The 71,864-nt window shown below is 44.4% G+C and overlaps 1 protein-coding gene and 1 pseudogene across 2 annotated transcripts; one reads left to right on the top strand and one right to left on the bottom strand.

The window, feature by feature from the left end:
* Positions 1-1,019: 1,019 nt before the first annotated feature.
* LOC127686637 (uncharacterized) lies at positions 1,020-1,128 on the top strand (annotated as a pseudogene).
* An 11,175-nt stretch (positions 1,129-12,303) lies between these two features.
* Positions 12,304-43,830, bottom strand: Sord (sorbitol dehydrogenase). Of its 2 annotated transcripts, XM_052183423.1 has the most exons (10): positions 43,615-43,830; positions 36,789-36,850; positions 31,111-31,144; positions 28,493-28,657; positions 24,133-24,292; positions 20,666-20,784; positions 18,663-18,728; positions 17,294-17,469; positions 14,359-14,480; positions 12,304-13,597 (listed from the first exon to the last, which is right to left on the bottom strand). In XM_052183423.1, exons 1-10 carry the CDS (start codon positions 43,718-43,720, stop codon positions 13,432-13,434), a joined length of 1,176 nt encoding a protein of 391 aa, XP_052039383.1. In that variant the 5' UTR covers positions 43,721-43,830; the 3' UTR covers positions 12,304-13,431. The 2 variants fall into 2 exon arrangements, with proteins under 2 accessions (XP_052039383.1, XP_052039384.1); XM_052183424.1 differs by lacking the exon at positions 36,789-36,850 and having other exon boundaries at positions 43,655-43,828.
* Positions 43,831-71,864: the final 28,034 nt, after the last annotated feature.

The raw sequence follows: 71,864 nt of genomic DNA, 5'->3' as shown, positions 1-71,864 counted from the left end.
TATATACACACACATACACTCACATGCACACACAAACTCACATATACACATACACAGACATACACATACATGCACACAGACATATACACATATACAGAGTGTGCCTGTATAGCTGTATGTACACATATAAATACACTATTCTATACATAAATGTAATTTTAATATGGTTATATCTTGGCTCTATATATTTCTATTTAAGTGCATATAGGTAATAGTTATTCTCTTTAATGATCATGCATTCTTAGCATACCCAATGAATGGGTGCAAGTAAGAACACCCACCTCATGTCCTGTCCAGTGTGTGGACATACTGTGCACTATTATGTCTCTATGTGAGTCTTCTGGTACTAGGTGTTTGGATTTCCTCCACATTTTGATAATGTAGAATCAGTGAATTTCCTTGCATGTGGATCTTTCTATTTATGTTCAAATCTTTCTTTAGGATTCTTAAAAATCGACTCCTATGCTTGAGAATATTAAGTGTTATCTGCATCCCACATGTTCTCTCAGGGGTGCATAGGGAAAATGTTTTCTTCTGCCCTCAGGATACTGCTGGCAAATCAACTGACCTGCAGTTCCTCAGGGGTCATCTGGCTGTTCCTTCTCAATTCATTTTAATTTTTCCTCTTAAAAACTATCATCATCATCGTGTATGCATGTGTGTGTGTGTGTGTGTGTGTGTGTATGTATGTGTGCATATGTGTGCAAGAGTGTAGTATAGTGTTTGTGTAATGTTTGGGGTACAGCCATAGAGATATACTTCAGACTGTTAATAAAACAAAGGAAGCATCTGTGACTCAGGAGCTGAAGAGATGGCTGAGAGTTTAGGACACTGGCTGCTCCTCTTCTGGAGGACCCAGCCTTGATTCCCAACACCCATACTGTGACTCACAACTGTCTGTAACTCCAGTTTCAAAGTATCTGATATACTTTTCTGGGTTCCGCTGGCACCAAGCACATAAGTAGTGCATGGATACACAAGCAGGCAAAACATCTATACACATAAGAATCTTAAAAAGCGTATATGGCCATACCACCCTGAACGTGTCTGATCTTGGAAGCTAAGCAGGGTCGGGCCTGGTTAGTACTTGGATGGGAGTCTGCCTGGGAATACTGGGTGCTGTAGGCTTAAAAAAAAAAAATCTTGAAAAATGAGAATGGAAACATTCTCTTGGGAAATGGGGATCGAGGTGAAGTACGGACATTTTATTTTCCAGCTTAATTAAAATTTCACAACTAAGGGAAGTAAATAATTAGCAATGCCAAGAAAATTTTCACAGAAAGTCTAAACAGACCCAGAGGGGGGTTGGGGGGGGTACACAACAACATAAAAACAAACCTGGTCTCCCTAGCAGTTAACGGAAGAGAACAACAGGAGACAGGACTGGAACTGCGGGACTGTCATGGAGAACCATTAAGTCCACTATGGTTTAGAAAATGGCCCCTGGGAACACCGGCCTGCAGCTCACCTTCTGCTTGCTAATGTACCTGGGCTCCATTGCTGCTTGGAGCCTCCATCCCCAGATGAGAGATGATGTTCCATCTGCAAGGTTCAGCGAACATCCTCCATGGCCTTTCCCTACCTATCTACTTTCCAATTCTGAACTCGGTGACATGATAAAAAAGTGTCCTGTTGCTGCTTGGCTACTAGAACTGCACCTAGACCTTCTAGGAACCTACAATAAAGTGTCTTTGGACATTATGTCTCAAGCCCTGGAAAAACAGAATAATTTGAAGAAAACGTCCCATAACTTAGGAAAGGGAATTAGCAGCTGAAAGTCCTTGTGTATCCCCCTTTGGATGAATAGTTCAAAAGTTAGACACCTTGAATGACTTCTTTGACAGAGGTCCGTAGTTGTGGGAGTTACTGGGGACAGTGGGACAGAAGTGGTCTGACTCGGGTTCACTTAAGATGCGACCTTGCATCAGCAGGACACTGAGAGCAACCCTGGGGAGGAAGCAGAAAGGCTCAACAGCATTTCAGACAGGAGTGAGGCTGGTGGATGGAGGTTAAATCCATGTGTCTATAACAAGTCTAGAAGAAAGCCTAATTGCTAATAGGCATTAAGAGTGGTTGGTTAAGTTTTACCTCATCTGTAGAATGCTTGCCTAGCACACAAGGGGCCCTGGGTTTAGTGTACCCCAAGACAAAAAGGGAAATTGGTAATTGTGGATTTTTCTTTTACTTCTGTCAAGTCTTTAAAAATATTGTTACATACATACAAACATCATACATACATACATATATACATACATACATAAAAATATGTATATGTGCATTTTGCCTGTGTGTACTGTGTACTATGTGTGTGTGCCTGGTACCCACACAGGCTGTAGATTCCCTGGGCCTGGAGTTGTGGGTGATTGTAAAGCATAACATGATTGCTGGGTTCAGGACCCAGGTCCTCTGCAAGAGCAGCCAATGTTTTAAGCCACTAAACCACCTCTCCAGCCCCCTGTAAGCCTTTTTGTAGCTAAAAAACAGAAGTAGAGATACATTCCAGCCCTCAGGAAACTGAGGCAGGAGGATTGAGAGTTTTAGGCCAGTCTGTGCTTTACAGCAAGTCCCAATCTGGAAAAAAACAAACATAAAACAGCTCTAACTGCAAACTAAGGTGATGCTTTCCTCTAAGCAAATTTTTCCTTTTTTTAAATTCTATATATTCTTTATTTACATTTCAAATGATTTCCCCTTTTCTGGCTCCCTACTCCCCGAAAGTCCCATAAGCCCTCTTCCTTCCCCCCTCTCCCTCCCTTTCCCCATCTACCCCTTCCCACTTCCCTATTCTGGTATTCCCCTATAGTGCTGCACTGAGGTTTTCCAGAACCAGGGGCCACTCCTCCGTTCTTCTTCGACATCATTTAATATGTGGATTATGTCTTGGGTATTCAAAGTTTCTAGGTTAATATCCACTTATCAGTGAGTGCATACCATGATTGATCTTTTGAGACTGTGTAACCTCACTTAGTATGATGTTCTCCAGCTCCATCCATTTGTCTAAGAATTTCATGAATTTGTTGTTTCTAATGGCTGAATAGTACTCCATTGTGTAAATACACAATTTTTGTATATTTTTGTATCCATTCCTCTGTTGAGGGACACCTGAGTTCTTTCCAGCTTCTGGCTACTACAAATAGGGCTGCTATGAACATAGTGGAGCATGTGTCCTTATTGCATGCCAGGGAATCCTCTGAATATATGCCCAGGAGTGGTATAGCAGGGTCCTCAGGGTTCCTCCAGATTTCTGAGGAACCACCAGACTGATTTCCAAAGTGGTTGCACCATCTTGCAATCCCACCAGCAGTGGAGGAGTGTTCCTCTTTCTCCACATCCACGCCAACACCTGCTGTCTCCTGATTTTTTGACCTTAGCCATTCTGACTGGTGTGAGGTGAAATCTTAGGGTTGTTTTGATTTGCATTTCCCTAATGATTAATGATGTTGAACATTTCTTAAGGTGCTTCTCAGCCATCCGAAGTTCTTCATGTGAAAATTCTTTGTACCCCACTTTTTAATAGGGTTATTTGGTTCTCTGGGTTCTACCTTCTTGAGTTCTTTGTATATATTAGATATTAGCCCTCTGTTGGATTTAGGGTTGGTGAAGATCCTTTCCCAATCTGTTGGTTGACGTTTTGTCCTTTTGACAGTGTCCTTTGCCTTACAGAAACTTTGTAGTTTTATGAGGTCCCATTTGTCAATTCTTGATCTTAGAGCATAAGCTATTGGTGTTCTATTCAGGAACTTTTCCCCTGTGCCCATGTCCTCAAGGATCTTCCCCAGTTTCTTTTCTATTAGTTTCAGTGTGTCAGGTTTTATGTGGAGGTCCTTGATCCACTTGGACTTGAGCTTAGTACAAGGAGATAAGAATGGATCTATTCGCATTCTTCTGCATGCTGACCTCCAGTTGAACCAGCACCATTTGTTGAAAAGGCTATCTTTTTTTCCACTGGATGCTTTCAGCTCCTTTGTTGAAGATCAAGTGACCATAGGTGTGTGGGTTCATTTCTGGGTCTTCAATCCTATTCCATTGATCTGCTTTCCTGACATTGTACCAATATCATGCAGTTTTTATCACTATTGCTCTGTAGTAATGTTTGAGGTCTGGGATACTGATTACCCCAGAAGTTCTTTTACTGTTGAGAATAGTTTTAGCTATCCTGGGTTTTTTGTTATTCCAGATGAATTTGAGAATTGCTCTTTCTAGCTCTATGAAGAACTGAGTTGGGATTTTGATGGGGATTGCACTGAATCTGTAGATTGCTTTTGGCAAGATGGACATTTTAACTATATTAATCCTGCCAATCCACGAGCATGGAAGATTTTTCCATTTTCTGAGGTCTTCTTCTATTTCCTTCTTCAGAGATCTGAAATTCTTGTCATATAGGTCTTTCACTTGTTTGGTTAGAGTCACCCCAAGATACTTTATGCTGTTTGTGGATATTGTGAAGGGTGTCATTTCCCTAATTTCTCAGTCTGCTTATCCTTTTGAGTATAGAAAGGCTACTGATTTGCTTGCGTTGATTTTGTAACCAGCCACTTTGCTGAAGTTGTTTATCAGCTGTAGGAGTTCTCTGGTAGAGTTTTTTTTTTTTTGGATCACTTAAGTATACTATCATATCATCTGCAAATAGTGATAGTTTGACTTCTTCCTTTCCAATTTGTATCCCTTTGACCTCCTTATGTTGTCTAATTGCTCTAGCTAGGACTTCAAGAACTATATTGAAAAGATATGGAGAGAGGGGGCAGCCTTGTCTAGTCCCTGATTTTAGTGGGATTGCTTCAAGTCTCTCCATTTAGTTTGATGTTGGCTACCGGTTTGCTGTATATTGCTTTTACTATGTTTAGATATGGGCCTTGAATTCCTGTCCTTTCCAAGACTTTTAGCATGAAAGGATGCTGAATTTTGTCAAATGCTTTTTCAGCATCTAATGAAATGACCATGTGGTTTTTTTCTTTGAGTTTGTTTATGTAGTGGATAGCATTTATGGATTTCCGTATATTGACCCATCCCTGCATCCCTGGGATGAAGTCTACTTGATTATGGTGGATGATCTTTTTGATGTGTTCTTGAATTCGGTGGGCAAGAATTTTATTGAGTATTTTTGCATTGATATTCATAAGGGAAATTGGCCTGAACTTCTCTTAGTTGGATCTTTGTGTGGTTTTGGTATCAGCGTAATTGTGGCTTTGTAGAAGGAGTTGGGTAGTGTTTCTTCTGTTTCTATTTGGTGGAATAGTTTGAAGAGTATTGGTGTTAAGTCTTCTTTGAAGGTCTGATAGAATTCTGCACTAAAACCATCTGGTCCTGTGCTTTTTTTTTTTTTGGTTGGAAGGCTTTATATGACCCCTTCTATTTCTTTAGGGGTTATGGGTCTGTTTAGATAATCTATTTGATCTTGATTTAATTTTGGTATTTGGGATCTGTCTAGGAAATTGTCCATTTCCTCCAGATTCTCCAGTTGTGTTGAGTACAGGCTTTTGTAGTAGGATCTGATGATTTTTTGAATTTCCTCAATTTCTGTTGTTATATCTCCCTTTTTATTTCTAATTTTTATTAATTTGGATACTGTCTCTGTGCCCTTTGGTCAGTCTGGCTAAGGGTTTATCTATCTTGTTGATTTTTTTTTCAAAGAACCAGCTCCTGGTTTTGTTGATTCTTTGTATGGTTTTCTTAGTTTCTACTTGATTGATTTCAGCCCTGAGTTTGATGATTTCCTGTCTTCTCCTCCTGGGTGAATTAGCTTCTTTTTGTTCCAGGGCTTACAGTTGTTCCATTAAGCATCTAGTGTATGCTCTCTCCAATTTCTTTTTGGAGGCACTCAAAGCAAATTTAAAAGGACAAAGAAAACAAAAGTCCTCTAGAGAACTCAGAGACAGCCTGTGGCATCCTCCCAGTGGAAACAGGTTTAAAGACAAAAGATCAATCAAAAGTCCTGTGTTCTAGGGTAGAGTGTTTGCCTAGCATTCAAGAAAGCTGGGTTCCATCCTTACACTGAAGAAATCAGGTTCAAATTCCTGATTCTCCTGCTGTTACCTGCCACATGCTGGAATTTACAGGCATGAACCACTGTACTCCCTAATTACTTAATCTCTCTGTGTGTCTATTTTCTCAGCTATAAAATGGGGTAACTTACTAACCTGATTAGATGACAGTGACAGTTAAGTGAATTAACACATCTATCATCCTCAAAGTGTCTGGCCCATGGGAGGCTCCTGCAGGTATCTCTTAGCTCAGTGGTTCTCAAATTTCCTATGTCATGACCCTTTAATATAGTTGCTTGTGTTTTGGCGACCCCCGACTATAAAATTATTTTTGTTGCCACTTCATAACTGCAATTTTGCTACTATTATGAATCATAATATAAATATCTGATATGCAGGATAGCTGATATGAAAGGGTCATTAGATCCCCTAAGGGGTCATGATGCATAGCTTGAGAAATGCTTGTTATCTTAAAAGGACTCCCTTTTTTCCCACACAGCAGGGAAGAGAGAGCATGCTCTGCCTCTGGTCTGGTATTGTTTGGGGTGCCCACAATTCCCTGTAAAACAAAAGAGGCTAGAGGAATCAGCTGGTCCCCACCACTGTCCTCTCAGTAAATCCCCAATCTTTCTTAAACTGGAAGTCTTTGTGGTGGAATTCTGGAGTTGGTAGCTCTAGCCCAGGTGGGGTCTCCTCTTGCCATGTAGCAGTGGTCTCTGCACCTGACCCTCCTGGGTTTTAGAGCTTCAGTTCTCATCACTGTGAATCACTAGACACTTAGCTTATCTCCCTAAGGAAGTCCAGCCATTCTGGAGTCAGCTCAGGCTGACAGACAAGGGCAGGACGGCTCAGAGGTGAGAGCACTCTCTTATCAGCTACAGATGTCTGCTGAATGTGTTCTATGTGTGCCAGGTACTATGATAGTCTGTAGGGATGCCTTCACAGTGTAGAATGAGAATTGGCCATGGCCTTTAGACGTGCCTGTCCAGAGAGGACCAGCCCCTTAGTCCATCTGGGTCTATCTAGGGGCTTCTTTGAGTGGTAGACAGATAGAATAGGGAAGGAAGGTAAGGAAAAAAATCCCTGAGATTCTCTCCTCCATACTTGCTGGTCTCCATTTCCAGTGAGGCTGCTTTTGCCTGAGCATGGTTTTCATAAAAGAGTAGAGAACACTGGGCCGTTTTAGCCAGGCCTTTCCCACCACCTTTGGGTAAGTCTCGTACATCTTTAAGCACCTTGGCAGAGTCAGGCATGGAGCTGGAAAAAACAAATCTTGAGGGCTTGTTCACCCTGCTTCTTTAACAGGCAAGGAGATCAATCTTGGTGAGACAAGGAGAAAACAGGGACAGACACTCAGTAAACACCATAGTGACAGGCTAAGAATTTCAAAATGACTTCATCTGACCCCATGACCCCAAAGTAGGTATTACTTTCCTATTTAAAGGGACCTGAGGCTGGGAAAATTCAACCAAGTATAGTCGCCCAGCATGCCCCCTCCCTAGCTATTACTCTGTGGACTCCGGGTCGTTCAGGTGTCTGCCAGTCTCCTCCTTTGCCACTTCTTTCACCTATATGGTCACTTTTCTTGGACTCTGACTCAGCCCACAATAATGCAAAAGTAGGGTGACAGACTTTCCCAGTTAATGCCCCCAGCAATGCCTGTCTCCCCCTTGGGAGAGTCACTCCCTCTGTAGACACATTCTAGAAAGAAGGCAGCAGCAACTGCGGGAGCAACAGCTTCCTCAGCTTCCTCGGGTACTGGTTTAGGACGTGGGACTTTAGCACAGGGAAGCCAATGTGGTGTCAGTCCAGGGAGGCTCTGGCTGGAACCCACTGGTCTCTGCATTGTGAGTTATGCAGAGAGTCCAATTGACTCCCTGACCTACACCTGCTGAGTCACTGTCTTCACTCTGCCTGGGATTAACAGCTTCTTATCTGAGTTTTCCTCCCTCCCTCTCAGATCATATGTTGACCTCTTGATTTGCTGATAATAGTTTTCTGATTAAGTTCCTGAGAATCAATAAATCTTTTTTTATTACATTTTGCAGTGTGTGTGTGCGTGTGCTGTGGATGTGCTGTGGATGTGCTGTGGATGTGCTGTGCGTGTGCATGTGCATGTGCCTGTGTGTGTGTGTGTGTGTCCCTACACATGGAGAGCAGAGGACAGCCCAAAGGAGTATGTTCTCTTCCTCCACCAAGTGGCTCCTAGGGATTGAACTCAGGTCGTAAGGCTTGTTGGCAGGCATCTCTACCCACTGAGCTGTTTTGCCAGGCCTAGAAGGATTAATAACTCTTTTTTTTTTTTTTGATTAATAACTCTTGATGACTTTGAGGTCAGTAGCCTTGTCCCAAAACACATGGTACATGACAAGGAACATGTTTCCCTTTGGTGTTCATAGAAACAGAAATGTATACAGTCAAGCCAGACAGGCACAGCATTCGGGACACTCACAAAGCAAGAGAATAGAGAACGGCATGGCTATTCTATTTGAATTAATCAGAAATTTCCTTAAAAGTCTTAGGTTGTCAAGTGTCTTGGGATTCCAATAATCCAAGACCAGCATCTTAACGCCCAATCCAGTTAAATCCACATCCACAGCAAACAGAGTTATGACTACTACAGAAAGACCAGCATGGTAAAAGGACATTTTACATGTATGACCCTTCTTCCCAGTGACTTAGTAAGGTTTGGTAAAGTACTCTGTCTTGCCATTGAGGGCATGGGGCATAGGGAAGTTTCTGGTACAGACTCACTGATGGTGGTCCACGGCCCCATAGTAACTGAGGTGCTTTCCCTATAATCCCACACCAGTCCCTTAAGGAGCTGTTGTCACATCCCTAGCAGAGCTGGGAAAGATGACTGCCACTAAAAATATGGAAACTCAGAGACATGATGACATATTCAAGTTTTGAATGGTGGGGAGTCAAGCTTCCATTTTCCCAAAGATGATCTGAAGCTAGTTAGTCAGTGGTCTGACAACCCCACCCTCAGTAGTGACCCCATGGCCCCACCCTCAACAGGACTCCACCCTCAGCAGTGACCCCATGACCCCACTCTAAGCACTGACCCCACCCTCAGCCATTCCCAAAGGTTTCCTAATGTAAGTCCTCTTACATTGTTCACAACCTGGAGCCCCAAAGATTTTCTTAGTTTCCCCAGGCTGCAAAGATTGCTCAACTGAAAAAATACTTGTCACATAAACATAAAGACATGAATTCAATATCTAGCATACATGTAAATAGCCAAATAGAGCAGTGAGGCTCTGAAATCCCAAAGCCAGAGGAGGCCAAGATAGGCAGATCTCTGGCATTTGCTGGCTAGCAGCCTAGTGAAATCAGTGAGCTTCAAATGGTGTCTCAAGTAGGCAGAGAGTGACCTTCCCAGAATCATAAAGAAGCCCACAGCTGAGGCCCTGGGTACCAAGAGGCCAGTGGATTGGTAGCTTGTGGTCCAGGAAGCATAAGCCTCTAAGATTAGGCAGGACCCATGAGATTTCAGTAACACCCACCGAGGCCTAGGCTGTCCGTGGAAGGTTTACTTCCACCATGCCTCAGTGGTACTAGACCCACTATCCCCTAAGGCCCACTTCTTCCCATAGTTCCCTCCTCACAATGAGTGGATTAACCCTTACCCTTTCTAGATTGTGCCTCTGCCTTCAGCCTTCTGTGGACACTGGAAGACCACAGCAGGGCAGTGAGGAACCCAACTGTCTGCACTCATTTCTGGACTTTTTCAGGCCCCTTAGGATCACACTGCAAGCCTGAGGCTAAGACACAAAGCAGGCTGATAATCTACAAGGCAGGTATTTCCATGTGGTACCCCTTCCCCACAAACCTGGGCCTCTTCTCTCCCTCCCTCAAGACACCCCTTCAGTTCGGTCACAGAACTTGAACTGAGCAGGCCCCTTATAGTTAATCCTGACAGGTAGTTACCATGAGGTCTTTCTCCCCAGGTACAATGCATCAGTATATGAGGAGACCTCAAGATTGTTCAGAATGATCCTTTAGATCGAAGATTAGGAAATGGAGGCTGACTGGAAATGGAGGTGACTTGGTGTCATAGTGAGCTGGTGGCTGGCCCAGGATGTAGACATTCCAATCATCCCTATAATGAAACACTGCTTCTCAGAGGCCACATAGGCCCAAGAAACAAACAGCTCCTAAGGTTGGAGGATGCAACAAGAAATCCCATGGTGGTCATGCCAACTTACCCCCCCTGCCCACTATCAGATACCAAGGAAAGAACACCCAGTGTCTGACCCTGCTAGGGCTTTTAAAGCTGACGGTGAGGTGCAGAGGCTTTGGACGGGGATGGTGTGGAGGCTGGGCAGTACCAATATGGTGTTCACTAGTGTCTGGAAAGCACATCTCATCAGCCATGTTCTTAACAAGCTGCTGCACTTGCAGACCCTTCCCCAGCATTCTTCTCTTAGCCCTTGAATTTGGCATGTGGAGGGGAACTGTCTGCCACCAGGGTGAAGCCCTTGACTGGGCCTCGTCATCTGACTGGTGGAGGGGACACTGTCTGTCACCAGCAGAGTAGACCTGAGCTGACATCTAGCCTCTGTCCTAGCTGGCTGCACGAGCTTTGCTTCCCGGTCTTGGTTTCTGAACTTTGAGCTTTAGGCTGACGTCATGAGCAGGGACAGTTCTGAGGAAAAGGCAAATAGTCAAACACATCCTGCATGTTTCCCCTTCTCTTGACCTCTGGCTTCACTACCAGCCTCCTTTATGCAAAACAGCAGGAAAGTCTGTGCTACCCGGGAGAGATTAGGAAGAAAGTCCAGAAGCAGCATTACATTGGCTGTGGCCTCCTTGGGGGTCCTAAGGGCTACCTTCCCTCTCCTCCCTTGTCACTTTCAGGTGCTCTTCTCGGCTCTCCACCCTTAACCCTACCTACCTCACCCTGGTGCTGGGAGTGCCAACTGGGCGGGGTCCTCCATGTTGACTGAAAGCATGCCCTACCTGGTGAGAGCATACAGAGGCTGCCAGGCCTCCCAACGCTGGGGAGCTCCAGGGGAATTCATATTCTTGGTTCCGGGACTGATTCACCAAGTCAGTCAACATTGAGTACTGTATGGAGGTGGAGGGAAGGATCCCATCTTCCTGGAGTCCCTTCTGTATGGGGGTGAAGGATCCCATCTTCCTGCAGTCCCTTCTGTATGGGGGTGGACGGAAGGATCCCATCTTCCTGCAGTCCCTTCTAAGGGCATCCAGATAAAGTTAGGCAACTTGGGGATAACTCGCCATGCTAGGCACACTGAACAGCCCATGCCAGCCATTTTGGTCCTGCGATGTGTAAGAAGCCAGTGTGGAAGCTAACAGGGACATGAACATAGAAGAATCTGCCGAGTTATTTGGGGCTTTGTTGCTAAAACACACTCCTATGATGTACACTAGGCTGGCCTCAAATATGACCTCCCTGCCTCAGCTCTTAAGTGCTGGAACTACAGGCAAATATCACCATGTCATCTCTTAACTATATCTGGCCAGTCCACCCACTCTTCGTAGCTTCATAGGCCTCAAAAAGCTCAACTGGAGCCAGAAAATGGAGATGCCAAGACCAGCTTAGAAGGGGCACCACAGCATTATCGTAGGCAAAGTGACATGTCTTGTCCATGGCTCTTTTTCCTGTGGCTCCTTTCTTGGGGACACAACCAGAAAGCAAATGTTTCTTTGGAAGTTTAACAGAGAAGTCTTCTCCTGCCTGAGGCATCTCTGAGAAGTCTTCCAAGGTGAGGGGTTTTTCTCATTCCTACTAGGGGAGTGCTTCTCAATGTTCCTTATGCTGCGACCCTTTAATACAGCTCCTCCTCGTGATGTGGTGACCCTCCAATCATAAATTCTGTTGCTACATCAAAACTGTAATTTTCTGTTGTAATAACGTAAATATTTGATATGCAGGGTATACAATGGGGTTAATCCTCAAAGGGATTTTGACCCAAAGGTTGAGAATCACTGTACTAGAGGAACTCTGAGCATCTCCATGCTGGAAGCAGTCCTTAGAGAGAAAGCAAGTGATAAGTCTGGTGTAACTAAATCAGAACTGAGAAGGAAGAGCAGGTGGGCAGGGGTGTGTGCCAAAATCTCATGGGCCTGCCTCCTGCAGGGAACGAGGGAAGAGAAGCACTGCGCTTTGCTTGAATTACTTTCTCCACCTGTAAGATTCTCACATGTTTGCCACGTTTGTTTCTTGCAGTTTATAAGATTATGTTTAGTATGAAAAATATATCCCCTGCTAAAGGCTTTGTTATTCTTCCTTGTGTGAAACAGGCAATTAATTTAAGTCTACTCCTTAAACAGGCACAAACCACATATGGAGTCCGACACCAGCAACAGAATTTATTATGCGAAGCAGTTTGAGAAAGCTTAGGTTTTGGCCATGATCTTCTCCAGCAGTCTTTTTTTTTTTTTTTTTTTAACATGTCCCCTACTGAAGGTGGGTTACAGACTGCAGCCCAAGTTACACCACAGTTACTATGCACTTCCTGATTATCTTAAAATCACAAAGGGTATGATTTGGACCCAAATCTTATAAAGAAAAGTCCTCTGATGAAATTGTGCTGCGATACCCACCAACAGGTGTCACCAGCCTTGCCCCGCTGAGAAGGGGAGCATCTTCTGAGAGCCAGAACTGCGTGGAATGGGATGATTGCCTGTGAGTGAGCCTGGGAGGAGTCTAACCCTGTGAGTGGGAAACTCAAGCCCTCCTGTGGCCCTCTTGTATGAGTTAGGCAGGATTTAAGATCTTTGGGTAGAAAGCTCCTGGTTGCCAAGCAATCAGTACTGCTCCCTGCTCATGAATGAGCAGTGTTGGGAAGGTGGGCCTCCACTTTGCAAATGTAAGGACATAATTCTTAGGAACTGAGGCAGAGGTGGTCTTTGGGCAGAGCCAAGTGCCCTTATACTTTCCACATTTGGGGAATGTGAGCTAGTATACCTCATTTGGGATTTGTCTATTCTTCCAATCAGTTCCTTGCCTGGATCCAGAAGGCAAGTTCTTTTTCTTATTCCCCTCAAATAAATGACACTTAGTTTGAGAAATACTGTGCTCTGAACAGCTGACCAAAAGTTCAGCCCTGGGGCCACTTCCATGTTAATGAAGCTGTTTCTTCCTCTCCCAGGCAGCCACAGTGGAACATCAACAAAGACAAGTTTCATCTCCTCACCCAAAGAAGGTACCAGAGAAAGGGCTTCCCAGGACCTGTCTGCCAGACTCTGTTCTTTGTGTTAGACTTTCCTTAGTATAAGCATCTCATTCTGGCTACAAGGTCCCCCAAGGTGTCTCTACTTCTGTCTGTAAGGCACGGCAACTCCTCTAAGGCTCTCAGCTTATGATTTTATTATTTTTATCATTCAAAAGAAAGTTCTGCATTAATGGCCTCCCCTTCTAGCCATTTAGCCCTTAGATGCTGAGAGGGGTGGGTTGAGGGCATAGATCAATTCACATTTAGGGGTTCTGGTCATTAGGGTCACACTTGATCATAACTTTCAGCCCCACTCCCTTTTTGGCTGTTTCAAAGGCTTCTCCAGCCTTCTCCAGGGGAAACCTGTGGGTAACTAAGGGCTTTACATTCAAAGTCTTCGATGCAAGCATGGAAATTGCCATCGGCCACCTGTAAGAGATCACAAACATTCCACTGACCTTCAGGGAAGTCAGGTCCAGTTCAACCATAGTCATTTCTAGTTTAGTGCTTCTGCAAGGTCACCTTTAGAGTGACAGGAGCCTTGTGGGCTATAATTTGCAGGTACAGAGACTATTTTCCGTCACCTCATCCATGTTTCTAGCCCCTCCTCTCATGACAGACGTGTACCATAAAGCCTAGAGGTTCTTTGGCATGAAGACCTAAGTACACTATGGGTGCCAATACAAAAATGTCCTTAAGCATCAGGGAGACAGCCCGAGACAGGCCCGAGATGACCCATTTGCACCAGTTAGCAGCCCGGCGTGGCAAACTAAAATGTCAAGTGGGTACTCTGCTGAGGGCAGGGCGCTATAAGCTGGGCGTAAGAGGCGTCACTGGGGAAGTGTGCTCCAGAGAGAGCATCCTTACTGCACATGCCGGGGAGCAGTAGAGCATGTGTGAGGTGGAAGAGAAGCGACTCCCCAAGACAGATCCCTTATTTGCTATAACGGGGAGAAAATAAGTCTTAAGGAGATAAAGAGGAGGGAGGCCTCAGGTGACAAGTGGAGCATCCAAGTCCCCTCCCTGTCTGTTCCTCCCTCTGAGGAAGAAGTACATGCTCTCTCTTAACAGCCCTACGTGGTCTGGGAATGGCCCTCATGAATAAACATGCGCAGACTCCTGGTCTCAGAGACCACATGGGATCTGTCTTGGGCATGCTGGTCACCTTCAATCACCCTAAACATACTCACGTGTTGCAGTATCGAAACACGCCTTTGATATCCACCTCCCGCACGGCTGCATGCATTAGGGGTACATTGACCACCTCAGAGCCCATTCCCACAATCACCAAGGTCCCACCAGAGCGAGTGGCCTAAGGAAGGAATGAGGACAGAAAAACTCAGACTATACAGGAGGTCCAGAGAGACCAGTGTAACACGTGGTTCCTGTCACACTGCAAACTCCTCTTCAGCACACTGCTGATAAGAGAAAAGACACCAGGAACAGTCAGTTATTGAGTGGGCAGTGCCACACTCAGCACCAAGGAGGCCGATGCACGGGGCTGCCGAGAGTTCACGACAAGCGTGGGCTACAGAGTGAGGGCTATGTCAACCAGGGCTACAGAGTTGAGACCCCCATATCTCAAGAAAATAAAAATGAAAATGGAGAACCACACTCTGAGCTCATCAGTAAGGAGAAAACTGCAGCTGTCACACAGAGCAGGCGACTGACCTCTGTGGCTCAGCAGCTTTATCCACACCACCACACAAACAGGCCATTGGAATCCATGGTTTAAAAACAGCTTCATCCATGAAGCCTGACAGGAACTATTTTGTCTTTCACCTCAAAGGCATTGGGCATAATGGATTTTTGTCTTCCCTAAATATTTATCTGGAAATCCAGTGTCTGCTAACATCATGAAATTAGACTCCAGTGACTCCCCCTCTCCTTGAAGCATGGAGAGCGGGGCCTGTAAGAATAGTGCTGGCCCCATGCCATGCTGGGGTCCCAGCCACAGGAAAATGGACAAGTCACTCAGACATGGCAGAAGCACTAATACCAGACCATTTTGAGGGCTACAGAGAAAGAGCTACAGGAATGTACACATCCAGCCCTTCTGAGGAGGCTGAAGAAATGCCATGGGGCAAGGCCTGAGTGCCCAGATGAGAGAGGGGTGGTGCTCCAGGCTGCTGGCATCGAGACTCCGAGCAGCAGGACCGTGAACGTGGTTACTCAGCTAGCGCTTCGTGACTAACAACCACAGTGCTTGGCACTTGTGCACTAAACATTTGGCTGTCTTCTGTTTCCATTAAGTGCAGAAATTCTCACAAACCACTCAGAAATAGATATGCAAAGGAAAAAAAACACTGTTCCTATTGGAGATCAGTGACAGGTCAAAGCTGCGGGTTGAGTCACAGAAAACTCTTAATTGACTTTTCCAGGAAAACTGTTTCTCCACTTGGGAATTGCCCTCCTTGACAATGAGGAAGAACCTGCAGGCTACTCCACGTAGCAAGGGCAGCAGTGTGCTAGCCACAGGCCAATGAATACTCAGATTACCAGCCCAATGTGGGTGTGGTTGATAAACTAAGAGATACCATCAGTTCTCTCCAAGGGCATCTACTCTCACAACAAGCAGCACTCAGTCGCCTCCCAGGCAGGAAGGCGGTAGGTCCTGCCTGCTACCTCATTGGAGGGGCTGCCATCCCTTCTGTGTGACGGCTCTGTAGCCATGTCAGGAGGACATGAGTCATGCCTGGGGAGTACCTCAGATCACATCCACCTCTGTAGCAGCCTCAGGTTGCCTGGCAACTGGCCTGCAGTATCAACTCTGGAAGGTGACATCTGTGCTCAGATGTCAGGGCAGAAGAGGAAGGACAGGCAAACGCATTGAGGCTCACTGCCCCTCTGTGGTGCGGCAGCACTGCCTACTAGCCACCCGCAGATGGCACACAGAACTTGCTTGCTGCCATTCCCTACAGTGTGTCTGACACAAAGCCTGGTACCCAGGAGGTACCCGAGAGAGGGCACCATGAGGGTAGCTCTGCCATCGACAGACTCATCATCCTGAGGTCCCACATGGAGACCATCGGCTATGAAGGTGGAGCAGAGGTTTGTTGACTCTAGCAGAAACTCAGGACAGGGCACTTACTCATGGCATCCCTCCTGTTACTTCTGAGACACCACAGTAATACTATTGGAGTTATAGGCCTGAGGGCATGCCACAGCTAGAGGTGTCAGCCTCCCTGAATTTCTCAGGTGCTGTACAAAGGCCCCATGCATCAACTAGCAATGACTCAGAAACCAAGTGGAAGCCCACGGCCCAGTGGGGAAGCGGGTCTTCAAGGTAGCGGCAGGGGCTCCACCCAGCTCAGGCCTCCCACAGCAGCTTCTCTGCTCCCCCCTTCCTTCCACCAGCAAGCAGAGCTTAGGCGGTGGGCCCACCAGGGTGGGGCTCACTTGGTCCTGACTCAAGGCACTTAGAACCTGAGGACCTGGAAGCAGGACTCTCCCACAGAAAACTGATTTCAGGACTTACAAAGGCACAGAGGCATCACCCTCAGTGCCGTAGAGGGCTGGCATCAGGAGGGCTCGTTTTCCCTCCGTTCCTTGTACTTTGCTCTGTTACTGCCACACCTTCCCCACCCCTGCTAGTGGGGTGGGACCTTGAGGGGTGAATCAGGCACGAAAGTGGCTTATCTGTTCCTGTTTCTGGAAGACAGCACCTCAGTTACCAATTTTGGCCTTGAAAAATTCATCTCATCTTTGTGACTAACTGAATTATTAACTGTGGCTTTGTATCGGTGACTCAAAGACTAGTTTTCCTCAATAAAACAATACAGGAATTTCCTACCCTACTAAGGCACAGGTCCATTTATCCTGGCAATGGCTTTGCCAAGAGCGACATTTCCAGGGTACTTGTGTGACACTGACAGCAATCCCATCCTGAAGAGGCATGTGTGTCCGCTTTTCACATTTGAACCTCATTAGTACTCAGTGAACACTCAACGTAAGTCCATACAAAAGGTAGGGAAATGGAGTCAGAGGGATTGGCTGATTTAGCTGGGGGATCGGACAGCAGCCTGGCCGAGCGTGACGGCAGAATGCCCTCCCTGCTGCCCCTTCCTATCACACCACCTCCACCCTCTAAGCTGCACACTGGCAAGCTGCCCTCAGCTCACTCACATAGATGCCCGTCTGGATGGAGGACTCTGCTCCCGTGCATTCAATGGTGACCTCTGGCTTGCTACCCAGCAGACTTTCTACCTTACTGGCAATTTCCTGAGGGGTCTCTTTGGCAACCTGGATGGTAAAGTCTGCTCCAATTTCCTTGGCTTTGGTCAACCGAGAAGCAGATAGGTCTAAAAGGAAGCACAAGTTATTTCAAATGGAGAAGTCAGGTCTCAGACTAGGAAGAAAGAAAATAAAATGGATGTATGAGATGCAGCAGTCTCCAGTGCATGGGGTAAACCTGCTGAGCTTCCCACAACCCACCCTACACACTACCTACTCTGTGCTACATGTGCACACATTCACAGACACCCTTTACATACACAAAACACCAGCCTCTCATATACTACAGTTTTACACACACACACACACACACACACACACACACACACACACCATTTTTACCTTCTAAGTGTGGTCAGACAGACCAAGCATGACCCTCTTCTTAGCATTAAGAGGGTAGTGTGAGGGACCACATTTCCCTCTCTACAATAGCTGCCTTCTCCTTTCACAAAAGCGACTACTTCTGAGCCCTGAGTTTGTCACTCCTGGGCAGGCTTTTCAGCTCTAGAACCCAGGAGACAGCAGGCAGAAGCTCTTTTAGACACCTGTACTTCAGAACATGCTATGGTTTAATCCCTTAAAGGTCCACACAAGGTTTGCTCTGCAGTGTAGAGATCTGAGGCAGTACAACCTTTAAGAGCAGGGACCTGTGCACTGGGCTACTAGCCAGGAAAGGGACCAGTGTTCTGAGAGTGCCAGGGTCTAGATATGCTGTCCTGTTTTCACCACACACTCCTGTCATTGTGATGCCATCCACCATGGGGTCTTCATGAGAGATCAGACTAATCAAATGGCGTACTCTTAGACTCTTGTCTTCTGAAACAGTGAGGTAAGGCATTGCCCTTCTAAGCAACAGCAGAGAACAAGGCCCAGCTGTTTGCTGGCTTCAAGTCCAGCTGTTTCTCTCTCAAGGAGATCTGAACAAAAGAAAACCTTCTTACTACCATATGTGGTAGCCATGCCTTTAATCCCAGTGCTCAGACGACAGATCTCTAAACTCAAGGCCAGCCTGGTCTATGAATCAAGTTCAAGGGACAGCTAGAGCTATACAAAGAAACCCTGTTTCAAAGAAACCAAAAAAGGAGAGGAGGAACAAGAGGAAGAAGAAAGAAAGAAAGAAAGAAAGAAAGAAAGAAAGAAAGAAAGAAAGAAAGAAAGAAAGAAAGAAAGAAAGAAAGAAAGAAAGAAAGAAAGAAAGAAAGAAACAAAGAAAGAAACAAAGAAACAAAGAAACAAAGAAAAAGAGAAGAAACCATCTTACCAGTCACCACCACTCGAGCGGCTCCCATTGCCTTGGCCACAAGCAGAGTGACCATCCCAACTGGCCCTGGGCAAGGCAGAGAACAGAGAAATTGGTGTGTTAGCAAAAGCATCTTTTTTCCTGCCTGAGCCCCAGAGAAAAACTGTATTTTATGCATGTGTACGTGGGTCCATGCATGTGTTGCTAGTGTCTATACAAGTTTCCTGGCACACAATAAGATTTTTAAAGCTGTTCATGAACACAGATGCACACAAATAAAGGAGTGATCCCTTGCTAAAACACTTTCCTAGCCCTAAGTTCTGGTTGGCCCCTCACCCTTCAGAACTAGAAACAGTTTCCTTTCTCTTAGGCACTCCTGGAGAGAACTGAGAAGCACCAGAAACTAGGCACCAGAAGGTTTGGATGTGTTTCCCTGACCTGACTTCAGGCGGACATGACACCCTCCCCAGGCTGAGCCACACTCTTCCTCGATGCTCCAAAAGTCCCTCTTCCACAAGGTGGGTCCCTGGGTTGACCCACCCTCCGCCTTGGTATTTGCTTGCTAGATGGCACTGTGGTTTTAACATAAAACAAAGCCCCACACCGACAATAAGAAATACTTCTGGAGTTTGGTTTTTGTATATCACCCCTGAAAACAACTTTGTGCATTTCCCCCAGAAAGCAAAACACTTGGAATGCCTAAAATGTCGGAGAGACTAGTTGCAGGTCCTATGGGCAGGGTTACTGCACAGCTTCAAAGATTAGAACTTTACAGCTATTGACTTAAAAATATCTACAGAATCATGACTTTCTCATTGCATTTATTTATGGTGTCTATGCATTGTACATGTGTGCAGGCATGGTCATGTATCAGAAGACAATTTGCAGAATTTGGTTCTTTCTTTGTGTGGGTCCCCAGAACTGAGCTCAGCATCAGGTTTAGTGCAGTCACCTTTACCAGCTGAGCCCAGCCCAGGGATTTTCCTTTATCATTTAAGGGAGCATAGGCCCCTGTGGCCTAAAGCCTATAATCCCAGCTGTGAGAAGCTGAGGCAAGACTGTAAGTTCAAGGCTAGCCTGAGCTTCATTAGCAAGACTCTATTGTTCAAAGTCTTAAGCCACAGGCAAAGCCTAGTCAGGGATGGTAACACACACATCCATTTCCGGCATTTAGACAGCTGAAACAGGAGCAGCAAGAACTGACACAAATCAACTCCCCAGCTAGATCACTGAAAACAAAGCAAAACACTTAAAAACAAAAACCACAGAACTAAAGCTAACTGATTCTGCACCAACATATTAACAGTGGTTCTCTCTCAGGCTCATGACTAATGGGCTATGAATGAATTTCTCTCTCTCTCTCTCTCTCTGTGTGTGTGTGTGAGTGTGTGTGAGTGTGTGTGTAAACTCACATGCATTCACGTGCACATGTGTTATGTGCTATCTGGGCTACCAGCAATTACAAACTCAGAATTATTTGGCCTGAGGCCTTTGGGTTTGTTCCAAGTAGCCAGAAGCAAGAGATGGGAGAAGACAGTAGGAGCAGGGCCTGGTCAGGGCCTGACTCCCTCCTGTGACCAGGGCCTACCTACTCCCTTTGCAGAGGGGCAAGCCTGCCATTTCTCTTGGGTGACTTGCAAGTTCTTCCCTTTACTACCCCAAATATTTCTCTAGTTTATATCAAGGGTTCAAAATATATTGCAAGATTTATTTATTGCTAAAATGATAAAGGTTTATATTCCCTGTTAAATCTAATGCTAGTCTCACTGAGTAGCTCAGACTGGCCTGGGATATGCAGAAATTCTCTTGCCTCTCCAGGTGCCAAGATGCAGTGTGTGCTGCTACATCCCCTTGGCATTTCCTTTATTTAGCCCAGCGCTGATCACTGGGCTAGACTATCTAACCCTCTCCTTCCCAGAAAGCATCTAGTGTCAAACCCAGATCTTGGAGAAGGAATGAAAGAAGGGAGGGATCTCCACATTCCTGTCCAGTGAATTCCCAGTCACAAGCCCTCTGTTTCTTACCAGCTCCACACACAAGGACATTGTTCCCCAGGGAAACTGAACCTCGACGGCAGGCATAGATCCCCACAGACAGAGGCTCAATCAGGGCCCCCTCTTCAAAGGTGACACTATCAGGAAGCCTGAGAAGTAAACAACACGTACAGTTAGGGTCTCTGGCTCTATCAGGGTTCTGACAATGCTATCAATTCTACACTGCCATACCATAGTAACACTACTGACTGTCATTGATATTACACTGCATTTGCCTAAGGTCACTATACCCCCAGTTAACATTTAAACCCTGACTTATTATGTGTACAGCAATGTGCTAAGTGAGCATATTATATATGTTTGCTCATTCTGCCCTTAGGAAAGTAAATTTCTTTGGCAAAAATCACTTCAGCTTAGTGAACACATGGTCTCTGGTGATTTTTTTTCAAGTACTATGGACTGAACCCAGTCACCCAGCACCCACAGAAGCACGGGTCTGCACTGTGGCTTTCTAGTATGCACTTTGCCCAGCAGTGAGTTAATGCTGGGCATGCTCTGTTAGCCATCCTCATCATGTATCCAAGCTGCCCATGACTGGTTGAGATGGGAGCAGGAACTATCCCACAGAGCTGACAGGACACTGCGTCACCTTTGCCTCTAGGCCCCTGGTTTCTTTTCTGAGCCCACTGGCATCTCAACTGCATCCACAATTCCATGATGGTGACAGTGAGTGTTTGTGGGAGGCTTGGCAAAGAAGGATGCTTTCTCATCTGATCCTCAGGACAACTCTGCCAGCCAGGCAGGGAAGACTTTATTTTCACTTTATTTAGGAGACAAAAACTAAAGCTGTGACAGATTTTGAGACTGAAGCCGAGGAGTCCTGATTGCCCCCATCTGGCCTTGTGGCACTCTGGGCTCTGGGGCTCATATTTCACTCCTGCTGGTCCTCCACTATCCAGTGCTTACTTAGTTCCTGCTTCCACCACATACACACATTTGCAGACACAACATCCTGCCCTTTCACATTCTCCCACAAAGCGAGGATTGGCTCCAAGCTGAGTTTCTCCTCTCTCCAACCTCTCTGTAGCATAAGAACACCAAAAAGGAATGAGGTCAGAGTGAGGGGGAGGGAAGGGACCACAGTCTGAGTTCTCTGTCAGATGCTGCCTCCTCACACCTGTGCCCAACTGAGAACAAGGCTCTGAGCTCACAGGCGCAAGACCAGGAGTTGAAGAGCAGAGCAGCCCTTCCAACCACTGGCCAGGGCCCAGAATGAGGACCATGGGTTTCCTTATGAACACCAGAGGATGGACAAACCAGTGGATTTTACATTAGGGTTCAGGGGTCAGATGAAAGGGTAGAGAAGGGAGCTGAACACCAGAAGATCTGGGATAGGAAATGCAGAGGTAGTGGCTGTGTGGTCCTTAGAAACAGGGTCAGAGAGGAAGGCTGGGATAGAGCTCCACGGAGCAGAGGCAGAGAAGCCTTGGAGGAAAGGCAGAGGTCCCTAGAGGTTCTCCTCAGATCTGCCATGACCACCATCAACAGACTATCAATCGCCACCACACCCCACACACCATCCTAGAACTCAGCTCCATGCCAACTGCAGCTGTGCGCCATTCTCTCTCAGGTCTCATCCTGGGCCTCCACCCTCAACCTCAAGACCAAGGAGGCTAAGGCCTATCTTAGTGTCATCTGCCACTTGGCAGGAGGAACACCTGATCCCCTTCTCATTGAGTTCTCCCAGCTGTTCTGTGAGGGAGATACCATCAATGCCGTTTTACAGTCAAGGAAGGATATTGAGGATTTGAAAGCTTAACATCCTTGCTCAAGGTAGAGTGAGCAAGCGGCAGGGACCACTGCTCAGTCGTGGGCTTTTCCACTGTATCCCTCTGACTTCCAGGAAAGGCTGTTTGAGGCTTGACTTGGCAAAGGACCCAGAAAAAAAAATGAGCTGATTCAGGAATCCCTTGCTGAAAGGCATCCCCAACCCGTAGAGCCTGCTTTCTTCTAGAGCAGTCTTGGTGTGACCTCAGTCATCACAAGCCTGTGTCTCGTCTCTGAATTTTCAAGGAGTACTAGAAAATCTCAGATCTAGCCAGCTGTGGTGTGCATATGTCTGTAACCTCAGCGATTTGAATAGTCAAAGCAGAAGGATTGCCATGAGTTTGATGTTGGCCTGGACCACATAGTCAGTTACAGGGCAGCCTGGACTATATGGTAAGACCTTGTTGAAGAAAAGAAGGAAGAAAAGGGGGCTGGAGAAATGGTTCAGCGGTTAAGAGCACCAACTGCTCTTCTAAAGGTCCTGAGTTCGAGTCCCAGCAACCACATGGTGGCTCACAACTATCCATAACAAGATCTGACCCCCCTCTTCTGGAGTGTCTGAGGACAGCTACGGTATACGTAAATATAATTATGTGGCACCTTGCTTTTTCTCTCAGAGTATCTTTTTGACCAAGACTCTTCCAGGCAAGGGAAAGACAGTTTGCACCCTGGCTGTGGTGTGTGCCTTGGTTCATTAGCTTTTATTCTGCTTCAGGTAAGCCTAGCATACAACTACAACAATGGTTTTCATCCCATTGTTGTTCATCATTCACTAGGCGTGCAAAGCCTGACTATACGCACGCACGCACGCACATACATGCTTCCCGTGCATTGGGAATTCAGCTTCTGCTGGTTATCGTCGCCCCAAAGACACGAGGGAAATGGACTTAGCATCCAGGACTCATGCCCTGCACCGGCAGCTCCTCCATATGTGACTCTGGCTGAACTACCTACAAATAGACCAAACCTTCCTCTGCCTCCAGTGTGCTGGCATTCAAGGGGTGTGATATCACTCCTAGCTGTAGTTTTCCTTTCTGTGGTTGCAGTAGACTTCGTTATAATAAGTTCTGTCTGGAATGGTTAGAAGAGGTAAGTAATTTTGGTGATTATTTTTTATTATGGTTCCAGGTAATGGGAAGTTAAACTGAAAGATAGCTGTGAGTCAGACTGAACCCCAGGCACACTATCTTTCCCCAATGCCACCAAAAAGAGAAAGGCCTGCCCTTAATGTCTTGTAATTAAAAGTATTCCTGAGCTACATGTGGTGGTACATAAAACAGGCACATCTCTGAGTTTGAGGTTAGTTATCCTCAACTATACACAGCTATGAGTTTGGGGCTACACAGTGAGTCTCTCCCCACTTCTCATATGTATGTATGTATGTATGTATGTATGTATGTATGTATGTACGTACGTATATGCTAAAGAAGTTGCTTGCTGGGTAGTGGTAGTGCATTCCTTTAATCCCAGCACTTGGGAGGCAGAAGCAGGCAGATTTCTGAGTTCAAGGCCAGCCTGGTCTACAGAGTGAATTCCAGGCCAGCCAGAGCTACACAGAGAAACCCTGTCTCAAAAAACCAAAAGAATTTGCTTACAGTAATGAGAGAAAAATAGGAGAAAAATCACCAGCCAACAAAAAAGAAAGGACTCCCAGGGGCTTAGGGACTAACTTGTAACAGAAGTCAGCATTGTGCTTGTAGAAGCGGCAGAGGTTCCCATCGTCCGGGGGTGTGGCGCAGAAGAAGATTGATGGCGTCAGGTTGTATCGTCCTATCTTGCAGTACTCATCTATTTCCCGGGGAACACCAGGCTCGATGGCAACCCGATCTCCTGGAGAGGAGAAGAACACAGATGGTGTCACATTTAAGATCAGAAGCTGAGCCTCAAGCCTGCTGGGTCTGGTTCTGCTTTCCAACCTTTGAAAACTAAGGCCAGATGGTGGTGGCGCACACCTTTAAGCCCAGCACTTGGGAGGCAGAGGCAGGCAGATTTCTGAGTTCAAGGCTAGCCTGGTCTACAAAGTGAGTTCCAGGACTGCCAGGGCTATACAGAGAAACCTTATCTCGAAAAAAACAAATCAAAAAAACCAACCAAACAAACAAAACAAAAAACAAAAAAAACCAAAAAAAAAAGAAAGAAAGAAAGAAAAAAAGAAACAAAGAAAACTAGGAGCAGGGGCAGAAAAGCTACGAAGGCTCGCTCACTGGCCGCGGCCAGATATGGGAATCCAGCATCAAGAGCCTCGCCGCTGGGAACCCTGATGTCCTACACAAGGCTGACCTGTGGGTGCCTTCTCTTCTCTCCTCCCTCTCCTCGTCCTCTGAGCTCCCCACGACATCTCTCTGAGATCTCTCAATCTATAAGCCACGCTGGCCTTCAGCGCTCAGCAGCCCTGTGCTTCAACTTTCTGAATGCTGGGATTAGCGGTGTGGCCACACACAGTCCTCTCAGTGTCTCAGAACCTTCATCCTCTCAGCTCCAGCCCCTAAAATGCCTGGGGCTCTGAGTTTGTTTGTTATGGATTAGCACTGATGTTACAAAGTTTTAAAAATGGAGATCACGTGGTGTATTTTCCTTGCACTGGCTTTTCATTAAGTAAATTTTTAGGTTAATACATGTTATAGATCAATTGTTTTGTTTTATGGTTGTAAGCCACCATGTGGTTGCTGGGATTTGAACCCATGACCTCCAGAAGAGCAGTCAGTGCTGAGCCATCTCACCAGCCCCAGATCAATTGTTTATTCCTTTTTTGTAACTGAATAGCATTCCATCCTGTGAGCACAGCATGGAGAGCTAAGCTAGTCTCTTGCTTTTAGACTACTGGTTATCTCCTGTTTTCTAGATAACTTTTATGAGTATCTTGACTCCTCATTTAAATGGAAAGTACCATAGGATTAGTAAGTTGTCTGCTTCATATATATTTTGCCATAATAAGAAACTGGGGGGTGGGGGGAAGGGGAGGCCTGGGGAGAGCTCTGAAGTTAAGAGCACTGGCTGCTCTAGTAGACGATCCAGCCTCAATTCCCAGCTTATAACCAGCTCAAAATCCATGGAACTCCAGTTCCAGGGAATCTGACACCTTCTTCTGGCTTCCATAGGCACCAGGCATACACATGGCGTACAGACACATGCAGACAAAATCCACACACACATAAAAATTTTAAACTTAAAAAAATAAATAAATCTTTATATTCTAAAAACACAAAGGGTCCACAGAAATCCCAATGGCTTTGAAGATGTAGTTCTCAACCTCCTCATCTGCTCCCGCCATCTTTGTGTAACAATTCATTATTAAGGATAATAGATTCAACTTGACATGCAAGGTGGAGTATTACATCATCTCATTTTACCTCCTAGTTATTATGTACATTACGACAACATGGAAATTCTCATTTGAAGAGTCTTTTTTAAGAGGGGTATACATATTTTCACCTCTACAAATTACTCAGTGGAAAACATCTGCTCTGAGAATCGATGTGTGAGAATCCAAACACATTATTTGACCTGTGTCATTTTATTGGTCTGACCCTCTTCACTAGCTCAAAATAAAACTTTCTCAAGTCTCAGATGACAGGCAGCTCGTTGGTTCAAAAATTCACTCCAGCCGGATCAAACAGGGTGGCATTCCAGACGACTCTGAGACTACCCAGTATGTGACCCTGGGCAAGAACCACATCCCAGTGTCTGTATCTATTAATAAAGCTAATAATGTGTACCTCATGGCATTTTCTCAAGTATTAAATAATCACATGCATTGTTATTTAATGAACAGCAAGCCAATATATACAAGCTTTCTTTTTCTGCTTATAATTATTCTTGTCATATATCCAGCTTCAAGACCCATATCTATGAACTGTCTTTAACCACCTCTGTGTCCTTTCCTTGACCCCTGACTATATGCATTTTTCTCCAGTCATTAGTGTTGTTGGCAGTTCTAATGTCTGGCCTCTCTCGCCAGATCTATAAATCCAGGGCTTTTTATTCCATTTCTCAAAGTATCTGACCCAAATCTGAACCCACAGTAGACACTGATTAAGCACTTGCTAGAACTTAGAGGACTTGATCCAACAGGAAGGGATCAGCCATTGGTTGGCTGCTGCAAGATAAGAGCCTTCCACTGTGGGACAAGCCTGTATCACCACAGGCCTTTTCAACGTGCATTATCAATGATTAGAGGTCTTGATGTAAGAATCATAAAAGAGACAATGTTTAACTTCTAAGTTTACCAATCCCTCTTTATGTCTGGGCTCAGAAACTAAACTATTTCACAAATCAGCACCTCCTACCAAACCCAAGCTTCCTCCAATTGATTTGATGTCATCCTGAGCCATTGATGGCCTCATTAGCAAAAGTTTAATACCAATGGCTACCTATGCCTAGACAGTTCAGAACTAATTCATTGTGTTGGAGGACAATGCAGTCTGCTGCAGCTAAGAACTCTGGGACTATCAAATACAGGTTTTACCAGACTGTTGTTTTCCTAGCCATCTAATAAAAATCAAAGACCCAGGAAGAAGGCTACTACTCTTGCTGAGCTAAAGGTATGTGCTGTCAAGCTACTTTTAAAATATTCATGTTTATACACATAGCTGAGTGCTGCCCACCCTCAGCCTTGGCCAGAGAGGTTTCTCTCTGCAGTGGTCAGCAGGTAATGAGATTCATAACCAAAGTGCCAAGAGCAAATGACTATAGAGTGCTCACCCCTGAGTGGGACTGGACCACACTCCACCCAGGCTCAGGGATTGTTGGAAGAGGGATGTAAAGGGATGTAAGAGCCCGAGTGCTGGGAAATGCTGTCTGCCAGACACACTATGGCTGTTACACTCATGACCTCACTGCAGCCCTGCTTGCCTACACGAGCAGTAAACAGTCCAACAAGCAGTACTAAACTGGACTCTGGTTTAAAAAAAAAGTCAGAGACACGAAGTCAAGGCAAGTGGGGATTGTGGGGTTCCTGGGTAAGAGTGAGAAGAACACATCATTAATATGCATAAAACTTATAGAATATATTCTATTTAAATAAAAGAAAGATATTCTATTTAAATAAAACAAAAATTCTGGAATGAAAGGCAAGTTAGTTGACCAGCTTAAGGCTGGGTATAAGGCTTGGCCTTGTAAAGCCACAGTGCAGCCTGAGATAAGAATTTAAGAGAGTAGAAGGAGGAATGCTAAGATTTTAAGGTCATCCTTGGCTAAATAGCAAGATGGAAGCCAATTGGACCAGAAGAGCCTTTCTCTGAAAAGAAAATCAAGATCTTTCTAATACAAAGATTCTAGGGTGTAGGGTTGGAAGAGCTCCACCCTGGGAAAGCCGACTGTGCCCGCTGTGATTCCGCAGTGAGGGCACACATCCTCTCACAACGGGGAGAGACTCTGTGGGCACCCAGTGATTACACAGCATGATTCCAGATAATGGTGGCACACGCCTTCAATCCCAAAACTTGGGAGACAGAGGCAAGGCATATTTCTGAGTTCGAGGCCAGCCTGGTCTGCAGAGTTCCAGGACAGCCAGGGATATACAGAGAAACCCTGTCTCAAAAAAAACAAAGAGTATTCCTACACAGGAAAAAAGTAATCCTGTCTCAAAAAAACAAAGAGTATGCCTACACAAGAATAGACTCACACCTGAAATGACATAAGCCAGGCATGGTAGCCCATGCTTTTTAAAATACTACTCTAGAGGCTAGGGCAAAAGGATCACCTTGAGATCTCAAAAGTAAATGAATAATAAAAAGTAAAATCAAAAAGGTCTTGAATTTCAGTATATGGAAGCAGTTTGCAACTTATGACAGGAATACTTTATCATCCCCCTTTTCTGATTTATTTCACATTCTCCATCTCTTTCAAAGGGGACAGGAGTCTAGAGAAGACATGATGATCACTCCTGCATTTCCCAGAACACATTGTGACTAAGTACCTGCTTCTGTCCCTGGTCTGTGCCCCTCTGAGGCAGAAGGTAAGATTCCTACATGTAGGGACACACTGCTACCTCGTACATTCCTGTACCAAAACTCTCAGACATTTACTGACCTGGTTTTAGATGTTTCACCAACGCTCCTACTTTTGTGACTGTTCCAGCAGCCTCGTGCCCAAGCACCATTGGCTTTTTCACAACAAAACCCCCAATCCGGCCGTGCTCCCAGTAGTGAACGTCTGAGCCGCAGATCCCCACCGAATGCATCTTTAGTAAGACATCTAATGAGATAATGGAGACAGAGGAAACACATGAGGGAAAGACGAACCTTCCATTGCTCTCAGAAGCTCTAGCAATTTCCCCCTAGACAGGGAAGAGAGCTGGGTTCTCAGAGTCAGGTAAAGAATTGAGATTACAAAGGAAAATGAGCCAGGCGGGCAGTGGTGGTGCACGCCTGTAATCCCAGCACTCTGGGGGGCAGAGGCAGGCTGGTTTCTGAGTGAGTTCGAGTCCAGCCTGGTCTACAGAGTAAGTTCCAGGACAGCCAGGGCTATACAGAGAAACCCTGTCTTGAAAAAAACCAAATCCAAAAAACAAAACAAAACAACAAGAACAACAAAAAAAGGAAAACAAGCTAAACGGGGAGCCTAGCTAAGCCTAGGAAGACACAGGGAAGGAACTAAGAGGATGGCCCACGCATGGTGGCTTGGCTGGCAAGGGCACGCGGTCAAACATCCATGCCTGTTTGTTCACAAGGCAGGGTTCTTGTGAAGGCTCTAATGGTACAATTAGCATTTAAATCAAGACTGTGAGTGGACCAGATTATCCTCCATAAAGTAGGCAGGTCTCATCCAATCAAGTAAAGCCCTCGGGAGAAGACCAAAGGAGAAACTTTCCTAAGACTCTAACACAGCAAACTTGCCAGAGCTTTCCAGACCGCCCAGTCACAGGGTCAGTGGCTTAACATAAAATAAACTGCCCCCCCCAACCTCTGTACATATGCACACACATAAACATACATATCTTACTTGTTCTGTTTGTTTGAAGAATCCTGACTAATCCTGCTGTACAAGATACTATGAGGAGGAAGCACTGTGTCAACCTTTTAAAGGAACAAATTGTTTTGCAGGAGATGACCAGTTGTTGGCCACTATGTGGTGAACTCAGGTTAAGTTCCTCGTGCCCTTGTTTTCTAACAAGGTGCAGCTTTTCTTAGCTCTCCTCTCAGTGGACTCACACAGCCCCTTGAGGGACTGAATCAAGGGAGGGCAGTGGCATGTCTACTGTCAAGATTCCAAGTGTAAGATCCTGCTGCTGCCGCTCAGCTCCAGTGAGTACCAAAGGACTCCTGCCCTGTCCGACTGAGCCGACTTTATGAATACCTTCCTGAGAAAAAAATCTCCATCTTTGAAAGACAAAAAGGCCAAGAGTTCTGCTACACACTCAGACATCTCAGTGACAGCACTTGTCATAGACCACCAGCAAAACCCTCCAGATATGGCTCTGGAGAATTGTCTCTGCCCTTGGTTTTGACTGAGCAGTTAGGGATGACAGGCTGAATTCTGACATCAAAGATAACAATTACTGAAATCAGGAAAACTAAGCTTTCTCTATCCAAGTTTGAATTTACAGCAAGAGATGAGATGTCTCTTGCTGAAAGGCTAGCTTTCTGAAATACTTTCTCTCTTCCAATTTAACTACAGCAAAAGGCAAAAGAATGAGAGTAGGCTAGAACAGAGGGAACCCTTCACAGATCAGGAAAGGCCTTACTTACCTGGCCGCCTCTGCAACCAAGGCCACCTCACCAGGATACAGGGAGGCGCCTCCTCTGAACATGGTATCTTGAGAATGTTTAAGCCTTAAATTTGCATTACTTGCTAAACACTGACAGAAACAGCTGTTTTTTATATCTTATCACTGCAAGTCAACAATGCAGCTGACCTTTGAGTAGCAAAGCTCAGGAGTTACCAAGAAAGCTGTCTTCAATCTGATGTTCACCCAGAATCTGTGCTTATGGGCTGAAGTGTGGTGTAGTATTGAGAACCCAGGTCTTCAAGGAGAGGCCAGGGATCCTGGGGACCAAAGACTCTGTGTCTCACCCTGGGATTCTATAGATTGTGAACTGGATTTTGAGATGAAGGGATCTACCCTGGCCAACACTTGGCATGACCTCCCCAGGTCCAGATGCCATCAGGAAGCCAGCAGGACAGTTCAGCCTAGTGGGCTCACCCACTGAGAGGCCGAGGAACAGAGCAAAGGCGTTAGGAGCTCTGCCCCTACACACTCAGTCACTTTTGATTAGGGAAAGAGACAGAGCTTCCCGAAGCCCCTCCCACCCCTACTAGACAGGTAGATAGCTCTAGTCTGGCCCTCTTGGGTGTACTAGCACAACGTTCCTCTACTAACTAAGAGATTTAGTTCTGTAGATTTTTAGAACTGGAGTTAAGATTTGGCATCTAATCTGGTAGACACAGTACTGGGCTGTTAGGTAGGAAGGGTTGGTTCTGCCTTTGGTCCACATGATTCACATCAGAAACCCAGAGCAACTTGGCAGTTTGGTATCTTAGCTTCTCTCCTTCTATCAGTGATCCTTTTACTTCAAACAGTAGCCAAAATAAACCACTGTGGCCAATGGACAGATGTAAGCACATTAGCTGGTAGGGAGAGGGGCAGGGACCAATGCACAGGCCTCCAAGGCCAACACCAGCAGATACAATGTCACGTCAAGACCTACCATTTGGGCCCAGCTCAGGGATTGGGTAGTTCTCCTGAAATAAATAAAACAGAGAAAGTTGTTTAGCCTGCATAATAACTATCCTTATTATTTTTTCACTTATAAAATATTTTCCTGGGGGCTGGAGAGATTGCTCAGCAGTTAAGAGCACTGTTCTTCCAAAGGTGCTGCGTTCAAATCTCAGAAACCACATAGTGGCTCACAAACATCTGTAATGAGATCTGATGCCCTCTTCTGGTGTGTCTGAAGACAGCTACAGTATACTTAAATATAATAATAAGTAAATCTTAAAATAAAAATATTCTCCTGGCGTTTCATTGAATTATTTCTCAGCACAGAAGTTCACACCTTACCTTATTCCCTGTGAGCTCTGAAGAGGCAGCACATCAGGCAGGCTAGAAACCCTGGCCTGCTTGCCACCATACTGCTCAGAGCAGAGCCACTGGCCCAGATAATGTCATACCTGATAGATTCCAAACACAACAGACACAGCTGAAGTTAGTGACCTGCCACAGAATGGAACAAGGTTCTGAAGCTGGGTTCCCTCCCTGGAAAACTGCCAGCTGCCCCAAGATTGTCACCTGTCAGATCCTGATGGAAGCCACTCGAGTTGCTCAACACGCCACCACCCCTCTGGTGCTACTTGCCTGGACTGAGAAAATAGTGTGCTAGATGTGTCCCTGGCAGATGTGTCTGAGCAGCTCTGGGTCTCTAGATTGGCCTTCCACTTATCCTAGCACCCATGCTATCAGATACAGATGTTTGTTCTGACATATTCCTGCAGGAAAGAAGGGAGTGGTAAGCAGGGGCTTCCAAGGGCTGTGTTAGACTGGTTGGAGGGTATCTGCACTGTCAGTACGTCCTTCTACTTCAGCTCAGGTGTATACCCAGGCCTCCCTTCTAAAACATCCATGGGGAGTTTAGGAGCTCGTTGGGAACATAAGGACCCTCATTTTAGTGCAAAAAGCAGCCTAAGGTATTCTGGTGTTCACAGGTAGTATTAGAATAGAGTTTTCTTTCTAGCCTTTTCTCCATGGCTAACTGGCCAGAGTTAAGTCAGGGTTGACAAGGAGGAAGGACACTGGGTGGACAGACCCAGTGTTTACTAATTCTTTGTGGGCAGACAAGAATCAGAGGGGATGCAACATGAATCGTTTACCATGGCTGCTGTAGGCCAGACAATCTGTCCATCTCCGGCTTACCACAGCCCAGAGCTTACAGATGACAAAGAAACCTGAGGTTAGGGAGTTAGGTAACTTGGTCAAGATCCTGCCACCAGACAGAGAGGATTATCCAGGGCTCAGTCCAGCTGTATCTGACATCTATACCAGTTTCCACTGTACCTAGTACAGTCCTGAAGAAGTGACCTTTCTTCTTTGGGTTAAAGAACTGTCAATCATGTGAAGTGATTAATAGGCGAGCCCCATGCAGTGTGTCCTGATAGGTCTCAGATTAAAGCTTTCCTGGCCAGTGAGATGGTTCAGCAGGTAAGGGGACTTTTGGACAAGCCTGATGACCTGAGTCTGATCACTGGAACCCACGTCTCAGAAGACGAGAACCAACTCACAAATTGTCCTCTGACCTCCACACATACAGCCCTCTCCCTCCCACCTCCCTCCCTCTCCTCTTTCCCCGTTCTGTACACACACACACACACACACACACACACACACACACACACACGAGTGAATAAATATTTATTACAAAGAAAGAAAAGCTCTCAACCTTCCCAAAGTTTCCTGAGTTGCCTTTTTTAATTTTATGAAACAGGGGCTCGCAATGTCCCCATGTACTGGAATCCACTATGCACCCCAAGGTGACCTAACTCATGAGTCTCTTGCCCCAGTGTCCAACTAAGATTGAGGCCTGTGCTGCCAGAACTGGCTCAGGCCACTTGCTATAGGCAGCCTCACAGCATTAATCCACAGTGACACCAGCTAGTGCTAACCTCTACTCATCACTACTATGCTCCTACCAAGGAGGGCCTTCCCCTAAAGCTCCTACACAGGATCTAAATGCTTTAACTTCAGACCACCAGTCTCTCCTGGTGAATTTTCCTAAGGAAAATTCAGTGCTAATTGAACTCCAGAGGGGGGAAAAAACTTCAATTCATGTGCTAATGCTGAGAGGCACAGAGCTATAGTGTCCATTGGGTTATCCTGTGCTGTGTGTTCTACAGGCTTCGTTAGTTCAGCTTCTGAGGCTCCACAGCCTGAGAATGAAGACTTGGGAGAGTTAGCAACCTGCTTAGCGCTGCAGAGGCTGTGTGAGAGGGCTGCAAAAGGAGCCCAGAGAGTGCCTGGGTTTTTGTTTGCTTGTTTTTGCTTTTCTCCTTCGCAGTAATTTAAAGGAAGAAGGAAAAAAAATCCGTTTTTAAAGAAATCACCAAATCCTTCTCAAAAAAGTCTCAGGTCCCATGTTTGACATTGACACCCTAGATTGTTGTGTAAACTTGTGTTTCTGTTATAGCAGATACAATTTTAACTTCAACTTCAGCATAATCTAATGAACTCGATTTTGTTTCTAACTTGGAACCTTGCCCATCCTCCCTACTAATGGCATCACAGACAAACCCCAGGCTGTTCGGGCTCCCCGCTCTTCCTATCTCTGCTTCCAGCTAGGGCAAGCCTCCCTTACCTCATCACACACAAAGGTGCAGTGCCTCTTCTGGACACCAGAGGGTGCTACGCTGACAGTCTGTTTACTGTTGAGTGGCAGAGGACATTGAATGCTTCCTGTTTCCCCCGCCCCTCTCTCCCCACACTCTATTTATCTGGAGGTGACCTTTAAGCTGTTCTTCCTCCCAAAAGCTGGGAATACAGTCGATTGCCACCACACCATATTTTTGTGGAAAAGGAGCCCAAGGCTTTGTGTATGCAAGGCAAACAATGGGGCTAGAGTCCTAAACAACCTCTCCCTGCCTCCAGATGACTTACTTCTCTCAGCTGCAGTTCAGCCCCAGCCTTCCCTGCAGGCAGTAGCCACAGGGCACAGGACCTTATTAAGATCCACCCTTGATAACTGGAGAGAAGGCTCAGCAGTTGAAACTGCATGATGCTGCTGCAGAGGACCAGAGTTCAGGTTCTGCATCCATGTTAGCCTGTTTACAAATGCCTGGAGCTCCAGCTCCAAAGGAGCCAGCACGGCTTTCTGGCCATTGCAGGTACACTCATGCATATATGCAGGTACATATACACAAATATAAAACGCCTTCTTTATACTTAAAATAATTAGTTTGCACAGCTGGTAAGCATATACCTATAGCCCCAGTTTTGAGGAAGCTGAGGCAGAAAGATCTACAATTTTAAGATGACCTGAAATAGACAGCAATATGGTCTCAAAATGAATAAGCCTTAACCTTGTAAACATTGCCCTAAGAACCACTATGGGCCCCAGCTTTACCAAGCCACCACAGCACAGCCACTGAACACTACGAGGTGGTGAATGGCTGGCTGCCCGCCCTGTTTACCTAATCTCCTTTTCCATCTCAGATTTCCTTGATGCTAAGCTTTCCTTTTCTCCCAATCTCTCAGGGTTCTCAGAGGTAGAATGGATGCCTAAAAGGGGTGAGGACAGACAGACAAATGTAGACATGCATCCATGGATGCACACACACACACACATTCTCATACACACACATTCTCTCTCTCTCTCTCACACACACACACATACTCTCTCACACACACACTCTCTCTCTCTCTCTCTCTCTCTCTCTCTCTCTCTCTCTCGCGCGCGCACGCGCGCGCGCACACACACACACACACACACAGTTACTTAGTTCGTCTGAGAGCCTATGCCTTCACTTCACTCTCAGTGACTATCATTTCAGATACATTCAAGGTTTCCTAAGCAGGGTTTCCTGTGAGTGACTCACAAAAGTGCAAAGAGGAGCTCTAAGTCTTCTTTAGTTATGTCAGCATTCCTGAACTTTTTTCTGAGTCAGAAACATCTAACTCACATGGAAAGCAACTCTTCTTTCAGCACACTCACTCTCAGTAACCCTTAGAGAATCTCCAGGAAGATGTCCCTGGGTAGATGGAATCATCTCGGCTGTCTCTTCCATCCAAATAGAGTGTGTGTGTGTGAGTGTGTGTGTGTGTGTGTATTGTATATGTGTAAGTATGTATGTATGTATATGTATGTATACACATGTATGAGTATCTGTGTAGTTTGAATGTCTCTTCATAAGCTCCCTTTGGTATATTGGAATTCACACCCTCAACCCATTTTGCCTAGATCAGTGGTTTTCTCTCTCTTTCTCTCTCTCTCTCTCTCTCTCTCTCTCTCTCTCTCTCTCTCTCTCTCTCTCTCTCTTAGGTTTTGTCCCCCACCACCCCCACCCTGAGACAGGGTTTCTCTGTGTGGCCCTGGCTGTCCTGGGACTCACTCTGCAGAACAGGCTGGCCTCAAACTCAGAAATCTGCCTGCCTCTGCCTCCCAAGTGCTGGGATTAAAGCCATGTGCCACCACAGACCGGCTAGATCAGTGGTTCTCAACCTTTTTAATGCTGCAACCCTTTAATATAGTTTCTCATGTTGTGATGACCCTGATCATACAATTAATTTCATTGTTAGTTCATAGCTACTTTTTCTGGTTATGTAAATATCTGCCATGCAGGTTATCTAATACGTAACCTCTGTGAACGGGGTTAAAAAAAAAACCACTGTTTGAACTGGATAGTGGTGGCACACGCCTGTAATTCCAGCACTCTGGGAGGCCGAGGCAGGCGGATTTCTGAGTTCGAGGCCAGCCTGCTCTACAGAGTGAGTTCCAGGACAGCCAGGGATATACAGAGAAACCCTGTCTTGAAAAAACCAAATCCAAAAAACCAAAAAACCAAAAAAAAAAAAAAAATGCTGTTTGAAAAACCACTGGCCTAGGTAGTAGTCAGGGAGTCAAGACAAGGAGAGATTAGGGAAGGATATTTTCCCTCCTCCAGCTGGTCTGGAGAGCTGGGCAGAAGTCAGGCTCTGGAATAGCCTGCCCGTGTACAAAGCTGGCTCTCCTCAACCTGCTCTGTACCTAGGGCATGTTATATAACCTCTTGAATTTCCTCTTTTGTATCATGAGGATAATCATAAAAGAGAGTGCCGACTCACAGCAAATATGTTTGCTCTTATTACAAAAGAAATAGCCCAAAGTTCTGTTCCCGTAACAGTTTAACCAGCTCTGGACAACCTTGCCCTTTGGGAAAGGGCAAAGTACTTCAAAGTGTTGTAGGGGAATATTATACTCCCCTTTTTTTCATGTTAACTTTGTAAGAAATTTATCCTTTAAAAGGATGGGGCTTGGAAGACCTGAAGTAGGCCTCTAGTAATGATTTAGGCTTGCTTCTTGTACTATAGAGATGAAGCCACCCCATACCTTAAAGGGACAGACAGGGAAGATAATGCCACCTATGCCCAGATTCTTAGCAGATGTCTTTGCCACTTGCTCCCATGTGGGGTCAGCATGCTTGTGATCCCAGGGGCTGTGCTGAATACTTAAGGTGGACAAGACACCATTGTTACTCTTCCTGCTCCATTTTCCCCTAACCCTCATATATTTGTCTTATGCTCTCAGAGTGGGAGGAAAAGGCAAAGGTTTTCCAGTTAGGCAGACACTCTGTTCTAGCCATTGGTCCTGGCATATGAGGTGGCCAAAATGAAGGTCTGAAAGCTCTCCCATTGTCCACTGACCTGGTCCTCTGCCCAGACTCTCCTTGTTCTAGCCGGCCTCTGTCCTGCTGATGACAATCTTTCTGAAATACGAAGGTTTATATTCCTCATTAGCCCTGAAAAAAACGTTCCCCTCAAGTGGGGACCCCATTCCCCAATCTCACCTCCAGCCACAAACGCTTCCCACTAACTCATCCTCATAAAAGCTCCTTCCTCTCCCTCCCTGAGATCCCATATGAGAAGAGAAATGAGACATCCTAACTCCTGTGGGGCCCTAAGGAGACTTAGGTTCAGATGTGTTAGGATGCAAGAATTGGGAAACACCCAAATAGCTCTATCCAACAGTTTGGATTGCTGTTTTTATTTTTGTTTTTTTGAGACAAGGTCTCTCTGTATAACCCTGAATGGAACTAGGCTGCCCTCAGACTCACAGAGATCTGCCTATTTCTGCCTCCCAAGTGCTGGGGTTAAAGGTCAGTGGCAGTACCTGGCTTTCAGCAGGCTTTTGTAGCCTAGGGCCTTGTGTGCTCAGGCATTCCTTTTTTAAGAAGCCTTCCCTGGGGTAACACGGGGAACTGGGAACATACCATTTGTACCCTCTGTCCAAAAGATCATGATCTACACAGGACAGAGAACTGCTTAATTCTCATCAGTAATAAAATTTTTCTTCCTAATTAAAATATAAGAACAAAAACCATATCTAATTTATTAGATATACTTATTTATAGTAAGTAAGAATATGCCTGTTAGCAACAATGGAGAAGGCTTGTGCACAGTTTTATATAAGTATTTGTACTCTTCTTATATTAGACTGCTAACTCTCTGCAAACCTTGACCAAGTTTCCAAATGACCAAGGTTAGAAATGTTTTTAGTATAAAAGAAGTCTAGCTTGGAGAAAACCTCTACCTTCAGCATCATATATATGTACATATGCACATATTTCTCATCCTTAATATGTCATGGGATATTTGAAAAAGAATTTCCCCTAATCTATGATCCCTTTTCTTCTCAGAATAGGGTTATTTCCTCAGAACATTAAAACCTTGTCAGACTGGTGCTTCCTTCTCCTTTGATGGGAAATAGTTCTGCACCTTTGGACCTTTCCAGACAAAGGCAGTGCTTTCTCAAGCACCTGACAGAGAAGCCAGGTGGCTGTTTGAATCTGAAGTGGCTTAACATTGGTTTGGGTTTTGTTTGCTGTAGAAACATAATTTAGATGGAAAGAAAGGAAGTATTTCTTTGGACAGTTCCTTGTTTTCTAAATGCGTTTGGTGTTCTATTTTTCCTCTGAAGTGCCTCTGACAGGGAAGAGACGTCATTCAATGCTTTTTCTTTCCCTTTAATGATGAGGATTGGACTTGGGGCCTTGCCCATAGTAAGCCTACCCTAAATTACATCTCTAGCCTCTTACTTTAAAAAAAAAGATTTATTTATTATATATAAGTACATTGTAGCTGTCTTCAGAAACACCTGAAAAGGGTGTCAGATCTCATTACATGGTTGTGAGCCACCATGCGGTTGCTGGGAATTGAACTCAGGACCTCAGGAAGAGCAGTTGGTGTTCTTAACTGCTGAGCCATCTCTCCAGCCCCCTCTTCTTACTTCTGAGATAAGGACTCACTAAACCACCCAGCTGGTCTCACTATAGCCCAGAGCAGCTCTGAAGGCCATGAACGTTCAGTCTTCCTGCCTTAGCTTTGTAAGTAGCTGAGCTATAGGCTCCAGCTAAGCCAGACATACTAAATTATGGAGTAACCTGCACCCCTCTCCAGGTGTTCTCCCTGCTTGAATCCAGCTGCTCACTATGGCTATCAAGGTACCTGGCTCTGTCAGGTATTGACAATTCCAGCCAGGAAAAGGGACAGGATATCTGGGACCATTTGATCCAACAGGTGATCATGACAAGACCTTCCTTTTCATCCAAAGCTTAACAGTGAAATCTATGCGTTTTATTACAGATACAACTTGTTTTTTTAAAAAACATCATCAAAGCAATTCTCTTCTCACTGTATTCTATTTATTTAGCATGCCTATGCACAAGTACATACATGCCACATACATGCAGGTGGATGTCAAAGGACAATTTCTGGAAGCCAGTGCTCTCTTTCCACCACATGGGTTTCAGATATCAAACTCAACCTGTTGGGCATGGCAGCAAGTGCCATCTTGCCAGTCCTTAAAACAATTCTTTTGCCCTACGAAATGTTACATTTCCTCAAAAAGCAAAATCCCTTATTTAAATTTCATATTGATGCATTATTCTCTCTGCCTTTATAATGAAACAATATTTTAACCCATCATTTTATTTTTTTAAGATTTATTTATTGTTATAATTTACTGTTATACATAAGTACACTGTCGCTGTCTTTAGACACACCAGAAGAGGGCATTAGGTCTCATTACTGATGGTTGTTGTGAGCCACCATGTGCTTGCTGGGAATTGAACTCAGGACCTTTGGAAGAGTAGTCAGTGCTCTTAACCGCTGAGCCATCTCTCCAGCCCCCACTCATCATTTTAAAATGACTGTTTTTTTCCTTTACCTTGTTATCCACTCATTGCCAATGAGTATAAAATGAACAAAAAGCCAAGCCACCACCTTGCTACCTCGCTCAGGGTGCTCAGCTGTCTGTCCCAGCAGCTGAGCTGTTCCTGTCCACATGCTGAAATAAGCAAGGGCCAGTGCTCAGGAAGAACGAAGATAGCACACTCTCTGAGGACCTGTTTGCTGTAGAGTCCGGCAAACACTACTCTGTGGTCAGCTGGAAATGAAAATGAACTCCTAGCCGGGCATGGTGGTGCACCCCTGTAATCCCAGCACTCTGGGAGGCAGAGGCAGGTGGATTTCTGAGTTCAAGGCCAGCCTGGTCTACAGTGTGAGTTCCAGGGCAGCCAGGGCTATACAGAGAAATCCTGTCTTGAAAAAAACCAAAATCCAAAAAAACAAAAAAAAAAAACAAAAAAAAAAAGAAAGAAAGAAAGAAAGAAAAAAAAATGAACTCCTACTTTCGTCCCAGTTTGAAGCACTGAACTAAAGCACCCGGCACATGAGTGGGAAGTGGCAATGTAGCAATGTCTTAATTCCTTCCCTTAGTATCCTTACTAGTCTAGCGAACTCTACATCATAAAATATTTCTTAAAAATGCAAAAACTTACAAGCCACCCTCTTGTCCCCAAACAAAGATTCTGTGCAGATAAGCAAAGTCCACTGTTTTCTGTTCCAATTTCATGAACTAGCAACTCATTGCCCAATGAAGAAAAAGTTCTAGATTTTTCAGGATGGGCTAAGGAGGCGTAAAGCCGTTGACCTGCTGCAGCTGAGCAGTGTTCTGCCTGGCCCACATCCTAAGAATTTTGCCCAAACTGTCCATACATTTGATGGTTTTGGCCTTTATCCATCTCTTCATAATAAGGCTGTTTAAAGGCTTTGGGCTCCTGCTTAACTCCAGTTTGCACAGACCATTGGGGATGCCTGGGACTCTATGCTGGCCCTTTTGTAAGCACAGTGCCAAGGAAGTTCACACAACCCAAATACTAAAGCCTCTCTTCCTCTCCTCTACTTCCTCCCTTCTTCCTCACCCCTCCCACCCCACCCCTTCCTCCTCTTTCTCTGTATTAGGGATTTAACCCAGACTCTACCACTGCCCTTGAATTTACTTGTAGTCCAATCCATCCCTGAACTTTTGTCCTCCTGCCTCAGCCTCCTGAGTGGCTGGGATTACAGGCCTGGTGCTCTTCTTCAAGGAGCCAATTATAGCAGGAGACTGTGCTGAGCCACACAGCTCCCAGCAGTGGAGGTGGGGCTGACCCCCCATTCCAGGCCCCTTGGTTTTGACTTTGCTATTCCTTTCCAAGAATACCCCCTCATGTTTGCTGATGAGTCGCTTGCCTCCTTGTATATCAACTCACTCATTTATTTTTCCCACTTTTTTGGGGGGAGGGGGATTTGGGTTTTTCAAGATGGTTTCTCTGTATAGCCCTGGCTGTCCTGGAGCTCACTCTTTTTCTCTCTTGCTTAAGTCCCAATTTCTCCATTTAAAATAGAGAAATCTGAAGCCAGGGTGGTGGTGGCACACAACATTAATTCCAGCACTCAAAAGGCAGAGGTCAGCAGATCTCTGTTCATTCAATTCAAGGGCAGTCTGGTCTCTAGAGGGAGTTCCAGGACAGCCAAGGCCACACAAAGAAATGTTTCAGGCTGGAGAGATGGCTCAACGGTTAAGAGCACTGACTGCTCTTCTGAAGGTCCTGAGTCAAATCCCAGCAACCACATGGTGGCTCACAACCATCCGTAATGAGATCTGACTCCCTCTTCTGGAGTGTCTGAAGACAGCTACAGTGTACTCACATATAATAAATAAATAAATCTTTAAAAAAAAAAAGAAATTATGTCTCAAAAACCCAAAAACCACCTAACAAAAATAATAAAATAAGCTGGAGAGATGGCTCAGTTATGAGCACTGGCTTCTCTTCCAGAGGACATGGGTTCATTCTTCCCTCTCATTTATCACCCAAATTACAAACACTCTCCTTGGTGTTGACTCTAGGTGTTAGAAGACTTCAATTACTGAAGTAGGGAAAAGAGAAGCCAGTCTTCCAGGCAGCCAGGGGCCAGGTTGGGTCTTAGGTTTCCTTCCTGCTTGTCTCAGCAAAGTGACTCAGGTCCTGTTTTTCTAGAGCTATAGCCTGGACATTGGTCAGTTTCTGGCCTTACTGGTGTCTGGGAAGGCCTGAGCTCTCTTTCCCTTCAGAGTCCTTGGGAATCCTGCTTTAGATGCTGGGAATGGGTGTTTCTCCAGAGAATGTGAGCCCCTGAGGCAAGGGTCTTTATCAGCAGAAGCTATCCCTGGTCTACTCAAGTGGAGGCCAAGCCTCAGTGCCCACCAGTCCTCCATGGAAGACCTAAACTGTGGCTGTGGCATTACATTAAAAAAGGAAGACATGTCTTCTCCCTTCCCCATTTTATAATCCATAGCCAAGCTAGCCTATGACTTTCAAAAGCCACTACCACCTAATCTACCATACTCAGACATCCTGGGTTTCACTGTGGTTCTCCTAGGAGAGAGCAGCTCCCCTCAAGATGCTGGGGTTTGAGGCTCACCCCACCACCCAGACTGTACTACTGGATCTATCTGCCCTAAGAAAGCAGAGGGATAGAGGTGCCCCATGGGGAGTGGGGGTGGAGGCTGAGAGAGTGTCATGCCTGAGCAGGAAGAAGCCCAGGAGGCCTGTGTCTCTGGACAGATGGATGGCCGGGGTCCCAGCAATAGCACGCTCCCTCCGTTGACCTCACTTCAACGGTTATTCTCAGGCAAGCTGAGCCATCCACAGTTTCCTTAAAGAGCAGTTTTAAGCCTTGTTGCAGGCCAGAGTTTTGATGGTTTCTTTCACCTGTCTCTTTGGGGATGCTTAGGAGAAGGGACTGTGGTCCTCAGCACACAGCAGGCATACATATTCTCACTTAGTAAACATTAGCGACACAAAAGACTAAATTTAAAATCACTCTAAGCCCGGGGCAGTGGTGGCACATGCCTCTAATCCCAGCACTTTGGGAGGCAGAGGCAGGCAGATTTCTGAGTTGAGGCCAGCCTGCTCTACAGAGTGAGTTCCAGGACAACCAGGGCTACACAGAGAAACCCTGTCTCAAAAAAAATAAAAAATAAAAAATAAAAAAAAAAAAATCCCCCAAAACAAAACAAAAAATCACTCTAAGCTATGTAGCAATAGTTCACTTTTCTGTGCCCTATGCTGCCATTTACTGTAACAATCATAGTGTCTCTTGAATTCAGGAAGTTGGGTAGATGTTCCAAAGTGATTGGTAAGAGCACTAGAAAGAGTTTGAATCTGAGTTCTTGTCTTGGCTCTGTTAACTAAACAAGACTACCATCTTGGGAAATGTCAGCTTCAAGCAACGGTTCTTGGTTTGGAATCCACCTTATCCTTGGTGCATAAGTCTACAGGTGCAAGAGTTAAGGAACTCTGAAAATGCTTCCAAACTCAATGTTTGCATTCTGTGGAGTGATAAACCACTGAGGACTGCCTATTAAACAGACAAGAACTGTTCATTTGGATGAGTCTCTCCTGGTACATGTTCTTTGAATGGGAAGGAGATGGACTAGATCTGGGGTACAGCAGAGATGGCTGGTACCCATACTGCATGCCCAGCTGAGATGAACTTTGTCAAGGGAACTTTGGCATGACCACAGAGATGATTCAGCAAATGTCTGAACTCTGGTTCAGGGGGCAAAACTAAGTTTAAAGCCAGAGACAGAGGTACACAGAATGTTCCAGGAAAGTGATCCAGATGTGAACTACAAGAGATAAACAACAAGCTATCTCCCCAGTTAAAGTGCATTATTAGCACTTACTGAATGCTAGGCCCTCTCAAGATAATTCTTCTGCTAGGGGATATTATCAGTTCCAAGCAAAAAGAATTAAATGGAAACTTCACCGTTTTTAAATGCCACCTTGCCAACTTTTTCTGTCCTGCACTGTCTATCAGAGAAAATCTGAGTAGATCCTAATCCTGGAAGTCTCCCTCTGACCCTTCTGAAGAGCAATAGCAAAGAGTGAATTTGCAGCTATTAGAGGTAAAGGCTTGATTAGTTTTCAACGGTCCTGGGCACAGGTCACGTGCCTGGCAGCGGTCTAGGTTCCGGGAGCAGGCGACCAGAACTCTCTCTAGAGACAGATAACGGCTACCCCACCCCCACCTCCCGGTAATCAGCTGAGATCTGGGTAAACCCAAGCAGCCAGGGGTGCTTGGCGCGGGCTACCCGCCAGTCCTATGAGCAACAGAATTTGGGAGTGGACACCACTGCTGAGCTTGCCAGAGGGGCGAAGCAGACCTGGGTGGGTGGCTGCCTGAGTTCCCACACTCCTTTTTACCAAGCGAATGTCTCCAGGTCCGTGCACCACCAGGGACAGGTTTTCGTCCTTAGCTGGAGCTGCCATGTTGCTCTCTTGCTTAGAGGTGTCGGCTGGACCCAGCGGGGAGCTGGTGGTTCTGCTCGTCCAACCGCCAAGGGTCCGGAGTAAGGGGCAGGGGTGGAGCCGGGAGAGGGCAAAGCACGGGTCCGGGGCGGGGCCTGCGCGCTTGACAGCCAAGAGGCGGGGTCGCGATGGGGAATGGGGGCGGGGGACGAGACTTAGCGACCGACTGCGAGGAAAGAAAGAAAGCGGCCTACTAAGGCCGTAGGGGATTTGTGGCTGCAGAAGACCGGGCTAGCACCAAGATCCTCAAACAGCAGGTTTAGGTCTGAGGTGGAGCGCGGGTGTTTTGTGTTACTAAAGGGAACAGTGCTGTAGGACGCGGTGAGCGCTCTGAAAACCCCGCTAAGCACAGCCTCTTCGGTCACCCTAGCAACCGACAAAGGGCCGGACACTCGCAGGAGTGAAAGAAGGAATGCAAGTGTCTCACGGTCTTGATGCATCTGCATCAAGATGCAGTAGGACAGAATTTGCGAGCCTTTCTCTTTAAAAGCTTTCTCGCTTTCCATTGGCAGCCGATTTCTGCCCAGATTCTGCCTTTAGTGCTCCCCTGTCAAGACAAACAAGTTTTTACTTTAGTGATGGAGCTCGCTGCCCCTTTCCTTAGCTATCCATGCTGGGAGTTTCGTTTCCCTTCCTTTGCCTTGTGTAGCCTTGGCTGCCCTGGAATTTGCTCTGTAAACCAGGCTGGCCTTGAGCTCAGAGCTCTTTCTAGCACCATACCTACTACTGATGTCCAAAGGATTCTCGCCAGAGCTCCCAACTCTTGATGTTTCCCAGTGAGGAAGGAACGGAGTTTTACATTCTTTAGCAACCTCTCCTGGACTCTAAGAAGACTGACCCACAGCTTTGACCCACAACCTAATCCCTTCCCTTGGAACATTAACTTCAAGGAGCTTAACCGGGATGGGGGGCGTGGGGTGGGGGTGGGGAGAGGAGCCTGTGGTGGCTCTTCCTGTAATCCCAGCACCTGGGAAGCAGAGGTAGGAGGATTTCTGGGTTCGAGGCCAGCCTGTTCCAAAGTGAGTGAGTTCCAGGACAGCCAGGCTATACAGAGAAATCCGTCTCGAGCAAAACCAAAACCAAACAAACAAAAAAACCTAAACCTTCAAGGTGCCTTTTTTCAATTCATAGATAAAGATCATTTTATGCTAATTCTACCACAGAAAACTTTGCAAGCTATTTGATTTACAATGTCGGCTTTTAATAGCACAGTAAATTAGAGGGTCCATAAGGAAGAGGAGAAAGCCCTAAATCCATTTTCTAATTGTATTCCTGATTAAGAACAAAGGGACTTTCACTCACACCAGAGGAAATCGAGTCATCGATATGGAATCTGCACTCCAGCTACATGCTAACATATTCTGCTAGTTCAGTGGACTCAGAGGCTTGTGTCTGTCTAGTGTTGATCTTACATAAGCAGCAGTGTGGCTGGTATTGGATGGATCCCACGTGTCCAGCACATGCCGCTGCTTCTCCTCATACCACTGCTTCTCGATATGCAGCCAGGCCTCCTCCTGTTCAGTGGAGTCATTCTTCATATTAACGGTTGTGCACCTCTGGGGAGATTTCCTTCTAAATGTGTTAGCAGTAGTCCTTGGCATCTGAAGTTTGCAGGAAGAGTAAATTTGAAGAGTATTCCCAAACTTGATCCAAGCTGGAATGTCATCTGTTCACTTTTATCATCCTCATCATCCTCAGGAGGAGAGGCCTCCTTGTAACAAGGATACCACTGAATACTGCTGCATTAACACTGTTAGAGGAACTTGGTCATCACCCCCATTGGCATCCATTCCCAAATCTTCCAATATGTGCTTGATGGTCCAATTTGTCAGTGGACTTCCAATGTCTATCAGAACTCTGGAATGTGAGTAAAGGCACAGTGTTCTGAACAAAGGAGAGGGAAGTCGAGGGCAATGTGAGAGGGAGGCGGCACACAAGATCACTACAGAATGGAATTTTGCATAGAACTACTTGGAGAGTTGGGTTCTTGCTTTGACACACCTCCCATAAGGCTTTGCTGTCCTTGGCTGGTTCTTCCAGCTTCCAGACCTTGTGTTGCTTAGCTTGCAGACCTTAGCACACACTAACTGACGTTTCCTCGATTTCCCGAGGACATCAAGCTGAAGCTTCAGAATGGCTTGTGAACAGAGGGACACTTCAAGTAGAGGCTCCTTGACTTAAAATTATGAAAACAGAACAATCAGAGTGAAAAGGGTCACAACAAGGACCATAGAGTGCTGCCTAGAAAGGGTGTGATGTGTACTGTATTGATTAATGGTCATGTGCTGTTTTAACTCACTAAGAAGTCAGTTCTAGAACCAGAGATGACCTCACGCCACTTCAGACTCAGGATCTCTTCTGTGAGGATGGGTCAGTGTCCCTAACTCTGGAACAGAAGGAAGAGAACTGCTGAACAGCACAAAAGTAAAGACTGTAAACCATAGTAGTAAATGGACGACTATTATTTATCCTGTTTTATAAAAGCCCTGCAATGGGCACACACAAAATAAAAATTGAACTATAACAGTGTATAAAACAAAATTTAACCAAACGATTCTTCCTGGAATTAGCTCGATTTTGTAATCAAAGATAAGCACGGGGCACAGTCATAGAGCTGAGGTAACTAGAGTAAAACAAGAAGCTGAGCCTCAAGGAGCAGTCCCTGCCCCTCTGGCCTGGGTCCTGTTGCCTTAAAGGCCAAGAGATCTTCCTCACCTGACTTCATGAACTGGAGAATACAAATGGCCTGGGCCCCAAACTAGAATGGTTGTTGAGGTCCTGGGCAGCACTCATCCACACATCCAGTGATGGAAACTTACAGACACCTCCTAACCATGCCATGACTGAAGCATAAAACACTCCAACTGGCGAGGCACTAACTCAGCAGGTGCTGAGCTGTTCTGAGTCTTCAGAGAAGGAGCCAAGTCCTAACTTGTCTCCAGCTGGGGAGATTGAAGCCACACCTTTTCTCAGTTCCTTGCTACAGTCCAACAATTGAAACAGACACCTGTGGCCATGCTTTCTGGGAACGGTATGCTTTCTCTGATCCAGGCCAGTGTGCAGCACCAACATGTCTGTGATGCATCAGTGCCAGCATCAAAAACGAAAGTCCTGGTGTGGTTTAGACCAAAGGAGCTCAATTTTTATTTCTCCACTTCTCTCCCTGGGTCTTCTGTCTCTGTTGCTTCGTCCCTAACAAGGGGCTTTGCTCTGAATTTATCAAACAGCACAGAAAACAATGTACAGGAAAGGAATTGCCTAAATAAATGATTTTACTAGCACTTACAAGGAAAGAATTTGCTGAAACCTACTGAATCCAGAACTGTATTCAAAACCACAAACATGTTTCAACATGACAAGAAAGTCTGAAATCCACTAAGCTCTGTATTTGTTAAGATCAACCTAAAAATGGCTGCATTGTTTTCAGCAAAAAACAGAATTACATGGTTGAAGAAGATAAGAAAATGAGTAATACCTTCCTAGCATGCAGACAGCAAATTGAATAATCTGCTAACTCATTTCAACAAGCTTACCTATTCCCAAATACATTTTACCTTTTCTTTTTGTGAGACAGGGTTTGTCCACCACCACCTGGGTATTTTTACTTTTCAAATTATACCCTGACATTAAGGCAGCATGAATTTTGTTTATAATGTATATCAAAGAAAGAATGTCAGTCCATGTGAATGTGTCTTGTATAATTTTACCCATTCTGGAAGTTGGAAATAGTGACTATTTACTTCCACTTAGGAAGTTTTTACTTCTGGTTTATATTTTATGCTAAGGTTTTAGTGTAATTTGCACTGGCTATATAGCTTAACTTTTATCTTTACCTTTTAAGTGATTTGTCACTTATCTAACAGCATGAAAAATGCCTGACTTCCTCTTTAAAAATATAAAGTGCACATCTAACTTATTTGGTACTTTTTGTGTAAAGAGTAAAAGGATGTATGAAGGTTTATATAGACAACATCTCATGTGCCCCAGGCAAGTTTTGATCTCTCTATTCAGGAGAGGATGACCCTGAACTTCTCATTCTCCTCTGCCTCAAGCTCTCAAGTGCTAAGACAGGGATTCATGAATGTTAGGCAAGCACTCTACCAATTGAGCTACATCAGCAACTCCCATGTGAAAAAAATCTGATATTTAAGGCAGGCATGGTGGTGTATACCTTTAGCCCCAGCACTCAGGAGGCAGAGACAGGTGGATCTCTTTGAACTGAGGACCAGCCTGCTGTTTCTACAAAGCATGTTCCAGGACACCTAGAGTTATTATGCTGTTACACAGAGAAACCCTGTCACACACACACACACACACACACACAGATAATTAAATTTTATACTTTCATAGACTACAATCCTTATTTTTTCTTTTTCTTTCTCTGTACTCCTAGACGTTATGAGTTACATTTGGTTCTACAGAAAAAAGAAAAAAAAACACACTTTTTAAAAAGAAAAAGGGAAAAGAACAAAACACAAAACCCCGAGTTGAACGGGATGAAATCTTAATGTCCCAGCTGACCATGTTCTAGTAAGCAGTGTCCTTTTCTTTCTCCCCTGGCTTGGGCTTGAATCCTGGTTCCAATCAGCAGACTACTCAGGCAGCAAGAATGGTTATGGCCTTATTTGATGATGCCTGACTTGATTGTTAACTGAGGAGATAACCCTCCCTCCGTGCAGATCCTGTGAGGAGATGTGGGTTAATGGAAGCAGGAAGATCTACCCTAAATATGAGCAGCAGCATTCATCCTCTGCTTCCAGACTGTGTGTTCATGACCAGTCACCTCACACTCCTACCACATATCCTCTCCACTAATGACGGACAGTTTCCTCAACTTGCAGGCCTGAATAAACCCTCCCTTCCTACATTGCCAGCAGTGGAGGAAAACAGGGACATTTAGGAATGCCAACAAGTAACCCTCCATTTGGGTGACTCATGATCCTCAACTCAGTTTCCAGAGAGCCATGATTGCAGGGGTGGGGCACCAAGCCCAGTTCTAAACCTCCATCTTAAAAGCAGGGGTAGGGAGGTGAGGGATGGGGGGCTTAAAATATTTTATTCTAAAGTAATTTAAGAAAATGATATTTAAATAAAGAAAGATATTATGGAATTTAAACAAGGTATGACCAATCAATACAAGTTGTTAACAGGGGCCAGAGGTCACAATGGCTAGGAAACAGTTTTTTCCAGGCATTCTGCTGAATAGCCCATAAAATGCTGACTTTGCCTCACTGTCCTTGGGCCCCTGTGTAAGCTCCACAGCCACCATAGCACCGTGAGACATGCCTTCTGCTGAACAGAGCTAGGACACATTGTTAATAAATTTTTACTGTGGGAATTTAAGGGTAATTTAGAAATTAAATCACAGTATCCTCTAGGGTCACATGCAGCAGGAGGGGGACAAACTCATAACTACTGGAGTCTGGATTTAGGGATTATACAGTGTGTTGACAGGTGAAACCTGCAGATCCTTGGTGTGCCCAGGGTTAGCACATCTGTAAGATGCTAAAACCTTAATTTCTGGCTTTTTCCATCAGTTTATCAACTATCATTTATTCAAACCAGTTGTTTATAGCAACAGAGAGAGAGAGAGAGAGAGAGAAAGAGAGAGAGGGAGAGAGAGATGAAAGTTTCTTACACACCTTCAAAATAAAGTTACTATTGGGTCTGGAGAGAGGGCTCAGCAGTTAAGAGCATTGACTGCTCTTCCAAAGGTTGGGAGTTCAAATTCCAGCAACCACATGGTGGCTCACAACCGTCTGTAATGAGATCAAGATACAAAGAACACTTTCCTCAGCTATATTCACCTTGAGCCTACTTCCTAGTCTCTACCCAGTGTCAAATTCTTGCCTGAGCCTACTTGCTTGCCCTAGCCCACCCCAAAAGCACTCCACAATGGACCAATGAGTATATGTCCAAAAGACATATCAAAGGCAATTTCTTAACGTTGGGAAATGGCCTTGAGGCCTGGCTCAAGCCCCTGAAGCACAAATACAAGCCCTGTTGAACAACAGCAGCTGAGAGTCATAGAGTTATAGAAAATACTATGGAATTAAAAGATTACTCGCTATGGAGGGAGGGGTACATATGGGTGGGGGCAGAATTATCCCTGTGTAGTAGTGCTGGAAAAACTAAAGGAACCATGTGAACTCATTACCATAGGGAAGGGATCCCAAAATAAATTTTATGTTATAGCCCGAATATTTGTGACCCTGTGACCCTTGTCCAGTTCATACACTGAAGACCTACCTCTCAGAGGGAATGATTAGGAAGCAGCACCATTAATCCCAGTGTGTAAGGAGTGAGTGGGCAGCAGTCTGAGTGACTATTAGCTGTTTGAGCAGGTCAAGTCAAGGCCCAAGGAATCAGTCTCACATGAAAATAGCAAAGCTGTTCTCTATCCAAGAACTAGTTACCAATGGTTGGCCAGTGTGCACAAAAACTAACAACTGTAGTCTCTGGGGTGGCCGCAGCCTGAGATTCCCAGCCTACAGAGAGTCCTACTGAGACTAGTTAATCCGTACCCCAGTCTGTACATACTAAAGTTACTAAGGCACAGTGTTGTCAGTGTGTACAGTCACCTGATTCCAGCTTTTCTGCATCTGTGCCTGTCCTTTCTCATGGTCCCAGTCAGGGTTCCAGAAACAAACTGTGACAGCCAAGGCACCAAGGAACTCACTTGCTCCTTCCACCATATAAGGGCTGAGAGGAAAGCTCTGAATGGGAGGAACTGGCCCTCACCAACCACTGATTCTGCAAGCACCTGGACGTTGGTCTTCCCAGGCATTAGAATTACAAGAAATTAGCATTCATTGTAATAAGAGCCAGAGCACCCTCTGCCCCTTTCCTCCTTCTCTCCCACTCCCTCCAAATGTTGGTTTCCAAATACCATTGTAGGAAGTGACTGGGTCTATGATTGGAACCAGAAAAGGATAAGATGAATCTGAGGCATCCTGTGGGGCCAGAGAGTAAGGAATGCTAAACTGCATCAAAGAAACCAGCTTAAAGAGACATGGACTAGCCAAGGAAGACAGACAGGCCATGAAGATGTTGGCAATACCCGGGTATAGTGGTACACATATTTAATCTCAGCATGCAGGGGCAGAGGAACAGGCAGAGGCAAAGGCAGAGACAGAAGCAGAGGCAAAGGCAAAGGCAAAGGCAAAGGCAAAGGCAAAGGCAAAGGCAAAGGCAGAAGCACAGATTTCTGTGAGTTCAGGACAAGACTAGTCTACATAGTGAGTTTCAGAACATCCAGAGCTACATAGACCCTGTCTACAAAAAAATAAAATAAAATAAAAAATAAAAATTGTGTGTGTGTGTGTGTGTTGGTGATGAGGCTGAGTGGTAGAGCACTTTCCCAGCATGAGCAAGGCCCTGTATTTGTTTCCCAGAGAGAAAAATAAAAACAAAAAACAATGGTATACTTGAGAACAATATGCTAAATAATGATAATTGCTTTGGGCCTATTGGCTAAGATCAAGCAAGTGTAGGATCTGTTCTCATCAGTTTAATGACAAATCATAACCTGAATAAAACAGGAGGGAACAAGTCCACACAGATAAAACTAATCAGATATAAAGTTTAATCAATAATTAGTAATTTAATCTACAAGCACATTCCTACAAACAATGTATTATTTCCATAAAAAAACTAACTTGCTAGTGTTTTTTTTATTGCTCTGATAAAACACCACGACCAAAGCAACTTATAGAAGAAAGGGCTTATTTGGGCTTACATTTCCAGAGGGTTAACATCCATGACGGCAGGGCTAAGGCATGGCTGCGGGAAGTTGAAGGCTAAGAGAACCAAGCAGCAGACAGTGCAGTGGGAATGGCCCCAGGCCTTGAATGTCAAAGCCCACCCCTGTAGTGATGTGCTTCTTCCAACAAGGCCACACCTCTTAAGCCTCCCCAAACATCCAACTGAGGACCCAAGATTATGAAGGACATCTCATTCAAGTCACCACACTTATAATGAGGAAATCTGATATATGGCACCTTAATAAAGTGGTCAAAGCTGATATCTGTGATCAAGTTGATTTTATGCACATTAGGATGTTATGGTATGGAGAGAGAATCCCCACAGATGTCCAGGCCCCCAGTACACAAAGGAAGGCAAACATGAGCAAACACTTAACACGCCTAAGTTGAGAAACATCTCGGTTTTGCTCTATATTCTTTAGATCTGTCAATATCATGTATGTCAAGGAAATGCTGCTTGCGAAAGGAACAGCTCTCATGGTTGGAACAGACACCATCAAGGCAGCCAACTGGTAAAGCCAGAAGGAGATTTGAGGCTTGACAGATAGTTATAATATAGAAGTAATTGTTAACTTCTTGATTTTGGTGAAACATAAGTTATACTCAGTGGATTTGAAGATAGCGTTCTTTACACAGTACTTGCAATTTTCCTATAAGCCAAGCTTAAAATAAATGTAAAGGCAAATAAACAAAATCCAGCTCTCTACAGTATACAATAAAAATATCAGGACTTTGTAACTTTAATTTTTTAAAACTTAATTTTTTAAATTTTTTCAACCTTTATTTTTTTTTTTTTAAGATTTATTTATTATATGTAGGTACACTGTAGCTGTGTTCAGAAGCTCCAGAAGAGGGCGTCAGATCTCATTACAGGTGGTTGTGAATTTTACAGGTGGTTCTGGGATTTAAACTCAGGATCTTCGGAAGAGCAGTCAGTGCTCTTAACTGCTAAGTCATCTCTCCAGCCCCTCAACCTTTATTTTTAATAATGATTCTTAAATGCTTTAACCTCCCTTGTAACCCACCACCCTCCTGAGGTAGAGAAAAAGAAAGGATATAGAAGTGTGGAGGGGAGGAGAAATGGACTTGTTTAGAAATGGTTCTTTGGAGCAACTCCTGTCTGTGTTGTCTGGAAATCAGCTATTCAGTTCACAGGTTAGCAGTGGCAGTTTGATCCACTCAAAAACACTTCACAGATACACCAGCAGTCCAGTTTGGTAGAGTTGGGATAGCAAACACGAATCAGCAGCAGTGACACTACTAGTGACAGTCAGGCCTCAGCCTCAGCATGAGTCAGCAGGAGGGATGAGGGAAGAACTCTCAGGGAAGCAAAGATCAGCAAAGATGTGTCTTTTATATTCTTTCTCACCCTTAGCCCCCTCTTCCTCCTCCTTCTGAGACAGGGTCTTTTGTATCCCAGAATGCCCTTGAACTATCATATGTTGTCAAGAATGGAATTGAATTCCTTGTTCTCCTGACTTCACTTCTGAGTCTAGGCCACCAAGCTCCTTTTACTTCTTTAATATAACCTTACATAGCTTCAACAATCTCCAAAATCTCTAAAATCGGTCTTTAACAGTATCCCAACCTGCCCCTGCCAGATAATTTACTAACCTTACTTTTTTTCTTTTCAGAGTTAACCTGATTCTTATCACTCACCTACCTTCCTCCCTTCCCATTCCTAATCTGTATACTCTCTAAGTATACTCTATATTGTCCTTGGTGCTTTATCTTCTAACAGTTATTACAATAAAAGCGGACACTGTTCTTTATTGGTTAATACAATGTTTGCATAGCGGTAATATCCAGCAACTATGAGGACTCTTTTTTTGGATTTGGTTTTTTCAAGACAGTGTTTCTCTGTATAGCCCTGGCTGTCCTAGAACTCACTCTGTAGACCAGGCTGGCCTCGAACTCAGAAATCTGCCAGCCTCTGCCTCCCAGAGTGCTGGGATTACAGGTGTGAGCCACTGCTGCCCAGCAACTATGAGGACTCTTAAGAGTTAATATTCCACTGGGGGAATATTATCTCAGAGTTTGAACCAGGCACTCTGGGCTCCCAGACTTAGGAATTATTTTGTGAACTATACAGTTCAATTCTATGACATCCAAGTACGATTTGAATATTGCCAATACTTAAACTGAAATAACACAGCTGATATTTTTAAGGTTCCAAGCAACAAAATGACCCTTGATAGATAAATCTCAATGCAATAACATAAGAAACATTAAAACAACAACAAACAAAAACAAACAAAACAAAAAACCCAAGGCCACATTACCCCTCTAAAAATTATTCACTTTATAGTAATAGCTCAAGTGAAAGTGAGTTAGATGAAATCTCAGGGCGAGAACTCAAAATAATTAATATACCTGTGTTGTGATAAATCTCCAACCCAAATGTGCCCCGGCAATGAAAACACAACTCAATTAATATGAATACAAACTGTTTGCCTAGACTGGGCAGATTTCCCACTACACTGCCATCTTCCCCATCTATGAGACCCTTTATAACTTGCAGTATCTCCAAGCCATGTGCTTCTGCTTCTCTCTCCCTCCCAAAACCTTCAGCTCTACTTTCTCCTCTTCTCTCTCTTCTCTTTCTCTCCTTCTCTCCCAAAATCTTCAGCTCCACTTTCCTCCTCTTCTGTTTCTCCTCTCTTCCTCTCCCAAATCCTCTTTCACTCCTTCTCCTCTTCCTCTCTCTTTCCTCACCCAAATCCTTCTTTATTTATAAATTAAGGTGGGAAGCAGGTTTACAGGAAATCACCTGAGTGCTGATTCATTCCTTGTACACAGCCTCTCAGGGGAGAATGGAATTAACATAAATTACAATTAGCCCCAGGACTATCCACAACACTTCCCCTTTTCTGTCCAAGTAAAAGGCTCTTTTACCTTAGATATAAATTGAACACAACTATTAACATTTTGTAACTTATAAAGAACAAGAGACCTAATACCCAGTTATCTTTGTTAATTAAATAGAACCTCTGTCATCTATCCTAGCTTAAAAGACTTCATTATACACCTTACTCATGCCCTGGCTTTAGATTGTAAGCCATCTGAAAACTATCCTCTTGTCTTAGTCAGGGTTTCTATTCCTGCACAAACATCATGACCAAGAAGCAAGTTGGGTTCAAGTTATTCAGCTTACACTTCTGCATTGCTGTTCATCACAAAAGGAAGTCAGGACTGGAACTCAAGCAGGCTAGGAAGCAGGCCATGGAGAGATGTTCCCTACTGGCTTGTTTCCCCTGGCTTGCTCAGCCTGCTCTTATAGAACCCAAGAACACCAACCCAAAGGTGGTACCACCCACAAGGGGCCCTCCCCTCCTTGATCACTAATTGAGAAAATGCCCCACAGCTGGATCTCATGGAGGCATTTCCCCAACTGAAGCTCCTTTCTCTGTGATAACTCCAGCCTGTGTCAAGTTGACACACAAAACCAGCCAATACACCTCTCAAATCTGTATTATCTTTCTCAATGTTAAACAGCTTGGCAGGCTATGAGACTACCAGTCTTCAAAACGGTCAGAAATCCAAGAATGACTAATACTACCTGAAAATATGGGAAGCACAAAATATACCTTCCAAAACTTAGGCAATTTATAGAGACTACTGACCACCTGGACAGTCCTTTATACTTAATAAGATTGGAGCATTGGTCTTCAGTCTGCTGGCCCAGGGTCATCTGACAGACCTTTATAATGCAGAAGTTTGAAGGGCTGATCACCCAGTTTTAGCAGAGATAATCAGCCTACTATTTTGCATAGTGGTTTTTTTTTGTTTTTTTTTTTTTGTTTGTTTTTGGTTTTTTTTTTGGTTTTTTGGGGGTTTTGTTTTGTTTTGTTTTGTTTTTGGATTTTCGAGACAGGGTTTCTCTATGTAGCCCTGGCTATCCTGGAACTCACTCTATAGACCAGGCTGGCCTCGAACTCAGAAATCCACCTGCCTCTGCCTCCCAAGTGCTGGGATTAAAGGCATGTGCCACCACTGCCTGACATAGTGTGTCCATTTTCTGAACAGTATTTTGTTTGCAGATGAAATGAGGCAATTACTGCCTAGTGGCTCTCTCGACACAACTGGAGCAACTCCAGTTGATGCTCAATTTCTTCTTTGAATCCAAGAAAGGGAATGTTGTCAGGAGCAGACTTGACTCAACAAGTGAACAGAAAACATTAAATGTCACACTCTATGGACTTCTTTTTTTTTAATTAATTAATTAATTAATTAATTATATGTAAGTACACTGTAGCTATCTTCAAACACACTAGAAGAGGGCATCAGATCTCATTACTGATGGTTGTGAGCCACCATGTGGTTGCTGGGATTTGAACTCAGTACCTCTGGAAGAGCAATCAGTGCTCTTAACCGCTGAGCCACCTCTCCAGTCCCCCTCTATGGACTTCTGATGTTTTTGAAAACTATCTATGTAAAGTAATCTGGATTGTTCTGCTAAATACTCTCATTCATTTCTAATTAAAATAACTGAAAACATCCTAACAATAAACTCAGAGCCATGAATTTCCTATTCGGCCCTAATCGGGCTTAAACATCTCAGATCTGTTTATAACAATAGCAATAGAAGGACTATGTCTAAGTCTTGTACTTTTAAATTTTTTGTATCATTAGAAGAATTTTATACCAATGAAAACCTTGATTTTGCATCAAATTATGTACCATTTAAGAAATAATGACTTCAGCTTAGTACCATTTAAAGAGATTTCTACCAAATGAGATTATGGCTATGCAATCAATTCTAGATATTCCAATTATGACCATTTCTACATTCCCTAGAAAGGTAACCTATATTAATCACCTGCAGCCCCAAAGCCTAGGGAACTGGGATGATGACTCTTCATAACTTCTTCAAGCTGAATATGGGTGTTGAGATATTTTTGAAGGGTTGGGGAAGGGTAGGGAAAATGGGGTAGTTGGACTCTAATGTCTGTGTCTTGACTGGATCCAGCTGAAGTCCAGGACAATGTAAGACCCCCCAAAAACTGGGGGTGCCCCTGCTAGCACCCCACACCCCAGAAGACGACACCCAAATCACTCGCGAGAAACGGTCTCGATGCAATAGCATGAGGATTTCTTTATTCCAGAATTCTGGGTTCTACAGCAGTACACCACGCAGGGGTAGAGGACTGAGGACCACGAATGCCGAATTGTGACAGCTTTTATAAGTTTATGACAGAGCCCACGAATCACAAACCAATCATTTCTTAGCATGGAGAGCATGCGAAATGCAAGCCAATCACGACAGCTTTTATAAGCTTATGACAAAGCCCACGAATCACAAACCAATCATTTCTTAGCATGGAGAGCCCGCAAAATGCAAGCCAATTGATTTGTACCACTCCATAGTTTTTAGGCCAATCAGTTTAAGGAGCCCATGCTCAGTGGACCAATTAGTTTCCTATTTTCTTAAATGTCTACAGCTGCGTGAACTCCTGCATAGGGGTAATGTTTACAGAAGCAAGATAAGCTTAGCCCATTTCCAGTTACCTTGTGGGGCCAGGATCACCTATTCAAGGCCTTTCTGCTAGGTCTAAACAAAGGGCTCTGGAATGTGACCTTTTACCTAGTTTCTAACAAAGCGAGATAGCATTTTAAACTCCTGATTTCTTGGGGTCATTAGAGTTAGGCTGTATTATTTTCTATCCTTTCAACATCAGGAGTTCAAGCAGATCAGTTCAGCATGTCTGATGAGGAAATTCACCCAGGCTATATATTCTGTAATATATAAATCTCAAAACAAAATTTTAGTATTATCAAGATAACCTTTTTGTTTGATTCTCTGGAATCTAGTTCTTCAGGGGGTCTCCCTCTATCAAATCTGATCCATATAACTCTGAAGGTGTTGAAAGGATAGAAAATACAGCCTAACTCCCTAATGACCCCCAAGAAGTCAGAAGTTTAAAATGCTATCTCGCTCCAAAGAAGCTCTAACTCCAACCTTCTAAGGAGCCCCAAACACTTCATATTCCAGAGCCCGCTCTTTGTGCTCTTTGTTAGAAACTAGGTAAAAGGTCACATTCCAGAGCTAGTCCTTTGTTTGGAGCTAGGCAAAAAGGCCTTGAATAAGTGATCCTGGCCCCTTAAGGTAACTGGAAATGAGCTAATTATCTGCTTATCTTGCTTCTGTAAACTGATTACACCATTACCCCCATCCAGGGGTTCACACAGCTATACACCTCCAAAAAAATAGGAAACTAATTGGTGCACAGAGCACGGGCTCTGATAATTTAAACTGATTGGCCTAAAAACTATGGAGTGGTACAAATCAATTGGCTCTCGATGCTGATGCTAAGGAATGATTGGTTTGTGATTCATGGGCTCTCGATGCTAAGGAATGATTGGTTTGTGATTCACAGCTTTGTTGTAAACTTATATAAGCTGTAGCAATTCAGTACTCGGGGTCCACAGTCCTCTACCCCTGCGCAGTGTACGGCTGTGGAACCCAGAGTTCTGGAATAAAAATCCTTTTGCTTATGGCATCAAGACCGTTTCTCTCGAGTGATATGGGTGTTGCCTTCCGAGGTGTGGGGCGCTGGGGCGCCCTCGGGTTTTTTTTTTTCCGGGTCTTACAGTGTAAATACCTTAATCACCTTTTCCAAAAACACAAAGACAAAACCTTTTCCCCAAATCAGCATATCCTTCAGCCGATAACCAGGAAAACCTGTAACTTGCCCACTATCCCAGAGGAACAATAAAACAATCACAATACTCAAAATTACACACATTTTGATAATAAAAACATGTAACTGCCTGCCGTTTATGTCAAACAGGTTACCGGGTTACCTGGAAGGAAAGCTGGGGATAGAACGGGGTGGCAAGAGGAAATTGAAGCCAAGACAAATTTCCTGATCAAGGCTCAAAGTTTAATGGGGGGTCTCCAAATATATATAGGCAGGGGAAAACCCTCCCCCCCTGTACTGGCTAGTTTTGTGTTTCAACTTGACACAGGTTGGAGTTATCACAGAGAAAGGAGCTTCAGTTGGGGAAGTGCCTCCATGAGATCCAGCTGTGGGGCATTTTCTCAATTAGTGATCAAGTGGGGAGGGCCCCTTGTGGGTGGTACCACCTTTGGGCTGGTGCTCTTGGGTTCTATAAGAGAGCAGGCTGAGCAAGCCAGGGGAAGCAAGCCAGTAAGAAACATCCCTCCATGACCTCTGCATCAGTTCCTGCTTCCTGACCTGCTTGAGTTCCAGTCCTGACTTCCTTTAGTGATGAACTGCAACTTGGAAGTGTAAGCTCAATAAACCCTTTCCTCCCCAACTTGCTTCTTGGTCATGATGTTTGTGCAGGAATAGAAACCCTGACTAAGACAAATTGGTACCAAGAGTGGGGTATTCCTGTGACAACCTGACCATGTTTTGGGGAGGATTGTGGAAGGACTTTGGAACTTTGAGCTAGAAAAGCTGTGGAAAGTTCTGCAGGAGCTTGGAAGACAATGTTACCAACAGTGCAGAAGATGGAGGCTTGGCTTGTGAAATTTCAGAGGGAAGATTAAAGACTCTTAAAGTGGCCATGTTTTGATTGTGAAGATTCTGTGGTTTTGGTTAGTTGGGGCTGAAGAATCAGCTGTAAGTAACAAGATACCAGAACCACTAAAGCAAACCTTTGTGTTACTGGGACTATTGATGCTGGTTAGCTGGAGCTAAGAAATTAGTGGTGATTAAGAAGAGACCAGCATCACTGAGGTGAAATCTTCTGGGAGGTGTTTTCTGAGAGCACAGAGAGTGTATTCCAGAGATAGCCACAATTGTATTTTGTGCTGTGGCTGGACTTGGTACTGTGTAAGAGTCACCCAGATGGTACTAGTTTTGAAGGCATGAAGGGGTCATGAAGAGCAGCTGAGGCTCTTGGCACAGTGAGAAGCCACAGAAGGCCACTGGTGAAGGTGCAGCCTCAGTTGCAATTGATGGCCCAGGACTTGAAGAGGTCATGCATGGGAGCAGAGGCTTGTCACCATCAAGAGAACCTATGAGAGGCTATTGATGAAGCTTAATTATAGTGGAAGATAGCAGCATTTTGGAGATGCCAGTACCATGTGATGACCACCAAGAATAGCAGCAGCAGTGGAGTACAGGCAGCTGGAGCCTAGAAGACAAGCTGTGTGCTACAAAGGGCAGAGCTGAAGAAGTGACCCAAGCCCTTGGAGGAGCCCAGAAGATCGTGAGTTGGATCCCAGACATTGAACCATTGGAGTTTGAGTTTTGCTTTTGGTTGTGACTGTGCCCTGATATGTTTCCCTCTTGAAGGAAGAAAGTATTTTAGTGGAGCCCACAGTTGAGAGGCTTTGAATTTTTAAAAGACTTTGAATTTTAATGATATTGGACATTTTAAAGTGATTGAACTTTTAATAGGTAAAGACTGTGGGACTTTTAAAGTAATTTAGATCTTGGGGATGAATAAGAAAGTAAGGGTTGAGGCTTAAAAGTGATGTGCTTGTGTGTCAAGTTGACAAGGGGTTAATTGTACTGGCTAGTTTTGTGTGTCAACTTGACACAGGCTGGAGTTATCACAGAGAAAGGAGCTTCAGTTGGGGAAGTGCCTCCATGAGATCCAGCTGTGGGGCATTTTCTCAATTAGTGATCAAGTGGGGAGGGTCCCTTGTGGGTGGTACCACCTTTGGGCTGGTGCTCTTGGGTTCTATAAGAGAGCAGGCTGAGCAAGCCAGGGGAAGCAAGCTAGTAAGAAACATCCCTCCATGGCCTCTACATCAGCTCCTGCTTCCTGACCTGCTTGACTTCCAGTCCTGACTTCCTTTAGTGATGAACTGCAACTTGGAAGTGTAAGCTCAATAAACCCTTTCCTCCCCAACTTGCTTCTTGGTCATGATGTTTGTGCAGGAATAGAAACCCTGACTAAGACACCCCCAAAGGCTGGAACCAGTTAGCTTGCTCAGCAAGTGACTAGTGTCAGATGGCTAGTGCTTTTCAGGAAACTGCAGGTCCTTGGAGAACAATGGGCTTCACCTGTTTGAGCATTCCACCCTAGGAGGAAGGGTAATGGTTAGCACAGGAATTCTGCTCCACAACCCCCCCCCCCCCCAGCTCAAAGGCTGGGAGAGAATCTCTTTGTTTATTGCCTGTTTTTGATTACTTTGTCAGTGATCTAAGAACTAGCCCTATTCTCTGCAAGTACCTAAAATGGTATAAAAGCAGACTGCAGAAAAATAAACCCAACTTCAGCCTCAGCACTGACTGGATTCATGTTATAATGTTGTCTAATTGTCTTTTTCTTTTCAATCCTTACTCCCTCCCTTGAGACCCTATTTTCCTGACTGAGCTGGTTTGGTCAAATCCGTCTTAAGTAATTTCCTAAAATAGAAAAGGAAGAGGCATCACTAGACTCTTTGAGAAGCTATTATCATCCTGCTACCAAAACCAGAGAAAATGCAACAAAAAGAAAATTATAGACCAGTTTACCTGATGAACATAGATGCAAAAGTTCTCAAGAAAATTCAAACCATGAGCCAGGGAGTGGTGGTGCACGCTTTTAATCCCAGCACTTGGGAGGCAGAGGCAGGCGGATTTCTGAGTTTGAGCCCAGCCTGCTCTACAGAGTGAGTTCCAGGTCAGCCAGGGCTATACAGAGAGACCCTGTCTCGAAAAACCAAAATAAAAAAAAAAAAAAAAAAAACCAAGATGAAGGACACTTCAAAAGGGCCACTCCCCATGATCAAGTAGGCTTTATTCCAGAGATACACCAATGATTCAACAGATGTAAATCAACAAATGTTGTAAATTACACAAATAAACTCAAGGACAAAAAATCGCGAATCATCTCAATAGACACAAAAGGCTTTTGACAAAATGCAACATATATTAATGATAAAAGTCCTGAAGAAACTTGGATTAGAAGGATCATCTTTAATATAACAGCTACATATGACAGAACTAGCGCCAGCACTATGTTGAATGGGGAAACAGTCAAAGCATTTCTACTACAATCAAGAACAAGACAAAACGTCCATTCTCCACTCTTCTTCATTATAGAACCTAAAGTCTTCGATTGATAGAGCAGTAAAACAAGAGAAGCCAATGAGTTGGATGTTGATGATATAGTCCTCTAATCCTAGCACTTGTGAGGCAGAGGCAGAGGCAGAGGCAGAGGCAGAGGCAGAGGCAGAGGCAGCTGGATCTCCAAGCCTGAGGCCAGCCTGGTTTACAGAGCCAGTGAGTGAGTTCCAGGACAGTCAGGGCTACACAGAACAACTCTATCTTGAAAAACTGAAAAAGTCTCTTGTGCTTGCCATTTTGCTCCTGCTCTCCCCCTCCTCCCCATTCCCTTCCACCTTCTCTCTCCACATGCTCACGACCCTCTTCTACTTCTCTAATCTCTCTCTCTCTCTCTCTCTCTCTCTCTCTCTCTCTCTCTCTCTCCTACCCTCTTAACTCCCCTCTGCATGCCATGAATTCAAACTTTATTCTATACTAAAAAAAAAAAAAAGAAAAGAAAAGAAAAGAAAAACTGAAAATGTGGTACATTTACACAATGGAATACTACTCAGCTATTAAAAACAATGAATTCATGAAATTCCTAGGCAAATGGATGGAACTAGAAAATATCATCCTGAGTGAGGTAACCCAAACACAAAAGAACACACATGGTATGCACTCACTGATAAGTGGATATTAGCCCATAAGCTTGAAATACCCAAGACACAATTCACAGACCAAATGAAGCCCAAGAAGAAGGAAAACCAAAGTATGGATACTTTGGTCCTTCTTAGAAGGGGGAACAAAATACCCATGGGAGGAGATACAGAGACCATGTGTGGAGCAGAGACTGAAGGAAAGACCATCCAGAGACTGCCCCACCTGGGGTTCCATCCCATATATAGTCACCAAACCCAGATACTATTGTGGATGCCAACAAGCACTTGCTAACAGGAGCCTGATATAGCTGTCTCCTGAGAGGCTCTGCCAGTACCTGACAAATACAGAGGTAGGTGCTCTCAGCCAACCATTGGAATGAGCACAAAGTCCCCAATGGAGGAGTTAGAGAAAGGACTAAGGAGCTGAAGGAGCTTGCAGCCCCATTGGAGGAACAACAATATGAACCAACAAGTACCCCCAGAGTTTCCAGGGACTAAACCATCAATCAAAGAGTACACATGAGGGACCCATGGCTCCAGCTGCATATGTAACAGAGGATGGCCTTGTTGTTGGACATCAAAGGGAGGAGAGGCCCTTGGTCCTGAGAAGGCTCAATGCCCCAGTATAGAAGAACCAGGATAGGAAATCAGCAGCAGATGGGTTGGTGAGCAGATGGAGGGGGCATTGGATAGGGTATTTTCAGAGGGGAAACCAGGAAAGGGAATAACATTTGAAATGTAAATAAAGAAAATACTGAATAAACAGGAAAAAATGGAGAGAAGGGGAGAGGTGAAACAAATAAAAAAGATACAACTAGGAAAGAGAAAATTCAAAGTATTTTTTTAAGATTTATTCATTTATTATATGCAAGTACATTGTAGCTGTCTTCAGACACACCAGAAGAGACACATCAGATCTCATTACAGATGGTTGTGAGACACCATGTGATTGCTGGGATTTGACCTCAGGACCTTCGGAAGAGCAGTCAGTGCTCTTAACTGCTGAGCTATCTCTCTGCCCCTCAAAGTATTTTTTTCACATATGATAATATATATGATTCTATTCAAAAGAGACCCTAAAGACTTTACCAGAAAAATAAGATCTGCTAAACACTTTTCAGCAAAGTGAGACTACAAAATCAACATACAAAATTGTAGCCTGTCTATACACTAATGTCAAACATACATGGAATAATAAATACCCTTTCTATATACCAATGGCAAACATATGGAGAGAGAAACAATTTCATTCTCAACAAAACAATAAATAAAACAAGAATAAACCTAACCAAGGAAGTGAAAGTCTTGCACAAAGAAAACTAAAAAAAAAAAAAAAAAAAACAATGAAGAAGGAAAAGAAGTTGAGGTAGATGGAAAAAGTGGGAAAAAAATCCTCTATACTTATGGACTGGAAGAAATAACCTTGGGCGGGAGAGATGGCTCAGCAGTTATGAGCACTGACTGTTCTTCCGAAGGTTCTGAGTTCAAATCCCAGCAATCACATGGTGGCTCACAACCATTCATAATGAGATCTGGCGCCCTCTTCTGGTGTGCCTGAAGACAGCTACAGTGTACTCAGATATACAAAAATCAATAAATAAATCTTTTTTTTAAAAAAAGAATTGACCTTGTGGTAATGGCCACCCTACAAAGAGTTGAATGTTGAATCTATAGTTTCAATTCAGTCCCAAACAAAACAGCCATACCAATCATCACAGAACTAGAAAAATATCCCCTAAATTTCATATGGAAGCTCAGAAGGCCCCAGAGAGCCACAGCAATGCTGAGGAAAAGAGCACCCTGTTTTGAGTTCCACTACAGAGCCATGTGGTATGACTGTAGAGTACAGCACTGTCACAGGACAGGTATGTGGACCACAGGTATTCCATACATGGCCATAACCACCCAAACCTTAATAAAAATGCCAAAATGAAGCTGTAAGGCTCGAGGGAGTCTTAACTTACCGGAGTGACCCCTGAGTGGACCACATGAAGATGGGAATTGATGCAAAAAGCAAGAGGATTTTTATTATTATCCAGCATGCTGGGGCCGTCCTGCACATGGAGACAGAATGATGTGCACTCCGGGCTACGTGGGCCTTTTACAGTTCTCAGGGCAGCAGCCATTAGGCACAATGTGATTGGCAGAACATTGTTACCTTTAAACTAATTGGTTGATAAGGGATGAGGTAGGTGGCCAATGGATTCTGGGCCTTTCCTAGCTGCAGAGGCCACCCTGTGGTCTGAGGAATATAATTTAGCCTCTCCTTTCTGGGAGGGGGAACACTTGCCCTTCTGGGAGGTGCCTGTATTCTATGACCTTTTCAAAGTTTCTGAGTTAGCCCTTTCAAAACATTGGAGAAAAGACAGCATCGTCAACAAATGGTTCTGGGAAAACCGGATGTCTACATGGACCCTGCATAAAAATCAACGCCAAATGGATTGAGAACTTCAACACAAGACCTAAACTCTGGACCTGCTAGAGGAAAAAGTAGTGAGCATACTTCAAAATATAGTCATAGGCAAGGACTTTCTGAAGAAAAATAATTAAGGACTCAGATTGCTCAGAAAATAAGAACAATAATCAAACAGGACCTCATGAAACTACAAAGCTTCTGCAAAGCAAAGGATATGGCAATCTAGAGAAGACACAGCCCACAGATGGGGGAAAATCTTTGCCAGTGAGGCACCCAATGGAAGATTAGCATGCTGTACACACAAAGGACTCAAGGGACTAAACACCAAGAAAACAAAGTACCTAATTTTAAAAATGGGTTATAGAGCTGAACAAAGTTTTCAGAGAAGTAGTAATGCAGATAGCTAGTAAACATTTTTGAAGGTGTCCATCATCCTTAGCCACCAGTAAAATGCAAAATAAAACTTTTGAGGTTCTACCTCCCCCCAACTCCCACCCCCATTTGATTGGTGAACATCAAGAAAACAGACAAGTGCAGTTGAGGAAGTGTCGAACAATGAAGCCACACCCATCAAGGACATGGTGTAAATAGTGTGCCCACTAGGGAACTAGTTAAAGCTGTATCCAACGTGGTCCAGGTATGGTGTGTAGGGAATCAGTGCAGATGTTTCTCAAAAGGCTAAAAATGGGGCTGGAGAGATGACTCCATGGTTAAGAGTGTGGTCTTCCAGAAGACCCAAATTCAGTTTCCAGCACACACATCAGGCAGCTCATAACTGCCTATAACTCCAGCTCTAGAAGATCTAACGCACACAGACAGACATGTACATCTATGCCAACACACACACACACACACACACACACACACACACTTTATAAGGCTAAAAACCAGAAAAGCAATATGGTCTATTTATACTATCCTGGACATATACCTTGCTATAGCCATGCTTGTACAATCACATTCACTGATGGTTTGCTCACAGTAGCTGAGAAGTGGAAAATTTCTTCCATTTGTTTCATTGTTCGACACTTCCTCAATTGCACTTGTCTGTTTTCTTGATGTTCAACAATCAAATGGGAGTGGAAGTTGGGGGGAGGTGGAACCTCAAAAGTTTTATTTTGCATTTTACTGGCTTAGGTGTCAACCAACTGATGATGATGACTATGTAATGAAAAGATGGACACAGGAGTTCTTAAAATTTATTTTATACCTAGGGGTGTTTTGCCTGTGTGTTTGTCTATGTACCATATGCTTGCCTAGTGCCTACAGAGGCCAGAAGAGAGAACATCAGATTCTCTGAAACTGGAAATACAAACCATTTTGAGCCACTATATAGGTACACTTAAATACTGAGTCATTACTTCAGCCCCCTACACAAAGGAATTTGAATCATCTGTAAAGAAAAAAGAAATTATTAAATTCATAGGAAGTCGGGTGGGGTGGTGCACACCTGCAATCCCAGCACTCTGGGAGGCAGAGGCAGGGGATTTCTGAGTTCAAGGCCAGCCTGATCTACAGAGTGAGTTCCAGGACAGCCAGGGCTACACAGAGAAACTTTGTCTCAAAAATTCAAATAAAAAAAAAATCATAGGAAAATGGGTGGAACTGGAAATATACTAAGTGAAATAACCCAGGCCCAGAAAGACAAATATCACCTGTCACAAATACCACACTTTCAGCCATCAACCTAATACACAGTTACCTTGGGAAGACAGAAACTCAGCAGAATAATTGCCCCTGATCAGATTGGTTTGTAGCCATGTCTGGGAGGAATTTTCTCTTTTCTTTTCTTTTTTCTTTTCTTTTCTTTTTTCTTTTCTTTTTATTAGATATTTGCTTTATTTACATTTCAAATGTTAACCCCTTTCCACTTTACCATACTGAAAACCCCCTATCCCATCCCCCTCCCCACCCCCACCCCCAATTTCCTGACTTGCATTCCCCTATTCTGGGGAATTGAGTCTTCACAAGACCAATGCCCTCTCCTCTCATTGATGTCTGAAATGGTCATCTTCTGCTACATATGTAGCTGGAGCTGTGGAACCCTCCATGTGTACTCTTTGGTTGGTGGTTTAGTTCCTGGGAGCTCTGGGGGTACTGGTTGGTACATATTATTGTTCCTCCTATGGAGCTGAGAATAGGGTCCCCAATGGAGCAGCTAGAGAGAGGACCCAAGGAACTGAAGAGGTTTGAAGCTTCACAGGAAGAATTTTCTTAATTGCTAGTTTATGTAGGAGACCCCAGGCCACTGTGGGAAGTGCTGTCCTACGTGGGGAAGGGAGGAGGCCTTAAGTCAGAGGGTGAAGACAGTGGAACACGCATAGTATGGAGCAGAGGTGAGGAAATGCTGGGACAGGAAAAGGTTTGAGTTGTAATGGGGCCAGCGATCATGGGGAAAAGGTGGGAGGAACTTAGGGCTGGCATTGGAAAGAGTTAAGTAGGTTTGTGGAGGGGAGGTGCAGAGAAGGAAATGGAGGAAAATTAACAAAAAATAAGTATATATAAAAGTCTTATGGAAATCCACTACTTTGTAAGCTACCTAAAACATATTTTTTTTTTAAAGAGGATTTGAAGCTCTGGCCATAGTGGTGCATGCCTTCAATTTCAATTTGTGAGGCAGAGGCAGGCAGATATCCATGTGTTTAAGGCTGGCCTGGTTGGTCTACAGAGCAAATTCCAGGCAGTCAGGGCTACACAAAGAAACCCTGCCTGAAGAAAGAGAGAGGGGGGTGGAGGGAGGGAGTTTGAATGAGGTACCTTACATAGGTAGATAATGCCATTCCCCTAACCACGGGCTATTACACAAACAGCTCAGTTCTCAGTGACTGTGGTTGTTGGTCAGGGAGGCCTCAGATGTTTCCCACAACAATGCAGGCTCTTGGAATTGTTCTTGCTTGCCCACAGAACTAGATGGTATGGTATGAATGTTGTGGGGGTAACCAATCATTTTTCTATTGGTTCCTATTCTATCTGAGGATTGTTCCACAAGAGGAAATCCAGGCCTGTTACTGTACATCTAGGCAAAAGGTCAAGGATACAAGTTTAAAGCCCTAGTAAGGAACCTACTCCCATTGTTTTACTAGACAGACATAGGGTCCATTCTATTCCCAGGAAGGGAAGGGAAGGGGGAAGAGAGTTGTTTGCTGGCCTTTAGAAAGTGAAACTAAACCTCCCTTTCTCCTTACCCTTCTTAACCATAGCTGGCAAAATAAGGATGTATATTTCATTCAGTTTAGTCAAGTGTTCTTTTCATGTAATTATCTTCATTCTCTCCAGCTTTGGAAATTAAAGCAACTGACAAACAACAACAGGAAGTTCACAATAGACCTCCTGTACTGGAGAAAAAAGGCATTGTGCTAAGGAGGGCAGGCAGAATAATGCACCCCACCCTAAGACATCCAAGCATTAAACTCTGGAACTTGTGAATCTTTCCTTATTTGAAGAAAAGGCCTTTTCAGGTTTGATAATCCCCCTTGAAATGGGGGGGGGGGGAAATTATATGGGTAGACTCTAAAGTTCCCTTAGAACAGAAAAGTAGCAGAGACTTTACCACAGAGAAAAAAAAAAAAAACAATCTGAGACTAGAAAAAGAAGCCATGGCTTTCAAAATGAAGGAGAACTCCATCAGAGTGTAGTTCTGTAGAGAGGTTGCAGGCAGGTCCCCCTGATTTTGAGCGTCCATGAAACCAATTTCAGACTTCTGACTTATAAAACTGCAAAATGATCAATTTGTGTAGTTTTAAACCATAACATTTTTGCAACAAATGTAAGGCATCTATCTATACACTGTTTTTTTTTTTTGTTTTTTTGGGTTTTTTTTTTTGTGGTTTTTCGAGACATGGTTTCTCTGTGTAGCCCTAGCTGTCCTGGAACTCACTCTGTAGACCAGGCTGGCCTGGAACTCAGAAATCTTCCTGCCTCTGCCTCCCAAGTGCTGGGATCAAAGGCGTGCACCACCACTGCCTGGCTACACTGTTCTTAAGGTGTCAACCTGCTACCTAATTGTTTCTTCTCGTACCCTACATAATATCCAAATGATGACAAACCAATATCATAACTCTGCCCAATTTCCTATGACTGTTTCATATACAATACAAAACACTCGAATGCCTTCCTCAAAGCCTCAGCAGCTTTGGCATTGCTCAAAAGTTCAAATCCAAAGTTTCTCTAATGAGACTCAAGGTGATATCTTACCAGTGAACCTCTGGGGGTAGGGGGATGGACCTTACATCCTTCCCACATAGAAATCAACACCTTCATGAAAGGTTTTGGAGACAATACAGAAAGCCACTGTTGGTCAAAATGCTGAGAACTGATCATATGACGCCCAGTCCCGATGGATACAGCTATAACATAGCCCCCACTTGGAAGACTCACAGAACAGTGGAAGACGGGTCTGGAAAAGCCAGAGGACCAAGGAAGTCTGCAGTAAGACTATGTAGCCTAGAAATGACAGGGAAGCTACATCTATGTTACCTCACTAACATGGCTGTCTTAGTAAGAACTGAACATTACCACCACATGCGTTGGTGTTCAAGCATCTTGAAGGTACACAGATTGATCTAACTCAGTAGGGGTTTTTCTATAATCCAGTGTCTTTCAGCAACTGTTGTTCCTGCCTCATTGGCATTCAACAGATCTAAAGTTAAATAAAGCATTATTCAGTCGATTTCTGGGAGTTCCTAGATGTATAAAACTTATCTGTCCAAAAGCCTGGGAGTAAATGTACTATCGACCTTGTGGCCTTCATGCTGTTTGGCCCAGACCACAGCAGACCCTCCCCAAGATCTTACTGTAAGCTTGCCAATCTATAAAAACTCTTTATGGAAGGTGTCAAAAGTATTTCATAGTTTCAGTGTAGTTGCATCTTAAGCTTTATTGTGCACATGGAATCATTATTTACCACCAGAAAAATTTCCACCAAACTGTTGTGCTTAATATGCCTAAAGTAACTGATTGGGGTCAGATTCCCCAAGTTTGAACCAACTCCAGCTCCTAAGTCATGTTCAAATGAACTACAGTTTTGTCTCCCTTGGATTTTTACTCTGCTGGTGTGGTGGTAGTGGTTGCAGAGACCTCCACATAACTTGAGTATCATCCCCTCTACCTAGTCTCACTCTCGAGTGATGGGATCACAAACAAGTCCAACATATTCAGCTGGGTGGTGGTGGTGCACGCCTTTGATCCCAGCACTTGGGAGGCAGAGGCAGGCAGACTTCTGAGTTCAAGGCCAGTCTGGTCTACACAGTGAGTTCCAGGACAGCCAGGGCTACACAGAGAAACCCTGTCTCGAAAAAACCAAAAACAACAACAACAAAAAAAACAAAACAAAAAAAACATTTAAGATTATCAGTCTTCTATTTAGCTGAAACCACACAAGCTTTGATAAATATTAAATTAGTAAAGGCCAGTCTTAAAATTTATTTTTCTTCCTTTTTCATTCAACCTAGGCTTTTGGCTTAGAAAATATAGCCTAACTCCAGCCTTCTAAGGAGCCCCAAACACTTCACATTCCAGAGCCCACCCTTTGTTCAGAGCTAGGCAAAAAGGCCTTGATCCTGGCCCCACAAGGTAACTGAAAATGAGCTAAGCTTGCTTCTGTAAACTGCTTACGCCATTACCCCTATCCAGGAGTTCACGCAGCTATAGAATCCAAGAAAATAGGAAACTAATTGGTGAACTGAGCACAGGCTCCGATAATTTAAACTGATTGGCTTAAAAACTATGGATTGGCACAAATCGATTGGCTCTCCATGCTAAGAAATGATTGGTTTGTGATTCAAGGGCTTTGTTGTAAACTTATAAAAGCTGTCGCAATTTGGCACTCGGGGTCCACAGTCCTCTACCCCTGCATGGTGTTACGGCTGTGGAACCCAGAATTCTGGAATAAAGAAATCCTCACGTTATTGCATCGAGACCCTTTCTCGAGAGTGATTTGGGTGTTGCCTTCCAAGGCATGGGGTACTGATGCGCCCTTGGTTTTTGGGGGTCTTACAGCTTGTGTGTGTGTGTGTGTGTGTGTGTGTGTAATGTATTTGTTGAATTTCCAAATGTGTAAGCTAGTTACTTTGTTTCATTGGTTGTATTTGTGTTTGGGTGTAGATGCTGGGAATTGAACTCAGGTTCTCTTCAAGACCAACACTCTTAACTGCTAAGTCATTTCTCCAACCCCCATATTGGCCTTTTTATAAACAGTTTATTTGAAAAGATATTACTTTCACAAACAGATGGATGGCTGTGTATTGGGGGCTCCACTGAGAATTCAATCTACTTATTACATGTTTTAGAGGAAGAGGGCAAGGGAGTAGGTTGAAAAGTTTCCCCCTTTGGCCAGCAGTTGGCTATGGCTGGAGATAACCATTAGCAGTCAGTTAATGTCAGGTGATGGATAAAGATCTTCCTTGAGCAGCCATTATTGAAGGTTATCAGGTAAGGTGGGCAACACTCCACAGAAACAAGTCACTTACGTTCTAGAAACTAACCACAAAAGCCACAGAATTGTCACAGTTCAACCAAAATAGAGGAGCTGAACAAAATGTTGTGACTGTAACCTCACAGGGCAAACTTTGCCGATGAAAGAAACAGTTCTTACCTTAGAAGAATGAACATGATGGTTTATCCTAGAGTTGAATATGAGTAGCCTGGGCCAGGAGCACAGAACCATGGTCCCCCAAGTACCATGTTTCCAAGGAAGCCTCTGTCTCATGAACTTTTCTATAGCAATAGAAGAAAGTCATAAAACAACATGCCTTTCCTGTACATTGGCAGGTTTTGAGCAGAAGCCCTGAAAACTCTGCTGTAGGCCTTAAACACTATCTGATAGTATTCTTAGACCTTTGGTTTGTGGAAACTGATGTCTGCTCATCATTCCAAAGGATTTATGGAATGGTCGCACACACACAAAAAAAATCTACAGGCCATGAACCGAGAAGGGCAATACAAAGCTATCATGGAAGCTAAGGAAATCCCAAGAAAATATGACCCTGAACTTACAATATTCCAACCTTTCCATATCATTAAAGTTCTGTGACCAAGCCAGCTCAGTCAGTCAACAAGTTCTGCAGCATAGGAGTGAGGATTAAAAAGAAAAAAGACAATTAGACAACATTGTAACATGACTCCAGTCAGTTCTGAGGCTGAGGTGGGTTTATTTTTTCCCAATTTGCTTTTATACCATTTTAATCACATGCAAATAATAAGGTCTAGCCGTACAATAAACACAAATAATCAAGGAACAAGCAAGGCAATAAAGTCCATAGGCAATAACTGGTTTCTAAGGGCTTATCAGGATGACCAAGTTATCTGAGCCTACTTCCC

This window comes from Apodemus sylvaticus, chromosome 5 (genome assembly GCF_947179515.1).
Source record: "Apodemus sylvaticus chromosome 5, mApoSyl1.1, whole genome shotgun sequence".
Taxonomy (NCBI): Eukaryota; Metazoa; Chordata; class Mammalia; order Rodentia; family Muridae; genus Apodemus; species Apodemus sylvaticus.
The sequence above is the reverse complement of the archived record's forward strand: the minus strand, read 5'-3'. Positions and strand labels throughout refer to the sequence as shown.

Excerpts from the sequence above, each read along its gene's own strand:
- Sord (XM_052183423.1), bottom strand. The coding sequence starts at position 43,720 with ATGGCAGCTCCAGCTAAGGACGAAAACCTGTCCCTGGTGGTGCACGGA. Across the intron at positions 36,851-43,614 it reads TCAGGCAGCCACCCACCCAG|AAAGATTGTCATCAGCAGGA; the intron begins GTCTGCTTCGCC and ends TTCGTATTTCAG. Across the intron at positions 13,598-14,358 it reads GTGTTTCGATACTGCAACAC|GTGGCCGATGGCAATTTCCA; the intron begins GTGAGTATGTTT and ends GATCTCTTACAG.